Source organism: Brachycentrus maculatus, unplaced genomic scaffold (genome assembly GCF_059751285.1).
Source record: "Brachycentrus maculatus isolate JH-2025_06_01 unplaced genomic scaffold, ASM5975128v1 h1tg000011l, whole genome shotgun sequence".
NCBI lineage: Eukaryota > Metazoa > Arthropoda > Insecta > Trichoptera > Brachycentridae > Brachycentrus > Brachycentrus maculatus.
The window spans coordinates 1314119-1386207 of NW_028280765.1; the positions used below are offsets into that span (position 1 = coordinate 1314119).

A 72089-nucleotide genomic window follows, 5' to 3' on the forward strand; every position below is an offset into this window, starting at 1 on the left:
AGTGTTATCTTGATCGTTTACACATGAAGGAAAGGTGATCAGCCCTCCGCTTCAGGTACCAGTCCAGGGTAATATTGAATAAATATGTTATAAATTTATTAATGAAAAATAAATATTTGTGCTCTCATGACATGAAAAAATATTTCGATTATTTTTAAATTGTCAAGTAAGTCTGAACGGAACGTTCTTGAAAATAGGAAGAGAGTTGTGGGTAGTGGCGGTCTAAACCGGTTAGGACCATAATCAGACTTGTTATTATTATTGAGCAAGAATTCAAAGAAAATGGATTCAACAATGAGTTTAAAAAATTACTTATATGTGGGTACCTAATTTAATGTTTAGTGACGACATTGTCATATGTCGCTGACTCCTATCAAGAACGTCATAAATCAAAAAACTTGATTTTTCAGGAGAACGTTTTTAAAGTTTAAAAATATAATACAATGTATTAAAAATAAATATCAAGCCACATATTGAACTTTTAACTGTGCAATAGATCTTTTTATGAAAATGGTGTGGAATTTATTTAATACTTGTTTTTTACCACTTGAGTTTTATTAAAGACTACATGTTTCAGAAGTTAAACTTCCATCGTTCAGGTCTGTATAATAACTCAGGTAACATAAGTGAAAAAGCTACGGGTAAAGAATATGACAGGTATATAGGAAAGGAAATGGAGGAGGAACATCAGGTAGGAAAAAGAGAAGAGTAAAAAATGACATTAGATTTTTATTTTTATTTTAACAAAATAATATTTGTTACCTTACCACTGCCTTCAAATCATTTGTCAATGTTTTAAATAAAAATATGAACAATATTTGAAGTGAACCATTAAATTACCATATACAGTATAAGCAAAGGTTCCTCACAAAAATTTACACAAATAATGAAAAAATTAGACCTTGTTTAGTAACAAATAAAATTACCTCATTACTTGAGGTACAATGTTTGATAAAAATGAGACATTTTTACTGTGACAAAAAATTTGCATACCTAACTTTATTATTCTATAATTTAGTTAAGCTTTCATGTAATAAACAATTAATAAAATTAACTTATAATTATGTAAGAAAAATTTCGTAAAAAGTGAAAGAGAAGTCTATGCAAATAGTAAAAAAATTATGATTTGCTTGATTTGTACCACTGATATTTATTTGAGTGATGGTAGTTTCTCCTTAAAGGGGGTTCACACTGCCATTAGTTGATTTCCTTCTTGGATCGGTGATGTTGTTAGTATGGTTATTGAAACTATGGTTATCTGTAAAAAAAATAAGCGCGATAAAAATTATTAAACTGTAAAGATATTTGAAATCCAATGTTAAATTAAGTTGGGAAACTAGAGAAGCTTGTATATCAATGTCAGGAAGGTAAGTCAACTAAATTACTGTGTGCATGAAACCAAGTTTTTAAAGTTTTCTATGAACTGGCAGAAAACAGTGTAAAAACGAGGAAAGCGTGAAAGTGAGGAAATGGTTGGAAAAATGTAAACTAATGATCAATCAACACCTGTATCACACTCTTTATATAATGTGCCATTTTGCAGTTAATAATTGACAACTCGCTCACTTCTTTCAAGAACGTCATATATAAAGAATTATCAATTTTCAGTTGTGCACGTTTTCGGAATGCCCAGAAAATGTACTATATCCCAGCAAAAGAGGCATATTTTTAACTTAATATTTATCCGCTATAGGGTAGAAAGTGTTGTTTATGCATTTTGAAGAAAAGGTATTGCTTAATAATTTTTTTAAATATACTAAATATTTTTCAAATGGAGAAAATACCTTCAGGTTTTACCTAAAAAGATCTGTTGCACAGTTAAAAGTTCAATAAGTGGCTTGATATTTATTTTTAATACATTTTATTATATTCTTAAAACTTTAAAAACAATCTTCTGAAAAATTAAGTTTTTTTTTGATATACGACGTTGTTGAAAGGAGTAAAATATCTAAAACATTCGTTTACAAAAGTAAAAATGAAGTACATTTTCATAGTATTTAAGTAATTTTATGGTGATTTTGAAAACGTTGGTTGATTTTTAGAAATGGAAAAAAATCTCCACATCAAAATTATACGTTTTGCTAATTATTGTAAATACTGGGAGTAGACCATAATAAAAATATATTACATTTAACATAATACTATAATAGTTGATATAATCATCAATTCACCATATTACATTTATCAAAAAAAATAACATTGTTTGGATCCTTCAAATAAAAAGCATGATAAGTGCACAGATTTTTAGCACTCCTGCTGACAAAATTTGTAACTAACTTAAGCCGGGAACTGTTCATACCGTCCTGTTTACAAGTAAGTCCCAGTCATACATACAACACATATTTGTATGTAACACATTGCCTGCTGGTAACGTTTAAAAGTGTGTTTTACATACTGTTGGTAGAGGGGGAGACGCTTATAAGTGTTCTAGGTGCTTACTTTTGGTAGCGCGCGAGGAGCCAAAAAATAATGTACAGATCGGAATTTAGTTTGCATTTACTTGTGATTAGTATCCTCTCTATGTCCGCCTCTGTGGTGTAATGGTCAGTGTATTAGCTACCGTACTGGAGGTCCCGGGTTCGATTCCCAGGGGGGTGAAAATAAATATCAGTGATTTTACACTGTAATATTTATTTTATATTACCCTGGACTGGTTCCTGAAGGGCATGAGTGATCACCTTGCCTTTATGTAAGTAATGATCAAGATAACACAGTGTCAATTCGATGCAGTGCCCTATGCACCATTGGGTGCGGATAAGGGTTATAAGTAAGTAAGTACTAATAAGTATACTAATTGGGGTCAACAAATAAATATAAAAAAATAAGGCTTGATTTTTGACATTATTTTTTTAAGAAAGTCTCATCCTGAAAGTATTTTTTTTTATTTAGTTAAATATCTCAGACTGCTGGCGATGTCAGCCACGCAATGGTGTTATGTTTGTTATGATCTTTAATAATTTAAGGATTCTTTTGTGTTATTCTATATTGTAGATTAGGAAAAAGGGGATATTGTGGATTAAAGGGATTGATCTATTCACAGTCGATACAGCAATCTAACATTTTTAATAAGTTTTTTTGTTGGTAGAGGATTTAGGATGGAATTAACCAAGGTCGGTCTTTGAGAAATGTACTGAAATAAAATTAAATATGATTTTTTTCTTTTTATTTCAAGAAAACATTGATTCTGAGAATTCAGGAACATTTTCTGAACCAATAAAATAATTACTCTATGCCCATTTAAAAAAAATCCTTAAAAAGTAGTTATAAAAAGGTAAATATAACTATATAAAATTATAGTTTGAACTATTCTCTAATTCATATGCTTAATTCTAATAGGTTGATAATAATAAGTTCTACTAGCTCCTAACGCATTTGGAATTATTTAGTACCTGTGATACACCAATACAATTTAATATAACAAATTAAATGAAAATGCTAAAATAACTAACATAATTATTTATTATTGGGTAATTCTGCAGGGAGACAAAATACAAGTAGAAATACAGAGTAAGATAAAGAAAAAGGATGACACAGAAAAGTTGAATTATTATTGCAGTTATGAGTAATAACCATAACAAGAAAGTTACAAATAAAATTAATAATAAGATTTTAGAAAAAATATACTACTTATTAAAAATACTTTGAAAACACTAATATCTAAAGAAATTAATGTGAACTTAACTAAAACAGGAAAATCATACACACAACACATATTTTTATTTTTATTTATGTTATTTATAAATTTTGGTTTACAATTGATTTCTTTTCATCATTGAATGATATATATACATGTGTTAATTTATATTTATAACATAAACCAAAACAAACCACACAGGTCATACAATATGTGGCCTGTGCGTGGGTATATATATTATGGTATGTTTATTGTTATTTTTTTAGAATAGAAAAATAGGCAATAAATAAAAAAAAATGATGATGAAACATTAAAAAAATAAATTTGAGGAAAAAGCAACAAACAAACAAATACCAAAAAAAGTTCTTTCTTTCCAACTGATTAAATGTTAGATTAATATTTTATTAATAAAAAACAAATCACTTTCAAAGTATTTCGGCGCATTAGTACACGGAAAATTACTAAATAAATAAATAAAATAATTAAAAATTATAAATTTGAAATATTTAGAAATTTCGATTCCATAATGAGATTTTACTGGTAGAAATTTTTGAGTATTGTTATGAGGTATTAAATTTTGAAAGTGAAAGATATTCTTACTCAAATTTATCATTAATAAAAGATTTTAAAATTAGTTTCTCTTTCCAGACAGTAAGGATCATATTACAGACATTTACATGTTTAGGTTGAAAATTTAAATTAAAATTTCCAAGTCAATTCATGACTGAGAATTGAACATTTTACCAGTAATAGGATAATTTGTTTTTGCTCTTTGTACTTTACGACCGAAGATCTAAGTTCGTTGCTTTTATAAAGCCCCTATCCGCACCCCAATGGTGCATAGGGCACTGTGTCATATTAACGCAGTGTTATCTTGATCGTTTTTACACATGAAGGAAAGGTGATCAGCCCTCCGCTTCAGGTACCAGTCCATGGTAATATTGAATAAATATTACAGTGAAAAAACCACTTATATTTATTTTACCCCCCTTGGGAATCGAACCCGGGACCTCCAGAACGGTAGCCGAGCGTGCTGACCATTACACTACGGAGGCGGATCGTTGCTTTTACTGTACATAAAATATATATTTTTAAATTATTTATTTCTACTTTATACATGAATGATAAATGAACTATACACAATTTATTTGAAAAAAAAACCTTATAAAATTTTAACATATTTAGATGATTCAAATTATCTTTCAAAAATTTAAAAAGTCAGTGAATCCTTAAAGACAGTTCAGTAGAAAACAGTCTTTATGGAATCTTTAAGTTTTTAAGTTTCGACTACATCGCATAAAAGAAATAAGTTAAAAGTAAAAATTATTAAGGTTGTTTTCTTATTTTCAAAATTTTAAAAATGAATAATATTGAAAACTAAAAAGTAGACATGGGTGATCAAATTAAATAACCAAAATCACTAACGAGTTCTTTAAAACAAGTCATTACTGAATTTGGTATTTCGATTTGATAATTAAAAGCTAATCACGCCAATAAGTGTACAAATTTGGTTGTGTATTTCTAGCTACTAATATATTTAACATAAAACTTCAGCTTAAAAGAAATATAAACCGAGAAAAAGTAACAAATACCATCCGAATCGAGTAACCAAATTAAGAGTTACTGATTAATCACATTTACTAAATTTTATTATTGTTATTGAGTTGGTAAATTTTAATCCTTATAATTTAGCAAATTGCTCAGCAATTCCAGTCCATAATAAAACTATAGATCTTTATTTATTTAACTACTTTAAAAAGTGAACGATATAATATGATAGACATGAAAAATAATGAATTAAATAAATAAATGAAATTACTCTAATGATCCTAATGTAAGCATAATGAAGAAAGCGGCTACATGAAACATTTATTGATAGATTATCAATACATGTACCGTTGCGCTTCCTGATCCGAATCTGCGTTGTCCTCATCCTCTTCATCGTGATGTCCTGCGAAACCAACACACATTAATAATAAATCAAAGCGGAAATAATTTAGGAAAAATGTTAAGTAAGTGAAAAAAGAATTGTCAGTGCGATATCGTGTCTGATATAAAAGTATACATATTAACAAAACCAAAAGGTATGGAATTTAAAATCACTCACCTAGATCTTTTCGCTTTCTGGTGTATGCCCTTTTGGAAGTTTGTGGGGGTAATTCTGCCTCCCCATGGACTAAAGTATTTCTGTACGTCAAGAGCGGCTGCCAGTCTTCTCCCCGGGAGGATGGCATTCCAGCGGCAATCTTCATATCTAACAAGTTAAGTCTGAAATAAAATGTAAATATATTAGTATTTAAGATGATGCATCATTACATACGTGCTATTGGTATTGGTATACGTGCTGTTCATGCCATCGCATGGGATAGACCACATTAATTACCGTAGCCAAAGACTGCTTATAAAAAAAGTACCTTACTAAGTGACAAGGAGTGTGCACGCCACTTCTGACAATGCACGCTTTCATGTATGACACGCACAACAATATTTCCACGGTAGTGTATATCTCTGTAAATGTGGCCATGCGGCAACTATATATAGCCGAGTAGAACTGAGACATTGTTTCTCCTCTGACCTCTAACTGGACTTAATGCGGCATATCATACCTAATATAGGCAATGCAATTAGACCCCGCTTAACCTACATAATAGTGTTAAGATGAACTCACACAACTCTCTTGTCTTGCTTGAGCAGTTTGTTAGTGAACTCGGCCAGGATCTCCAGGAACATGAGGTGAGGCGGGGGAGAACCGGGGTCCACGCCACTCTCCGCTCCACCGCCTCCCCAGTCTTGCACCGCAAACTGGATTCCCGCCCGGTGCAGTGCCGTGATGGCCTCGCGGTTCCTCAGGGCGTCCAGACCGAACGAGAGTGCAAAACGTTTTGCCAGCTCCTATATTCAGACATCACTTTTGTTATTTACCTTCATTTGGTCGACAAGTATGAGAAGAATTTGATGATGAGTAAATGGTTACCTTCAAGTCGTTAAATTCTGACATATTTCGGGTGACCCTTCCATTGCACAAAGGGAGCATGTCCGTGAAGAGACTCTGCATACTTAGAACCATCGTCAGAGCGCAGTTCAGTTTACTTATCTCCCGGGCCTTTCCGAGGGTAGACTTAATTATGTCGCCGTAGTCGTTGTAACACTGTTTAAAGAAGAAAAAAAGCAGTGAAATATTTCTATTTAAACAGTGTAAAATTCTTGATAAATGAAATCTCAACAAGTCCATACCTTGATGTAGTGTTTAAAAACATCAGCTGCCCTTTTTGTTGGCATTACATTGTAAACGATGAGTTTACAGTAAGCCGCTAGGAAATTTCTCCTTTTGTGGAGTTCTTCTATCCTTCTTTCGTCTTGACCATCTAAAAGCATTTCACATAATTACGTATCTTACTCATTCCAAACGGGGGCTATAGTTTTTGAGTTGATTATTTAAAAAGCATTTACAAAGCATAGATGAAACAAAGCTCGAGTACGATGAACACAACTACTACAAACTTCATGTAAATGAAATTAATTAAGAAGATGAAAGTGTGATATGTCTAAAAATCTGCAAAATGAAATGATGCATTGCAAAAGCGATGGTCAAACTTTACACTATGTCGATTCATATCAAGGTCTACAAAAATAGCTCAGCCATCCCTAACATAAGGATATGGTGAGACGAGAACTTGCAAACTTTATATCCTTAATTAAAAGAAATGCTCAAATAGAAAAGCAACCATAAACATTCGTGTATATCACTTGTTTGAGTACAGTAAAAGTTTGATAATGACTACAATGATAATAAATGATTTTTACCATTTTTAAGCTCCCGATAATGAGGTTGAAATAAATTGCGCCAATAATTTGCAATTTCACAATACACAATGTTTTTTCCTCAAAAATTATGTATTAATTCTAAGCAGGCGAGAGGTACTAAACCAATTTATATCCTAATTATAAGGAACACTCGAAGGGAAAAACCACCGTAAAGCTTTATGTATATCAATCATTAGAGTACAGTAAAAGATATAATTAGAAAAATGATAAGATGTAATTTAAGACATTTTCCAAGGTCCTGATAATGAGTCATAACAATAAATTGTGCAGATAATAAGAAATTTTTTAATTCTTAAAAAAAAATCCCCAAAACATGTATGAATTTTAATCATTGAAAATTATCAGTCGGTTGTCCCTGTAATTTTTTTGCTTAGCAGCCGACACAATGCCAAAAAATGTGTGAAGTTCTGTCTTATCGCTGTAAGTTTCCCTTTATTTCTGTTAATATATTGATTTCTGTTGTGTAAATATATAAATCAAACATCAATTACTTCGCTTCGACAGCGGAAAAATTACTGCCATGTTGCCGGCCATTGTGAAGTGCCGCAGTTTTTTTTTAGTGGTTGCGAAATTCATTTTATATCCGAATTTGGTTCACTGAATTTGAAATTAACATACTTTTTACTGTATTCGATTACCGCTTGTACAATTCTGTTTGAACATATCTCGCAAGCAAAGTGGTTGCAAAGCAAAACAGGATAACGCGGAGAGATATGTATTAGAAAAGGTAAAAAAAGGAATGTTAATATGGCTGAAAGAAAAAGGAAAGACAATGAATGCGACCAGGGCGAATTTTTCCTTAGTAATGATAAATGATAACAATTCAGCTAATCTTTCATAAAAATCAAATAAAGTGGGTGTTACCAAAAATATGCATTACTTAGTATGGTTAGTTGTAATTAGTCGGAAGGATGAGAAGTGATGTCATCGCTTCGCATCCACAATGAACGGGAGAATGGGGGTGCTGAGATACTCAAGGAGACGCATGTCATTACTAAGGGAAAATAAGCCACCTTCAACTGGCAGTGAGTTATGTACCATAGTAATATTCTTACCCAAATCGGAGTAAGCGGTCAATTATTTTATCGGCGTGACATGTAAAACAAAAAACACACATCAGCTAAGTGTTTTTGTCTACATTCTAGAATCTATGCCACAGAATCATAAATATGTAAACAAAAATTCATGGATATTTTAAAAGATCAAATAATGCATATTTTTTTGTAACACTAAAGAGTGAATTTAGAAAACCAATACATATTCAGTACAGCTAACAGATTCCGTCAACATTAACACTACCTTCACTTTAGAACAAAAATATTCATAGAAAAAGAAAAACTATATCCGTTCATAACCTTAAGGGATACAGTAAACTTACCGTAATTCTGCTGGTCAAAAACGAAATGGTGCACAAACTTGTTGAGGAGATCACAAAGATCGTCGTCAGGTTCGTACACTAGGCATTGCATCTTGGGCTCATCCTTGTACTGAACCGAATACAGTTGTTCAGAGTAGAATATCAATAAATCACAGATGGATACGTATGCCTGAACAAAACAAAATAGCACTTACTAACAAAGTACAATCAAATCCATCCATTTTAATATTCACAAATGTGTCTAATTACACAAATAAAGGAACGGATTCATTCTCAAAAAAGAGAGCACAAAATCTATCTGATATTGATCGATATAATTCACATTCATACAGTATAAATAAAGTTTTTTCTGAATTAATTACTTGTTCTTCTAACCCTTATCCCACCCAATGGTGCACAGGGCACTGCATCTTATGGACGCAGTGTTATCTTAACCATCAATTACATGAAGGCAAGGTGTCCTGCGCTTGTCGTACCAGTTCAGGGTGATATCTAATAAATGTAAGAGTGAAAATCACTCATTTTTATTTTGACCCTCTTCAGAATCCAACCCGGGATCTCTAGCATGGTAGACAAACGCACTTATCACTATACTAGAGGCAGAAAATAATTACACAGGCTAATAAATTTAAACTTTAGGATTGTATGTCCTAAAGTACATCCGTCACCTATTCTTATCCTATCCACCATTATAAACCAAATAGCATAAACACCAAGCTCTGATTTTGTGGAATTTAAAAACTCGGATGGTAAAAACTAACTTTTGATTCATGATCAGCTTCTCTTAATTAGCTAAGGACATAATCAGGAATTTGGAGATTTTACTATCTTTTATATACAAACACTAAGCTTACCTCTTCTTTAAGTCCCTTATCATGACCGTTTTGTATAATATTTTTGCACTGATCAATATAGGCGTGTAATCTCTCTCGCAAAGTCTGTATCTCCGAAGTTACATCCATCGCAGATGCTAATTTTACTTCTAAATCGACGAGACTCCATGCTATTGAAAAGAAGCAGCATTTGATGCTGTAAGATAGGGCCTGTAAATTACGAAAAAAAATTAGGGTAATTTTCAGACCTGATTTATAAAAAAAGATTAATGTTTAAAATTGTACCTGAGTGGGGAACTCCGTGGCTTCTTTGCATTTTGGAAGATCGTCAAACAAGGATTCCCAAATATTGGTACTATTCAGATTATGGCATTCGTACATAATGGAGACTTTTTTCAATGAGTTAGTGACATTAAAAATTTCATCAGCATCAGGCACTTCTCCCTAAAACAATTTAAAATTAGGTCAATACAAAACGACATAAAATGAACTAAGATTACGTAATAGTATTTTTGACAAACAGAAACATTTATACTTGCGTTTTAATAGAATTTTGAAAGAAATATGAAACCAACATGTATACGCATACAACACATTTATAATAGCAGAGAAAAAGATAAGACTAAAGTCCTGGATGAAAGCAATATCCCAGAATTGTGTATTATACAAGGCAATAAAATGGAAACAGTTATCGCAGAACACAACAAAAAACTAGTTTACAAATGTTTAAAGTAAAATTTTAAGATATAATACATTAATGAAAACAGAGTTAAACTTACCCCCTCCATGAGGTTACGCCATTCGTCTATAGCCTCTTTGTACCGATTTACGCACATGTCAGTAATGGTAGAACGTGCTACATTACACCGCGTGTAAATGGCGGTCCCTTCTGTGCACAATACTTCCAAAGTTTTACCACATGTTGTTAGTAACTCATTTTCGGTGTGAGTTTTGACTATCTCTTTCAATTTGGATAGTAGCGCTGTCAGATTCTGCAATGCAAAATGATAATCAGAGTTTATATTTGGGTCATCGTGGTATTACAAAGAAATATGAAACATGTATGGGTCTGGACATATTTGACAAAATAATGATGGTTTATTTTGCAAATTTTAAAGTCACTTACGGATTCTTGTCTGGAAGTGGTGTATACGTCCAAATCAAAATATTGAGGAATGCAAACCAGATTTGCTAATTTTTCCGCATCCGCAGCATATTTCTCCAACAGCGGAGGGAGGGTCTGGATGAAGTGAGTAGTAAGTCGCTGTCTGTCTTCAGATACCTGTTGGATTAAAAAATAAACTATGACAGATTGGCTGCCTCTAACTTGAAAAATTGCCAAAATAAAAATGGTTAGAAACAAATGTGCCACAAAGTGTGAGCATTTTATTTGATTAAAAATCTTATTTCACACATTTCGCTTAAGGTAATTCATGTAAACTCCCAGAAAACTTGAAAAAAAAAAAAATTTGAAATCACCATAAACTGTGATAAAACATCAAAAGAATTTAAGAAAAAACTGCAACATTTGTTAGACAACTCAGGGTACCTAAAACAGCTTATTAACTATTAACAGCTCCTAACATCATAAGTTAGTATGTAAGACAGGAGTAGTTTCTAGGTAGATAAGCCTGTCATTCCAAATCTGTTTGGTTATTTTTTTTTCAAGGCATAATCCGCAAAGCCCTAATTAGAGGCTTGTCTGCAGGTAGTATAGTAAGGGTAAGGAGGTAAATGTGAAAAATACATTTCAATTACCCAGACCAATTAATTTTTTTTTTTCTTGAATTCATTTTGCACATGACGGGAATCGAACCCGCAATGCCAGTTTGGCAGTCGAACGTCTACCCAACTACGCCTGCACTGAAAGTACTCCTGCTACCTTAGAGTTCTCCTTCTGCGTGTGGTGTCCCTGCTTGCGTTGAGCGCCTCTCCCCACGGGCGGCTCCCCGGTAGCGGCCTGGCGCGCGCAGCACACCATCAGCTCGATGAGCGAGGACTCCTGCTTGTTGTCCAGCGCCTCCTCCGTCTGCCCCGCCTCCTCCAGCAGCAAGTCCGTCATGCACTCCCAGTCCTTCATCATCGAGTTGGACTCGATGAGGGAGTCCACCAGGTAGGCGCCATGCTCGTGGAGCTACCAAACCAATCCAAGGATCATTGGTCAATAACAGCGGAGGCCATAACAACTACGTTGTTTAACTATTTCCTTTACTAAAAGTTCTCCCCAGATCTGTTTGTCAGGTTCACTCTCGGAAATAGAAATATAAGTGTAACAGATAAAAGTGTTATTTGATTTATTATCATTATAATATGGTTATAGTTTGGAAGGCTTAGCTGGTGTGCCCATATCTCTGGAATATAATTTTTTAAGATTTCATTTTTTTCTTCAAGTTCTACTTGACAAGTTGTTTCCACCTCGAACTGCTCTGCTAGATAGGAAGTTTTCCTTTTGGTTAAGATGGTACTCAGGAAGATAGTACTTCCAGTGATGGCTAAATATTTAAAACGTAACACTTCATCGATATGAAAATTTCTCACATCAATAACATTAAAAAGTCAGCAAACTATTATGTATTAGACCAAGAAAAAATAAAATTCAAAAACTGAAAAATTGCTAAATAAATAAATTTCAAAATACAAATAAAACAACAATCCAAATTATGGTCCTTTCCGAGTTAAAATAATAGTATAATAGGCTCTCGATTAGCCAGGATAGATGGTCAAAAATTTGCCCACACAAATTTCACCTTCAAACCAAAAATATTAAAAAAACCATTTTATTAATATGTTTATTGTAACTGCAGACAGTTGGTAGAATCCCATATTGAATTGTTGGGTTCACACAGTGTTTGATAATGTCCTAAGAAGACAAAACGCGTCACGTATTAACATATACATAAATAAATGTAGAATTCAATCCAACAAACCATGTTTTATTTTGGATATATTACCCAACAATTATTAATATGTACCTATACGAGTACATACATGGATGAAAAAAACTTCAGTACAAATTGACCACACATTATGATAAACATAAATTTCAATGATTCAAGGGCAGTAGCTAGTCCCTATTGTATGACTGGCTCATATAATAATAGTTACAATTTGAGTTTTCCCACTGACCTAACAGCTATTCTCATCGAACTCAATAATGATCAAGCCTATATAAAAATCATATTACAAATGGTATTGTGAATATTGTTATTGGACTCTTTTGATTGCATCGCAGAACTTGCAGTTTGCTGAGCAGAAAAATTTGTTCTAGTTTTAAGTATTGTCGCTTCGTGCATTTGTCTCATCGAACAAATCATAGTAATTCGTTCATAAATGGGTCGTTTGTTCTTGTAAAATATGGATTTAAGAATTTGCAATGGGCAATAACGAAATAGATACTCACTTCAGATTCAATAAAGAACTGGACCAGATCTCTTATGAGTGGTGTATTTGGTAAACGTTTTTTTCCACGCCTTGTTCGCACAACGGTCGCATCGGCAGCATCCAATCGGAACAGTCTAACGTTGAGAAACTCACCAGCCGCCTGTTGTAGATAGATCATTTGTTAATCATTTGCATTTTTAATTATAAACCCGCATGTAAAATCACTTGTCTGTATTCCTTTCATCCTACAGTCTGTTCAATGTTGAATAAGACAATATTTTAAAGCTACATTTTGCCTGATCTTTTCCGTTGATTACTCCCAAATTTTTTAAAATTATTTTTGTATTTCTACATCAAAGTGGAATTCTTTTTCGAACGAGATTCTTGCTACGAGTCATAATGCATTTTTAATTCTTATTTTATTACACAATGGAAATATTTCTGGATGTGTTTTATTTGTCTTGGTTGATTGAGAACATTTATTACTAAAACTTTATTACCTGAGCAACACCTCTATGGGATGAATATACCAATTCATAAACATGTTCACAATCTTTGTCATTGAGGATCTCATTGTGTATCCTGAAAAATAATAAAAATAAATCAACTTGCTGAACAGTATCACAAGTATGTATCACAAACATAAATTATTTTAATTCACATAATTTAAAATATATAGCGGAACCTCTATATTTGTAATTGGTCAGTTTTGGAGAGCCTGATGAATGTAGAATTTGACAAATATAGAAATGCCTTTTTCCCAAATAATAAAAAATTTAATCAATCTAATACCGAAAAAGATGGTGCAGAAATTTATTTCAAAGAATGGTTTATTATAATACATTAAAGAAGAGGTGGAAAGATTTATTTAGAAGGAAAGTTATAATTACAGGTGGCCGTCGACTTAAGACCTACATGACACGTCACTGTTAAGATTTAACGGCTGCAATCCACAATCACAAACATGGTGCTGCAATTCGTGACTTTGAAGAACCTAGCATGCTTAGCTACTTAATGCAGAAGCACAGGAGAGATACTTATAAACTTACTTGTATATACTAATGACTAATCTCAAGGCTTTAACAGCTACATCATACTCTTTGTCGAGGGTCATAGAAACAATACGGTCTTTGAATTTACTGGTAAACAGCTCCAGTTTCCCCTTCAATTCCTCACAACCATACAATGGTATAAGGGCTTCTAGGCACTTGAGCCTCACTTCTCCCACCTGAAACAGAATTACAAGTCAATATTTTCTTGAGTAGTAAATTCCATAATACAATAAGGCGCATAAAAGCAAAGTCCGCCTCCGTAGTGTAGTGGTCAGCACGCTTGGCTACCGTTCTGGAAGTCATTTTTTCACTCTAATATTTATTCAATATTAATAAATATTATTATTTATTTATTGATAAATATTGTTATTTAAATATTTATTCAATATTACCCTGGACTGGTACCTAAGCGGAGGGCGAATCACCTTTCCTTCATGAGTTAACGATCACGATAAAACAATGTTTATATGATGCAGTGCCCTATGCACCATTGGGGTGCGGATAAGGGTTTGAAAAAGAAAAGCAAAGTCATTTAAAAATCATTAATCTTTTCCAGTTAATGATTGACATTGCTGAAAAATTATGCTTGATAGAAAAAGTGAAATTGAAATACAAAATCCAAAAATTATGCAAGAGAGGAAATGGATAGAAAAATGGATTCGTACCATTTTTAATTACGTGTAGTGAAATCACAAATTTTAACATTTTTTTGATACAAGAAGATACAAGGTTTTCCATTAGAAAATCTAATGAAGGACGTGAAAATGAGACTATCCCGTATTTTTTTTTAACATACCTTATCATGAAGTGTCCAACCAATATACTTAAGGTATAGGTCATCTAAAAAGTTACTAGGGAACTTTTCCATCCATATACCGATTTCGGACATAGTAATAGCTCTAATTTCTGGTAAAGTATCTCTGAAAATAACAAGTACCTGTGAGTTTTGAATTCTACAAAAATATGTAGCAGTTAAAATTATCCAAGTGAATCTATTAGTTATGGTGTGATAATCACAGAAGACCATTTATGACGATACGGTCGCTGAATACTTCCATATATGGAAACATTAATATAATTCAATAAATTACCTACAATGCAATCAAGTTCAACAGAGTTGTGATCTTTGGATGCTTGTCATGTGAAGCATTACAATCTTGCTGGTCACATCAGTGACATTTTGGGAGACATATTCGGCACCGCAAGTATAATATAAAACCAAATATGAAGAACAAATGATACCTGTATCTGTGAACAAAGACAGACTTAAACATGTAGGACAACATGTTTTTGATTTCGTCCATATTCTCCTCAAGTTCTTGCCTCTTGGCCACCAGTACCTCGAGGCGATCAGAGGCGCGCTTTTCCTTAGCCTTGAGACGCTCTGCCTCGTACTGACGGAGACAGTTGTCGCAGTTTATGCTCCCTAGTAGAGCAACGTCGACGAGTGCTGTCATTAGCTTCATCACTGAAAATCAACCCCTAAATTACAAACATACATAGGCTCTGAAGACGAGATAGGAAGATTCAATATTTTTTTTCCTTCATTTTCTATACCTCTTTTGGCCGTTGCACTGTGAAAATGATATAAAATTTTCAGGGGGAAGGTAAAAATGTTATAAACTTTGTTCAAGTACAAAATACCGTATTTTACAGATTACATAACGGATAAAATGGCCATATATTCGATGCTTCGGGAAACCTATCTCTATCTGGCAACCTTGCAGTGATGGGAATCGTATAATAAAAAATGTAGTCCACCACACAACACCAAATGTGCATTTGTAACACACAAAAACACACTATAATTGTCTATTGCGATGTTTTATGACGATGAAGAGGAAGAAAAAGAAAGTTCAGATGAATTTCAGCAATTTTAAAGACGAGTTTGGTTTTATAAACTAAGTTTTTTGTTGTTAGACTTTGCAATCTAACAATAAAAATAGTATTTCATATTTATTTTTTAAATTGCCTTAAAATTAAGGTGTGTCCCATCTTATAGTCTGTGAAATACGGTATTTATTTGAATAATAAAATATTTTTTTTTGAATAATAAAATATTTAAATAATAAAAATAGTATTTCATTTTTATTTTTTAAATTGCCTTAAAATTAAGGTGTGTCCCATCTTATAGTCTGTGAAATATGGTATTTATTTGTCGTTTTATGATGATTTAAACAGTATTTAAATTATGGCAACATTGGATTCATCATTATTGGAATTAAGGATATTTGACTATAATAATATATCTACATACCTGCTAAGGTGGCAGTGTGCCTGAAAGCTCTCACTTGGGAGTCAGACAGTCCAGTAAGGAGTGATATGATGTTATCCATCAAATATTGATCATAAATGATGGAATACTGGCATAGTTTTACCAATGTTTGGACAAATTCACAAAAATTTGAGCGGAACTTCTTCCAAACCTGTCCATTCATTATGAGCGGATATTCTCCGCTTTCCTGTTTGAGGAAAAAATAAATAAACTTAATAAGATAAAATTTATTACAACATAAAAACACAACTGCACTATAAAAATATAAGTTTTAGTATAAACCAATAATATGGAAGTTCATATTGTGTAAATTTCAAGCAAATTATAATCAAGTAAATTCACCTGTTATTACTTGAGAAATATCACAATCACTTTTCCAAACAATAATTTCACCTTTCCAATAACTTCCTTTCCTAGCATGCCGGTGACACATTTACATACTTTGATTTTATTTAAGTATAGGTTATGAAGATTTACATAGAATAAATGATTACCTCATCAAACTCTTCAGTCATTTTTCTTATAATAAGAACATGCTCCATTTGTGCCATTTCAGGTGTAATATGACCTTTACATCCCGAGGCGTTTATAAAAAATTGCATCAGCTGGACTAGTGCTGCCTCCTTATTGACTTTGTAAGACTCGATCCACTCATCGACAATAGTCTAAAATAAACATGTATTTTGCGAAAAATTACAAATATGTTATTTTACAGCAGATTTCCCCAAATTATATTCCAATAACAAAAGCAGTTAATTTAACCTGTTAACCGGGCGGTCCGCTGTCCAATTACGTAACTTGCAACGGGCGAGAATACTGATTCACTCTGTGTCTTAAATTCATGTCGAGACATGTATGGATGACTAATACCTTTGTTGTTCGATAAATATACGTCCATATATTTAATAAAATAAACGATATATTTCAAGGACGTATTAATATGTCCTTCCCGTACCCGATATTGTTTGCGTTGGACGTATTTATGGGTCCTGCCCGGTGAACAGGTTAAGGATTTACAAAGTGTTCCCATGTGGGAAAAGTTTAAGACACCCTGTTTTACAGAATTTAAAGATTTAAAGCGGGGTCATAGGATCCGGGGTGTGTCAAAATATCTCTAAATTTGAATATTGAATAAGTTGGCTAGAATACGTACATTGAGAGATACTCTATTGCTCCTTAGCATGTTGTAGAGACTGGTATCTTCATCATTGGCAGTGACCGACTGGGTGGGAATGTACATGGAAGGATTATTGGGCTTCCTCCCCGCCCTTCTCTTCTTGGCGGCCGGCTGGATGACATCGGGGACAGTTGCAGGTGGCGGCATGCGCGACGAAGCACTCGCAGCACTACTGGCACCTAAAATGCAAAACCACGCATTTTTATAGTTAACAGTAAAAGTTTGTTAAGTATAACAATTAATTGAATTTGACCATAATATGAAAATTTTAATAGATAAATAAAAAATTTTATAACAAAAATGGCGCTATATAAGTTATCCAAATTGATAATTATTATTAATCTTTAATCCCGTTTTGATGTTGAATTAGCAAGCTTTTTTCAGAAATATCTTAAGCTTAGAACAAAATACAAAGCATCCCAATTTAAAAATTTATTCTTTATACACATCCAATCAAGCTAAATTGTGTAAACATAGGGATAAATTAGTTTTATTTTACATTAATATTTTTTTGTTGTCTAATTTTACTTCATTTGACCTTTTATTTAATAATTGTTTTGTTGTTCCTTTTTTGGATATATATATATGTTATACAAACCTTGGGCTTCTACAGTTCAAGTTTTGGAATAAATATACGTTTTTATTTATTTATTGATAGACTAATTCTCTTTCAGACATGACTAAAGCATAAAGGAATATTTAAGACAGTATTTTAAAAATAAATAAATAATGTACTGAGTATTTTCATGGATACATTGCACTATATATATTATCTAGAATTAGTGTTTAAAAAATAAAAGATATAAAATATCAATGATTGTATCATTATATCAAGGCATACTTAATAAGAAAGATGCATAAAATAAAAAATTGGAACAAAATTGCATAAATTAGTTTTTTCATTTAAATGGTGGACAAAAAAGAAACAACCTTCACTATTTTCAGGATTCATATAATTTTAGTAAGAGTTAAAAAAAGTATAATTTTAGTTATGTCATTTACCTCTTCCCCTGCTCCGGGTGATACGTTTACTGGGCTGTGGAGTTGGTGGAGATTCATCGAAGGAATCTCCATCGCGCCCATCGTCTAGAGTGCCAAATTCACTAAAATAACAACATACTAGTTTTAATACAATTCAAATTATTTTACATTTGAAATAAGCATTCTTTGACAAATTAAATTTTTATGCAATTCTATCCTATTCTAATATAGAGAGGTATAGAACGCAAATTAACGTTCGTCCGTTCTCCTATAACATATTTCATAAGCGTACTGCAAAAACTGACAAAGTGAAGAAAAAAAATGGCGTAAATGTTATCCAAATTTTAAATCATGATAATTCGGAACAAAGTTTTGGCTTTACTGCTGATGGATGGAACAAAATGGCACCTGTTGAAAAATGTTACAAATTCACTTATTTAAAATATCCTCTTTTTTAATTCTTTTAATCGTATTGTTCACACTTCATTTGTCCCAACCAATAGGGGATAAACCTTTGCATTTTTTTATGCATTTGATTATAAGGGTATTGGAAGTGGACAGCAATTTCCAGCAAACCAATTTTGAGCTACTTATACTTGGAGATCTAATACATAGTCAATGTACAAATCAACTTATCCAATACATAATGGATTGGAAGAAAGCAATGTTTTTTATGTATTCAAAAGTATGTAGAACTGAAAGTACTTACGTTGAATTAACGGCTTCTCTTGGATTAAATGACGAATAGTTGGTAAAATGGTCTGGATCGTGAACCGACTGTCCACCGTGCTCCGTCATCGGTGTCATAGGAGTCATCGGGCTTTCGTATTCAGGTGGTGGATCATCCATTCGGATGCGTTTTCCTCCGCGACGATGCATTTTGTAGATAGTTTTCACATGTAGTCAATAATCAATCCTTAAAATCGCACCTCAACAGCGAAATTCGTATCGATTTTCTAGTAAAAATAAAAGTTGGCGGGAGATAAAATAAAACAAGAAATTAGAGCGAAACTAACTCACGTAATCAAATAATGTCCACAGATATGTGAAAACACGAATTATGGAAAGCGACTTACACATATATTCACTGCTAAAACCGAAGTTGATTAAATATCATCTGCATGAACCTAAGTAACAACAATTCGCGGCTAGACCGCCATTTTTATTTGCATCCAGAGACCACAGACTAACTAATTTATATACCAGAGACTAACGAATTGTGTTTTGGATTTTAGAACACAGACGAAGTACAACTTTTTTTGTATTTTATAGACCACAGAGAACGAGAAGGACCGGTGACTCCTATGCTGGTCACTCACGACGAGGAAAATAGTAGATTTTGTTACATTTTCTCTGGTTTTGTAACGTTCAAGTACGAAATTTGGAAAGACGAAAGATTTCACTGCCAACCTGGCGATATGACGCGAAATCATTAGTATATAATGTTTGTATATAAGCTTCGTTCGAGTCTGGCCGGGCGGCCGTTATGAATTCATTGCACAAACTAATTTATATAATTCATTGTAAACAATAAATGACAAGCCGGGTGATCTCGTGTTGAAAATAACTATTATATATTGGAAATGTGAGTACTTCATTATTGGTAAGGCGTTTCCTCTCATTCCGCCGTTTGCCAAACAGCTGTCAAACAAATTACGCAAGAAATTTGTCTCGACTGCTGCTCAAATAAGCGCTAATTAGAAGAAATATGTATTCTATAACCTCCGGAATGACCCCATCAACAGCATTGCAGGTAATCAACTGTTTTTGTTGTTGTTTTTCATGCCTGAAAAACTGTGCAATCTTCTTTGTGTGAAATGTCATTTTGACAGTCCGTTGACAGCGAGTCTGTTTTTATTATTGTTTTTATGTTATATTTTAGGTAAAGTACGGACAACCGGCATAGTTACAAGCACATTTATTGTCATATAATGTTATTTATTGCACTATATGCATATAAAATAAGATTCAACAAACACAAAAGATGTCATTCAAAAAATAGCTACAGCACGTGGCGTATAGATTTTGAAATGGTTTTCCAGTTTTACTTATACAGTTACAAATGTCAATTTACTAGTGGGTGCAATGCTTGGCCATGTTTTGTTCACAAAGAAATAGGTATGGATGATAATTAATAAATAATATTGGATATATGATGTAAGAAGACCAGCCCGACGAAGCTTGCAATCGCAAAACCGGACTGGACTCTTTTGCTGACAAATTTCCAGCCCCCATCTGTGCTCCACGAGTAGTTTTATGATGAGGTTGGAACTCTTCATATCAACCCCTCCGAGAAGCCTGCCACTGTATACCTTATAAGACCATCTTAGTGTATACCGGTGTCTGATATCCTCACATCGGAGATCGCTTATTTTTCGAACATAAAAACTAATTCTGTAACTTTGTTACCTTTTCAGACTCTTGCAACTATTGGCAAATGACTTGTCGCGGCAGAAGGGTTCCATTTCCCCCATTGTGTTGGCGCTTTGGACAGTTTCATTTCCTAGCGCTGGATCAGAATATATAAACTACAGAGGACGATTCGGCATTGTTTTATTTGGATGTGTAGCCAGTAATTACTGTTTTAGTGTTTGCAGATATGTATAGGCAGATAGATGATATAACCATGAAACGTGTGTTATTGCACAATTTTCTTGGGAGTTATTCATCGTGACTAATATATGTATACTCTCCCCCCTGAAAATAAACATATTATGTTCTTAAATATGTTTTTATTTTGTTCATTAATGACCGAGATCCTTGAAAAATATCATCCTATCCCGCTCTCTGTGATCTTACAACATTGGCCTTAATTTTTTACAGAAATGCAATCTAAAGTAACTAACTGACCATCACGCCGCTTCCGCAGGGATAGGCAGAGAGAATAGAACACCACACCACGCTACTCTTGTCTTTGTACACATTCTTCTTTACGCATCCCCTCACACATCCTCCTCCCAACCCTTATCCGCACCCCAAAGGTGCATAGGGCACTGCATTATATAGAAGCAGTGTTATCTTGATCGTTAAATACACGAAGGAAAGGTGATCAGCCTTTCGCTTCAGGTACCAGTCCAGGGTCATATTAAATATATATTTGACTGAAAAATCAATAATATTTATTGCGACCCTCTTGGGAATCAAACCCGGGACCTCCAGCATGGTAGCCTAGAGCGCTAACCGCTACACTATGGAGGCGGACCTCATACATACCCGCCGATTATTCGGATTCCTGAATTGACCACTTTCAATTATTTTAAATACTTGATCATGCCAAGTTTTGCCCGGTCATCCTCTGCTCATGTTCCCAACAAGATTCGCCTCATAAATTTCTTTTACAGTCCTTTCTTCGCTGGTTCGTTTAGATCTTTTATAACTAACTAACTAACCATCACGCCGCTTCAGGCAGGGAGAATAGAACGCCACACCACTCTGTCTTTGCAAACATTCTTCGCCTCTTCCACGTTCATGCATCTCCTCATACATACCCGCCGATTACTACGACTCCTAACCTGACCACTTTCAAGTATTTAGCATACCTGATCGTGCCATGTTTTTCTTGGTCTTTCTCGGCATAAATTTGTTTTACCGTTCTTTCCTCACTCATTCGTTCCACATGTCCAAACCATCTCAACGCACCTTTCTTAATTTTATTGATAATGGTTATCTCCGCTTTGCATTCCTTCCTTATTTCACTATTCGAACATCTATCATACATCGTTTTGTCGCACATTCTTCTGAGAGATTGCATTTCGACTGCACTCAGTCTACTTTCATCCTTCTTTTGCCAACTCCATGTTTTACTTCCATACATTAGAGTTGGAACCAGGACTCCGTTGTGCACTGCCAGTTTAGCTTCCGCTGATAGGCTTTTATTTGCCATAACTGATATTATTAGAGGGTATTTCTTTTTCATCGAGAATTTTAATGACTTCCTTTAATCTGACTCTATCGAATGCTTTAGTAAGACCTACAAAGCAGAGGTAAGCTGTCTTATTGAACTCTATTGCTTTTTTAACTAATTTGTCTAACAACAAATGTGTTGAACTTATTTACGTCCGAGTTCACTCGGTTTCTCAGCGTCACATATTTAGCATATTCTTCTGGTGACGGTGAGCTTCTGTATTTCAGATGGCTTTTCTTCGGCGAGTTCCTTGACTTCATCAGTAAACCATTTTATCAATAATGATTATCTCAGCCTTGCATTCTTTCCTTCTTTCACCATTCGAACATCTATCATACATCTTTTTGCCTCACATACAAATAAAACTAACTAACTAACTAACCATCACGCCGCTTCCCCGCAGGGGTAGGCAGAGAGAATCGAACGCCACACCACTCTGTCTTTGCAAACATTCTTTGCCTCTTCTACATTCATGCATCTCCTCATACATACCCGACGATTATTACGACTCTTGACCCGGCCGCTTTCAAGTATTTGACATACCTGATTGTGCCAAGTTTTCCTCGGTCGTCCTCTGCTTCTTTTTCCAACTACATTCGCTCCATAAATTTGTTTAACCGTTCTTTCTTCACTCATACGCTCCACATGTCCAAACCATCTCAACACACCTTTCTTAATTAATAATGTAATAAATAATAAATAATATATATAAATAATAAATAATGTATGTAAAAATAAAAATAATAGATCAACCTGGCTGAACGGTGATAATATGCGTGCATAGCCTATAAATAAAAAAAAGACATTCATAATAACAGCAATGGGGGCGCGAGATAGAGACAGGCATGAATATAGAAAGAGGTAGAAAGACATTCGCCGGAGCTAGCGGTTGAGTTCGGCTTCGTCCACAGAACCAAAGATCAATTAACGAACATCTATTTACTTATATTTCTTCTTTTTTTATGGCTATTCACCCTTCTAGCCAATGCGAGTTATTTTTTATTTATATATTATTATTTTACACTTTTTACAATTTAAAAAAGATAAATGTTTGAGTTTTTATTATTTACAAAAAAAAACTTCAATTTCATACTATTTCTGTGAGCCTGAGCGGCTCATTATTAGAAAGTGGTATGAAATTGTGGTAAAGTGGTTCGAACCGGAAAACTTTGATTAAAAAATCCGAGACACTAGCCACGGGACCACAACCCGATACGATTTGAATTATTTGTTTTTTTTTTATTATCTTATTATGTTTTTTGTGAAGTTTATCTGTATGTATTTATATATTGAGCCTTCCTACATGTACTATTGTAACCCACAAATGTATAATTTATATTTTTTATTTTTTAAATGTATTTCATGATATCTTTAATGATTCTTCTCCACGCGTGCTTTCAATCGTCTTCTGTCCCCTGCATCAATCACCCTTCTCCAGAATCAGAATGTCAATTTGTCACTGACTCACAAAGCCGGCAATTCGCCGCGCCGCACATAGGGGCAAGATGACTCGAAAACAACAAAAGCGCGGTCGTGCGGAACAGCTTTTGAAGATAGTTCTGAACGATGCAATCGCCGCAGAATTGAAAATCTAGGGAACTCTACTCTACTTTCACAACTAGGTCATGCAACGACAATGAATCTGAAAGCTTCTGGATAGCCAGTTGCATCCAAATTATTAGCAGAAATAAAAATTATTACAAACAAGTTTGGGAGGTTAATAAGGTTGAGAGGTTAGTGGAAAACGGAATGCTAATGCTGGAGAGGTCTGAAAGGAAGCCGTCATTAAATGGGCACCCAATGAAATAAGATCTAGGTCTCCAATTAATGCCCTGCAAGTGCAGGCCTCTGACGCCCCCTCGGAATTATTAACTATCATTTTTTTAAATCAGAATATTATATTTTTTAGTCGAAAATTTTAAGATAAATTTACATGTCAAGTATTGTCTTCTCAATCCAATTCCATTTTCCACTAACATCCCAATCTCATCGACCTCCCCTAACAAACAAAATTAATTGAAAATCATTTGTAAATGTGTATGAAATATATAAAATAACTAACTAAACAAACCAACTTAACAATGAAGCTAACCCCAATTACAGGAAAACAAACGATTTCAATTCAAATCGTATCGGGTTGTGGTCCCGTGGCTAGTGTCTCGGATTTTTTAATCAAAGTTTTCCGGTTCGAACCACTTTACCACAATTTCATACCACTTTCTAATAATGAGCCGCTCAGGCTCACAGAAATAGTATGAAATTGAAGTTTTTTTTTTGTAAATAATAAAAACTCAAACATTTATCTTTTTTAAATTGTAAAAAGTGTAAAATAATAATATATAAATAAAAAATAACTCGCATTGGCTAGAAGGGTGAATAGCCATAAAAAAAGAAGAAATATAAGTAAATAGATGTTCGTTAATTGATCTTTGGTTCTGTGGACGAAGCCGAACTCAACCGCTAGCTCCGGCGAATGTCTTTCTACCTCTTTCTATATTCATGCCTGTCTCTATCTCGCGCCCCCATTGCTGTTATTATGAATGTCTTTTTTTTATTTATAGGCTATGCACGCATATTATCACCGTTCAGCCAGGTTGATCTATTATTTTTATTTTTACATACATTATTTATTATTTATATATATTATTTATTATTTATTACATTATTAATTAAGAAAGGTGTGTTGAGATGGTTTGGACATGTGGAGCGTATGAGTGAAGAAAGAACGGTTAAACAAATTTATGGAGCGAATGTAGTTGGAAAAAGAAGCAGAGGACGACCGAGGAAAACTTGGCACAATCAGGTATGTCAAATACTTGAAAGCGGCCGGGTCAAGAGTCGTAATAATCGTCGGGTATGTATGAGGAGATGCATGAATGTAGAAGAGGCAAAGAATGTTTGCAAAGACAGAGTGGTGTGGCGTTCGATTCTCTCTGCCTACCCCTGCGGGGAAGCGGCGTGATGGTTAGTTAGTTAGTTAGTTTTATTTGTATGTGAGGCAAAAAGATGTATGATAGATGTTCGAATGGTGAAAGAAGGAAAGAATGCAAGGCTGAGATAATCATTATTGATAAAATGGTTTACTGATGAAGTCAAGGAACTCGCCGAAGAAAAGCCATCTGAAATACAGAAGCTCACCGTCACCAGAAGAATATGCTAAATATGTGACGCTGAGAAACCGAGTGAACTCGGACGTAAATAAGTTCAACACATTTGTTGTTAGACAAATTAGTTAAAAAAGCAATAGAGTTCAATAAGACAGCTTACCTCTGCTTTGTAGGTCTTACTAAAGCATTCGATAGAGTCAGATTAAAGGAAGTCATTAAAATTCTCGATGAAAAAGAAATACCCTCTAATAATATCAGTTATGGCAAATAAAAGCCTATCAGCGGAAGCTAAACTGGCAGTGCACAACGGAGTCCTGGTTCCAACTCTAATGTATGGAAGTAAAACATGGAGTTGGCAAAAGAAGGATGAAAGTAGACTGAGTGCAGTCGAAATGCAATCTCTCAGAAGAATGTGCGACAAAACGATGTATGATAGATGTTCGAATAGTGAAATAAGGAAGGAATGCAAAGCGGAGATAACCATTATCAATAAAATTAAGAAAGGTGCGTTGAGATGGTTTGGACATGTGGAACGAATGAGTGAGGAAAGAACGGTAAAACAAATTTATGCCGAGAAAGACCAAGAAAAACATGGCACGATCAGGTATGCTAAATACTTGAAAGTGGTCAGGTTAGGAGTCGTAGTAATCGGCGGGTATGTATGAGGAGATGCATGAACGTGGAAGAGGCGAAGAATGTTTGCAAAGACAGAGTGGTGTGGCGTTCTATTCTCCCTGCCTGAAGCGGCGTGATGGTTAGTTAGTTAGTTATAAAAGATCTAAACGAACCAGCGAAGAAAGGACTGTAAAAGAAATTTATGAGGCGAATCTTGTTGGGAACATGAGCAGAGGATGACCGGGCAAAACTTGGCATGATCAAGTATTTAAAATAATTGAAAGTGGTCAATTCAGGAATCCGAATAATCGGCGGGTATGTATGAGGTCCGCCTCCATAGTGTAGCGGTTAGCGCTCTAGGCTACCATGCTGGAGGTCCCGGGTTTGATTCCCAAGAGGGTCGCAATAAATATTATTGATTTTTCAGTCAAATATATATTTAATATGACCCTGGACTGGTACCTGAAGCGAAAGGCTGATCACCTTTCCTTCGTGTATTTAACGATCAAGATAACACTGCTTCTATATAATGCAGTGCCCTATGCACCTTTGGGGTGCGGATAAGGGTTGGGAGGAGGATGTGTGAGGGGATGCGTAAAGAAGAATGTGTACAAAGACAAGAGTAGCGTGGTGTGGTGTTCTATTCTCTCTGCCTATCCCTGCGGAAGCGGCGTGATGGTCAGTTAGTTACTTTAGATTGCATTTCTGTAAAAAATTAAGGCCAATGTTGTAAGATCACAGAGAGCGGGATAGGATGATATTTTTCAAGGATCTCGGTCATTAATGAACAAAATAAAAACATATTTAAGAACATAATATGTTTATTTTCAGGGGGGAGAGTATACATATATTAGTCACGATGAATAACTCCCAAGAAAATTGTGCAATAACACACGTTTCATGGTTATATCATCTATCTGCCTATACATATCTGCAAACACTAAAACAGTAATTACTGGCTACACATCCAAATAAAACAATGCCGAATCGTCCTCTGTAGTTTATATATTCTGATCCAGCGCTAGGAAATGAAACTGTCCAAAGCGCCAACACAATGGGGGAAATGGAACCCTTCTGCCGCGACAAGTCATTTGCCAATAGTTGCAAGAGTCTGAAAAGGTAACAAAGTTACAGAATTAGTTTTTATGTTCGAAAAATAAGCGATCTCCGATGTGAGGATATCAGACACCGGTATACACTAAGATGGTCTTATAAGGTATACAGTGGCAGGCTTCTCGGAGGGGTTGATATGAAGAGTTCCAACCTCATCATAAAACTACTCGTGGAGCACAGATGGGGGCTGGAAATTTGTCAGCAAAAGAGTCCAGTCCGGTTTTGCGATTGCAAGCTTCGTCGGGCTGGTCTTCTTACATCATATATCCAATATTATTTATTAATTATCATCCATACCTATTTCTTTGTGAACAAAACATGGCCAAGCATTGCACCCACTAGTAAATTGACATTTGTAACTGTATAAGTAAAACTGGAAAACCATTTCAAAATCTATACGCCACGTGCTGTAGCTATTTTTTGAATGACATCTTTTGTGTTTGTTGAATCTTATTTTATATGCATATAGTGCAATAAATAACATTATATGACAATAAATGTGCTTGTAACTATGCCGGTTGTCCGTACTTTACCTAAAATATAACATAAAAACAATAATAAAAACAGACTCGCTGTCAACGGACTGTCAAAATGACATTTCACACAAAGAAGATTGCACAGTTTTTCAGGCATGAAAAACAACAACAAAAACAGTTGATTACCTGCAATGCTGTTGATGGGGTCATTCCGGAGGTTATAGAATACATATTTCTTCTAATTAGCGCTTATTTGAGCAGCAGTCGAGACAAATTTCTTGCGTAATTTGTTTGACAGCTGTTTGGCAAACGGCGGAATGAGAGGAAACGCCTTACCAATAATGAAGTACTCACATTTCCAATATATAATAGTTATTTTCAACACGAGATCACCCGGCTTGTCATTTATTGTTTACAATGAATTATATAAATTAGTTTGTGCAATGAATTCATAACGGCCGCCCGGCCAGACTCGAACGAAGCTTATATACAAACATTATATACTAATGATTTCGCGTCATATCGCCAGGTTGGCAGTGAAATCTTTCGTCTTTCCAAATTTCGTACTTGAACGTTACAAAACCAGAGAAAATGTAACAAAATCTACTATTTTCCTCGTCGTGAGTGACCAGCACTATAAAAACCCGTTACTGAATATAAAATATCACTCGTTGCTGGAAGTGGAAATTCAGTAACAAAATATAAAAACTGGTGGCCAAAATTAATATTTTTTTGTTTTTGTTTTTATCGTATTTTGAATTCAAATGCTATTAAAGTTCAAATTTGTTATATTTGATTACACGATGATAAGTAAAATGTTACAAAACAGATATTTCATACCAATATCTTTCTTTCATTCCAAACTTTTAAAAAAGCCAGGTGATGGCTGCTCACGGCGATATTTATGAAATGGGGTCAGGTAATTACCCCTTTTGACGTATTCTTAACTTAGCCCATCAGACACACATTTTTGTCTATTTTGTATGGAGAAAATATAAGGTAGCCTATTTCAGGTTCCACAATCGAGAGCTTTTGCAAAAAAAAATCACTTAAAAATTACATGAAATTAAAGTAATTTTAATCATGTACTAATAAATAAATACTCACAATAAGGAATTGCCTATAAAACTTATAAAGATGAAGCCTAAGTATAAACACGATAAGTGGTGTTGCATTAGCAGTAGCTAGATTGGTAATAGGCAAAAGGCACCATAATCTTGAAAGTAAGTACCTAATGGCAGTTAGGTTCACTTGACATTTTTCATATGCGAAATTTATTTTGTCTGTGGCTGTAGGGAATGTCAGTATTTTCTATGGAATTATGGAATATAACCGATAGAAACATAACAAATTAGTCTGTGGTTGTGAACATAACCAAAATTTGCGGGTTTTGGAATTTGCCGCCTGCTATTAAAATCTGCTTTTTTTCACTTATTACGTTGTTAAGACGTCTTTATTAAGTTTTAAAACGTTAAAGCAGAGTGTTTGTTTTAATAAATAGCTGAACTTAATACAAGATGTCTGTTTCTGAGTCTCGTACTGAATTTAAGTTGAAGAGCACCCCAGAAGACGCTATTTCATCAGTAAAATTTGCTCCGAAGTCAAACCAATTTCTTTTAGTATCTTCTTGGGACTGCAGCGTCCGCCTATATGATATATCCACCAATGTAGAGAGGCATAAGTACACTCATGATTTACCGGTTTTGGATGTCTGTTTCAAGGTAAAGTAAATTAAACATTTTCTGAATATTTTGAGAATTTAAGAAATAAATAATAATTAGATAGTTACAGGGAACTCGAATCAACACATAGTTCGCAGAATGCGGAAGCTGCAATCTCTTAACAGAAAACTGATAACAATGATGTCCTATTTTTATTTCCTTAAAAATAAGACATCATTAAATATTTATCACTGCACCAATAATGCAGAAAATTAGTTTGTCTGTTTTCAATCGTGAGTTGAGCTGCGGTCCCGTGTTTAGCTTAGGAGTCTCGTCCAAAGTTGCTAGGTTCAATCCCCCACTTTGCCAAAACTTCATTTATATTTTCAAACACAGGTCACCTATCTGGCACAGGCATATCTGAAATTAGAATAGAATTAAAATATTGGGTTATATTATAATAGAACATTTCAATTAAAAATTGTATTACAAAAAAATTGTTTTAAAAATTGTATTGTACAATAAAGGATTAGTACTGATTTATTAATTTGTTCACAAGTCCCATAATATTTATCCTTGCTACTTATATTACTTCTTGTCCGCTTCGGTAAGTAATCCTTCGCTTAATGGTAAGCACGCTTGGTTACCGTCCTGGAGATCCTGGGTTCGATTCCCTAGGGGGGAGGGGGGTTAAATAAATATGTGATTTTTTCCCTCTAATCTTTATTTAATATTACTCTGGACCGGTATTTGAAGCGGAGGGCTGATCACCTTTTCTTCGTATGTTAACGATAAAGATAATTCTGCGTTTATATGATGCAGTACCCTATGCACCATTGGGGTGCGGATAAGGGTTTGAAGAAGACTTATATCACTTTGTTGGGATTTTTTTCACAAAATAATTGTACTATTTCAGGATGCTGTCCATTCATACAGTGGAGGTCTTGATAACACTCTTAAAATGTACGACTTCAATAGTAACATGGAAACTATAATGGGTGAACACAAAGACGCCATTAGATGCGTAGAATTTGCTAATGAAATAAATGCAGTGCTGACTGGCAGCTGGGATGGTTCTGTAAAGCTGTGGGATAACCGAACACCACAATGTGTCGGGACCTATAACCAAGGAAATGAAAGGGTTTGTGCGGATCATTTGATCACCTAATAATATAATACAACCAATTAGAGTTGGACACCATGTGTAAATATTTGATCGTAACATTCATAACAAAATCAAATGCAATTGCAAAAACCAAAAAGTGTTTTGATTTCCGATAAGATCATATTAAATATAGTGTTCTTTCTAAATAATAATTTATAAACTAAAATTGCCCCTGATAACTATGACTGAACACTTTGCCTTTATGTAATGTACAGTAATGATAACCGTTTTAATATTTATAGGTTTATACAATGAGTGTGATAGGTGAAAAATTTGTTGTGGGAACAACAGGTCGTAAGATCTTTGTATGGGATGTACGTAACATGGCCCAAGCCAATCAGAGACGTGAATCTTCCCTCAAGTACCAAACACGCTGTATCCGAGTATTCCCAAATAAGCAGGGCTATGTTCTCAGCTCCATAGAAGGACGGGTTGCCGTTGAATACCTAGACAGCAATCCTGAGGTTCAAAAGAAAAAATATGCTTTTAAATGCCATAGAATCAAAGAAGCAGGTAAGATTTTTTCAAACATTTACCTTGAAATATTTTTTTTAGATTTGCAGCGGTATTAAGAGTGCTAATACATATTTATATAATATCATTCATTTAAGTGTAATACTCATGTAGCACGTAGTCATAACTTTAAACAGATAATACATACATCAATGTTAAAATGTATAAATTCTAACTAATATGTATGTTAATGTAAATATATTTTTTTCAGGTATTGAAAAAATTTACCCGGTGAATGCCATCAGTTTTCACTCAGTTTACAATACGTTTGCAACGGGTGGTTCAGATGGATATGTCAATATATGGGATGGATTCAACAAGAAACGATTATGTCAGTTCCACAGATACAATACTGGTATTACATCACTCAGTTTTTGTCATGATGGTTCAGCTTTGGCTATTGCGTGCTCGAATATTGGTGATCCTGAGGAATCCGAAGACCCTAAACCCGAAGACACAATTTATATACGATATGTAACTGATCAAGAAACTAAGCCTAAATAGATAATTTATTGACATTCTGTGAAAGTGTTGTGTAAAGTATATTTTAGAATGAAAATGACGAATTGATAATACCCCATTGTCAATTAGTTTTTAAGTGTAATTTAAATTTTATTACCATTTAATAAATAAGGTTTTACAACAAATGTATTTTTTAATCATTTTGAACATATTAATAATTTTTATACTGCGTTAAAAATCGGTTCAAACATGCTAAAATTGATACATACCAATACTGTAATAAAAATCGTAGCTGAAATATAATAAAACAAAAGAAGTCGAGTTATTGTTAGGTAGGAACTAATAATATTTTTGATGTTACATTTAATATTTGTTGATTCGGCAACACATAATTTTTAAATTAAAAAATAGAAATAATTTTTGAAGTAAAACGATACATAAAAAAGGTTCTGAGAATTAAGCTCTATTAATTTTTACAAAATGAGTGATCCAAAAGAATTAAATCTTTCTATTGAAAGTATATTGAGAAAGGAGCAACAAATTGAAGAAGAATCAAAAGTAATACGAGAATGTAAGTCTTATCATGGTTTGACTAATGATGTTGGCATTAATTTTGTATCTCTTTATAATTACTCTTTATAATCAAAAGTATTAGTGATACTTTTGAACTATGTATAATAGTTTGTTGATTTACAAAACTATTGAAGTTACAGTTGTGTATTCATAAAATTAGGATGAATAAAATATAAAAGCATAAACATTCTTGCTTTAGTGTAGCATATTATATAATAGCATATTCACAAGGTAAGACAAATTTGATGAAATTTTGCAAGACCTTATCAAAACAAATAATTAAATGATTTTTCTAAATATGTTTTGAAAAATTAAATATCTTATTCAGATTGTTGATAACAAATTATAAATATAGATCATCCGATTTTTCCAAATGTTAAGAAAAAAATATGATGAGATGCTTTGGAATCTTTGTCAAATTTTAATGGTGATGCTAAAAAGCACAGTAAAGTAACAATACTATAAAGCTATTAATACTTTAAACCAGGGGTGGGAACCTCTAGCATTAAGGGCACATGCTGCCTCTTACCTGTTCTGATATGGTCTTTTGACTAGTGCCAATTTAAAAAAAATGTAAATCTGAATATCTTTATTTATAAACAATTGTCTTCCATCTGTAAAACTCGAAAAGTAGTTGATTGCATTGACTTGAAATTTTTATAAGCACGGCCTTATGTTGCATCAGATTATCGAATGTGGCCTTTAGAAATGAAAAGAGTGCTTTTTCTTTACTTTACATACTTCATTTTAATATACTTCAATTTTGCATTAAATTAGAGTTATGTATATATCTGAATACCAGTATAAAATTGCGTATTGTCTGTAAATTCAATTCTGTGTATGAACAATCTCCACTAAATATACAAGCAAGACTGCAAATATTTACGTCTTTATTTATTAAAAATAATAAATGTAATTTATATTTTAAATTAAAGTTACAGATGAGCTTGCTTGCGTGAATAAAGATATATCTAACAATGAAAAATTAATCGAAGACTTAAATATAGAATTTAACAATCATGAAAGCCAATGTCTACAAGAAAAATGTGACCTGGAATTATTAAGAATAGAGCTTGACTCTTGGGAGAAAAGTAATGAAAAGTCTTGTGATTCTGTCAAAAAAATAAACAGAGAAATGGTGACGTATAGGTTTTTTTTGTGAACTATCCCTAACAAACAACAGTTTCATTATTATTAAAATATTTCAATATCTAATTATAAATATTTTTTGTTATTAAATTATGTAAGATAATGACAAACAAAAAAATATAAAAAATCAGGAAGACGAGATCCAAAAAGCCCAAATAATGCGACTGAAGCTTTGAACTTTTAATTCATAGATGTCAGTTTATTTGGATTGCAAGCATTTTATGCTATTTATTATAATATGATAATCTTTTGAAATAAATACATACGTTTTTCGTTTATTATTTTTACGTTTGTATTGTAAAATATAATTACTTTTAGGAAGAATTAGAAAAAAGAATTGGAAGGGAACAAAAAGTGTTTTGTGAAACCGTTGCCGATTTCATAGACTCCTATGGAATTTCTGCGACATTCAATAGGGACTTTCATATGAATATTCGCGGACAGATGGCCGCAGCTCTGAGCGGAACAGATGAAAATATCGAAAAACGTTTGTATAAAAAATACATACGATACATTTAACATTCTTGATTATTTATACTTTTATGTGATAGCTTAATATAAGTATTTTTCATTATTGTTTTAGGTTTAACTGACAATATGAACCATAAAACACATATAAAAAATGTCTCCAAGTACAAAGAGTTGGAAGCTTTAATTTTAAACGATAAAAAGACTTTAGAAGAACTAAAAACAAAATTAGCTACTATCCGAAAATCTAACGAGGACTTGCAAAATGAATATGAAAATGGACATCAATTTGTACGGTAAATTTGACACTTCAGCAGCGGGCGATGGTGGTGTAATGGTCAGCATAGTTGCCTTCCAAGCAGTTGATCCGGGTTCGATTCCCGGCCATCGCACTCATATTTTTGGCTTTTTTTATTTTAATTTTAGTCATTAGTAATTTTATGTTTAACCACTTTTTTATAGATTAAGAAATGCGTTAAAATATTCTCGCGAGCAAACATTGAAATGTCAAATGAACAATGACAGAAGTGACGAGAATGAAGTCTCATATAAAGAAAATAAGAAAATTGAGCGCGGGAAAGTAAATGATTTTTTAGTTTCAATAAAAATATTTGATTTGAAATAAATTAAAAACAATAACATTAACCTCGCAATTGCGAGTACCTACTTATATCACATTTTTTCCAGTTTCAAGTATTACCAAAGCAAAGGGCGATAACGGATTTTATCAAACCGTCTGGTATACAAAATGACGCATATGACTATTATTTTGACAGTGTTCAAGCTCAAAATGTATCGGAATGTTTAGAAAACAGCAAAAAATCTAGAGATATCAAAGGAAAGCAGTGTAATTCGACATCTGGAACTTCCTATAAAGTACTTGAAGTATTGCAAAAACCAATTGATGAAAAGAGAGGTAGGAATATAAAGTGTAAACTGTAGACTGCAAACCTAAACATCTCAGTACAAATATAATATATCAAAATGTAAAGCTCTATTAATCTAACTAACATTTTTTCAATGTTTTAATTTTTTCCAGAAAACGACGGAATTTTCGTAATGAAAAATGACAGAGGTATAAAAAGAAAATCTTCAATACCCATGAAAGGTTCCGTTAAGAAATCTTAAATCTTTTACGGCAGTGGATAAATAAATTATCTCTCAGTAAAACAAAAAACGCAAACAATTAAAAAAGTATTAGTTATAGACAAATGAAAATGCATAAAAATTTTAGAAATAATTACTAAATTACTAAATAATTGTTTAAATTAAGGTTAAATTACAATATTTAATTATGTATTTGATATAAAAATGGCATAAAGATAAAAAGCGTGTTTTTTTTTTAAATTAATTTTACAATCTCCTAAAAGGACATCGGTAATAACATCATTGGAATATAACATAATTCTTTTAACATTTCCTTTGTTTGTTTCATCCAGTTTATTTTATATTAAATTTTTATGCCACGTTGCCCATCTCCGGTATGGTCTAGTGGCTAGGATACCTGGCTCTCACCCAGGAGGCTCGGGTTCGATTCCCGGTACCGGAATATTTTTTTTTGTTAACAATATATTATGTTATTACATATTGTCGCTAATGAAAATGTTAAAATGATATTAAAATGTGTACTAGCGTATCCATTCACGCTCCCAACGAAAGCAAATGTGATGTGGGGGATATCACTATCCTATCTCGAATAATTAAAAAAAAAAGATATTTGGCCCAAAATCTATTTTCCGGCGTCAGAAAATGATGGGTAATTTAATTACTGAAATAATACGGAAGTTGTTCGTTTTGAACGAAGCAGACGCGCATATGTGTCAGTATTTTTTTGATTTATAGCCGTAAAATAAATCGTAAAATATGCCTACAACGCTAGTTACCATTTTGATTAATATCGCTGAACATTTAGTAGGTAAAATCGCATTATGACTGCAAATTATTTTAGGTAGGTACTGATTCGCTTAATAGGTACCTAACTTGATTTATAAATTACATATATGAAAAAACGAACTTATGAAAAACTGAATACTTTATTATCATATTTATATTATATGTTATTATTTATTGAATACATTCTTGTGAAAAATCTCTACGCATGTAGTTTCATCATATAATATCGACGGTTATATTAATTTAAATAGCTTTCAAGTATTCTCCAACAGCCGTGACCTCTACAGTTTTAATTGTTGATCCCAATCAAGTGGTGTACACAATACTTCATCTTAGAGCTTCCCAAAGTATAGAACGCAAGATAATTTTAGGTGTGTAGTTAATAACATATCTACCGTCTTTGTTGGTGCTTTAATTCGGAATCGTCCAACGTAGTGTAAAGTGAAGTTACTAGTTTGAAAGGGTTTTATATAAGACTGTTTTGGGTTGCATTTTCGCATGTTAAGGCCAGTAATAGGTTGTTGAGATGCTTGTGTTGTACGTCGGGAATTTCAGCACAAATATAATAAGAAAATGGGAACCGCGTGGAGCTAAGGACCGGGTTTTTCGGGAGGGTCGTGGGAAGCAATGGGCCACATTGATTCAAATCAAATTAGCTTACCAACCAACCTTATACTTGTTACATTTTGTGAATTTTAAGTGGTAGGGTTATACAAAGTAAATAAACAACAACAAAGTAAATAAACAAATAAAAAATAATAATACAAAGTAGTTATAGGGATAATAAACTAGCAATGATAAGGAAATTTGATGCCGTAAAATTCAACAGTGAAATTAATTCGCAAGTAATGGAAAATGTCGACATATAAAAGAAAAATGTTTCATTGAAAAGAATGCTGAAACTTCGTGGCACGTTTTATAAACTTTTTGAAATTAATAAATCCCAAACACTATTTTTAAGCACTTTTATTTTTGGTAGATTATTCCATCCGGTTTTGACAAATATCTTGTCTTCATTAGGCATGGATACGTACGTATCCCTGAAGAAAAATGGTATTTGTCAAAACCGGTTGGAATGATACTACCAAAAAACAAATGTGGTTAAAATCAAAAACTGAATAAAATGATTCGTTCTGCTTTTTTTCCTTCTTTTATGTTTTGTTTCTAAGTGTGTATCTGGGAAAGAAAAAAGTAAACCAATAAGAGAGCTTTCAATGTAACTACTAGAGTTAAGCACGTTTTCTGAAGATATTTATTTTTTATCCTTCTTAATATTTGATTAAAATCAACCTCAAAGAAGTACCAGAAATAACGAAGAGGAGTTGCATTTTTTGGATGAAGTCAGGCGATTTTGGATGTTTTGATGTATGTAAAAGAAGGCTACGACTAAGAAATGTTTGAAAAGCCTTGCTTTAGGTTGTCCAGCCTTGAATATAATGATACTTCTTCATAGATACATTATTTAATTATTAAATGGATATTATTGCATGGAGTGTTTGCACTCGTACCCGTAATGTAGAGCGGTGTTGCATAATTTATAAGTGGATTTTTTCTTCTATTTATCCGAATCTAATGATGCACAGGGCACTGCATCCTATCGACGCAGTGTTTCCTTGATCGTTAATTACGTGAAGGCGATGTAACCAGTCCTATGCTTAAAATAACATATGCATATAAATAAACTATTTTTCACACATATTCTATTTTTGTCATCTAATAGAAATTAAAAAAAATGAATACAAGTGGTCTAATTTTATGTTTTAAGTAAAAATTGTGACATATGAGGGGAATAGCAGAAGGGAAAGCGATTCATTTTATTTGTTTCAAATCAAATATTTTTATTGGAACTGAAATATATTATTTATAATACTTTCGAATGGTCAATTTTCATGTTTTCTATATACGAGACTTCATTTCCATCACTTCTGTTATTGTTCATTTGGTATTTCAATGTTTGCTCGCGAGAACATTTTAAGAAAATTTACTGCTTTTTACGAATTCGTACTTAAATACATATGTGTAATTACTTTTTATCAACACAGTTTGACAATATTCTCCCAAGGCGTAAAATCTGTCACAAAATAAATAAATTCAGAACATGATTCATAAATAAATTCATGAATTATGTTTTGAATTATGGTAATAATAATAATGATCAGTCTGTTGATGCCATGTCGTTTTGATGGCGTGACCTATGGACCATCTGGGTGCGGATATTAGTCAAAGAACAATAAATCATAAAAAAATAGAGATAAAGATTCAACTTTTTTCTGGGCACAGTTTGATCTTCATGTTTTAAAAGTTGTTCATTTCTTACTTTGATAAAACATCAGAGTTCATTTAGCAGTGAATAACGCTGCTAATAAAAAGCTTTTTAACTGGTCTAATTGAAGGAGAATCGAATAATTAATACCACTTTCCACTAATTTACTCAATTAAAGACTTATTTATACAAAAAGAATAATAAACCCCTTTCCTTCTATTGACGATTTAATTAATTTAAATGTAATTCTTGACATTAAAATTAGGTAAAAGTATCTATTATCTATCTTTATAAAAGTGTCTATCATGTATCTATATCATCATATAAAATATATATCACAATAACACTCTTTTAAATGAGTGTTATTTATTAATACATTTTTTTGCTGTTGTTTTCTTCTTCTTACCCTTATTCGCACCTAATGGCGTATATGGGACTGTATCGCATTAATGCAGTGTTATCTTAGGCGTTAATTATGTGAACGCAAGAAACGCAAGATTAGTCCTACGCTTCTGGTACCAACATAGGGAGACAAAAAATAAATATTATAGTGATAACTCCATGGGAATCGCACCCGAGACCTTAAGCGCGGTTGACAATCGCGCTAACCACTACGCCTAAACGGAAAACATAAAAGTAATAGGTATAATCGGCGTGTATGTACGAGGAAATGCATGAATTCGGAAGAGGCGAAGATTGTTTGCTAATACAGATTGGTGTGACATTGTGAGTTAGTTAGTTGTAGGAAAAATTAAATTGAAAATTTGTACAGGTGAAAATAATTATACTCGTAGATATATTAAAAAAACAGAAATTTTAAGACCAAAATGTATGATACATGGTAAAATGTTACAAATATTGTAAATAATGGATTTATTTAATTTGTAAACGAAAAACTAAATTTAAAAAAGTTTGAATTTAAATAATCATTATTTTAATCAGTAATTTGGTGATTTTTCCGTTTTATCTCTTACGAAATAACTTTCTTAAAAATAATATGCATTTCAATATGACTTGATATGATAATATAAGCATTGAGGAAGAATTGGTTTGCTTTGAAACCACTAAACTTTATTATTTGGCTATGATAAGGTATGCAGAGATTTTATACAGTTATTAAAATAATTTTTAATTTCTAACACTAAAAAAATATGCATAATGAAGAAAAATTAATTATGAAAATTCTAAGAAATTAAGTAATTTATAAATAAATAATACTTGTTGGATAATTTTTTACAGTTGCCAATAGGAAACCTCAAAGACAAATAATATCATGCTATTTGTCTTGGGAAGTAGTTTATACAGTATTTCTTATAGGTAAGTATCGAATATATCATAAAAAATTAATGAATCATACATTATTTCGTATATTTTATTCCAATATGGAAGTCAACAAGCGTGTAGTTAGTCGTTGAAAACACCACTTAAGTGTCATTAAGTACCGCAAGTTTTTTAGCACAACTAAGCAGCAAGTCTTCTTGTTTTCACACATGAAATAACATCTTTAAGCAAATGACAATGATTCTGGCTTTGATTGGCCTTTATAAATAAACACAGAAAGATCATTGCATAGGGGACGGATTAATTCAGTGGCCGGCACTCAGTCTGTGTTTGGCGTTCTCCGTCGCTTGACGTGCGTTCGCGGGCGACTTGTATTTTCCGGGGGAAATTACAAGTTTTGCCGCGTATTTTACGCCACTGCAACAGTTCGTGAAAACTTCAAAGCTCAACAAGTGAAAAGTGGGTTTTCCTATAAATTGATAACTACAGAATACTTAAACAGTGCTTTTTTATTTAATATTTTTTGATTCTGGAACATTTTTTATACGATATTGTTTATATCCTAACTAAATAGGTGTGCCGGTATAGCGATTGAACAAAGTTGATAAAATTGTGACAATTTTTATTCATTATCAGGCCCAGACGATTAAGTTAATGATGAAATATTGAATTTACGTGACTTTTAAATGATTGTGCGTTATATTATTGTTTTTGTGACATAAAAACTGAACTAAGTTATTTACTACCTACGCCATCGGCATGAATCGTAAAATGTCCAAAGAATCGGTCAAGACTGTGGAAGGTATGTTTTTAATTTTTTTTTAAATTTATTTGTTATTAGTGTTTATAAAGTGTCTTGATTTGTATTAAGTTGAGCAATCTGTGTATAATGCCCCTGAAAAGGTATTTTAGAATAATAACAGTATTCACATAATACATTTAATAATACAGATAATAATTATTAAATGTTGTACACAAAAGTTAAGAGGTGACAATTATAAACTTTTCACGTGTTATTTTTTGACCCACGTTTTCCTCAAAGACTTCAACTTATGAACATGTTTTTTGTTATTGTTGTTATCGAGTCATTCAAATATATTTTAATAAAAAAAAACAAAATCAGATAATTTTTTTTGTTTTAAAGTTAATATTATAAATGGTCTATTATAAAAATCACATTAAAAAAAAGTATCCTGGTAGATTTGTTTTGTTATTCAATTTTAAGTGAACGAAGCACGTATTATGCGTACGAGTACACACATATATGATGTATACATACATATAAAAGAAATTGATATACTATATGCTTATAACATATATATAACACCTTATAACAATGCAATTTAAATCTTGGATAAAGCTTAACTTTTTTGTATTCTGTGAAAAATGCTTTTAAGAAAATTCTTGTATAAAAGGAAGATTTATTCTACATTTTTCGAGAATTTGATTTCGTTATTTCACATGATTGTGCATATGGTTTATGATGAAAAACATGTTTTCCTCTTTCGAAATTGAGAAAATGCACTTACATAGTTTCGCCATCGACGAAAGGGTGGAAAAAATATAGGTAGATGATTGAAATAAAACCCCTTAAGAAGTGTCCCATTAATAAAAAAATTATACTTATATTTCCCATTATCATAAAATGCATGTAAACTTTTTCTTTGCTTTTTATATAGCTATAGAAAAGTAATAATTTTGCATAAGAAAAATATATAATACCACTTTCTACAAAAATATATACTCAGACCTATTAATTTTAATATAAATCATTCTGTAATCTGAAAAAAAGTTCCATTGTCTTGTATTCAGATAAATCGACTCTTTTCCGACTAATTTTTTCACAGAATATTTTAATAGACGCGAGAAGGTTATTTCCTGAAAGGTTTTAGCGAACTATGTTGTAGGGTATATTAATTCAAATCAAACAAGCGTGAAATGACGTATATCATCGAGTTTGGTGACCGGATCATCATTATTACCAACATAATAATGTTAATATATGCTAGTCCTATGTCAAACGGTGCAATCAAAACGGCAATTGCATTTATTTTGATCTAGCATTTCCTAGCGAATCTGCCAACAGCTGAAATAAGTGCATCGAATTACTTCCCACATACTTGTAGAACACGAAAATCACCGCTCATAATCATGATATCATTTACAAAGTACGTTTGCAATTCATAAAAAAATACTTATATAAATCTACGCGATTAAAATATATTGAAATAATAAGAAATAATATATTTATAAATTAATATACACATATATATATATATATATATATATATATATATATATATATATATATATATATATATATATATATATATATATATATATATATATATATATATATATATATATATATATATATATATATATATATATATATATATATATATATATATATATATATATATATATATATATATTTGAATCAATTTATACCTTCTTATTAAATACCACTACTTAAAAAATATATATTGTGCTCTTCAACCTTCATCGTCCCAAGGACCCAACTTAAAACTTTAGAATTAGCTTCACATACGGCGTTTTTTCTTTGTATTTTTTTTTGTTTTTTGAAAGAAATGACCCGCAAAGCCTCTCTTTTTTAGAGGTTTGTCTACAGGTAGGATAGTAAGGATAAGAAGGTAAATGTGAAAAATACAATTCAAACATCCAGATAAATTGAAAATAAATCTTTCTTGAATTTATTTTGCAATTGACGGGAATCGAACCCGTGACGCCAGTTTCGCAGTCGAGTGTTTATAAAAACTACGCCACGGCGGCGGCGCCTGTCGAAAATGAAATTATGTGGAATGCGTCGAAATATGTGTCACAATAGATTTTTAGAAATAGTAGTTTAAAATTGATAAATTTTATCACAAAGTGACTGCCGAATCAATCAATGAAAATATTTTATTTTCCATTTCTTGGTGAAATTCGATTATCATTTTGGGATGAAGTAATGCATGATAACCATTATTGTTTTTTTTCTTATCATCTATCTAAATCTAGATGGCGCATAGAGTACCGCTTCAGATGGACATATTATTAACTCGATCGTTAATTATACAAAGGTCACTTTGACCTGTCCTACACTCCAGATTATTATATTTAAAAATGGAATATATTTTATGGGATGCGAATGACGCAAGTGAAGGACCTTATAGTGGAGGACATCACTGCCATTTGGAATGGGAAATGGAGGAGGGATATAAATAAAATGAAAGACTTCTTCTTCTTCTTCTAAACCTCATCTGTACCTGATGGTTTAAAATGCACTGCATCGTAAATAAGCAGTATAATCTTGATCGTTAAATACATGAAGGTAATGTGGTCATACCTGCGCTTCAGGTACCAGTCCACTGAAATATTAAATTAATACTGGAGTGAAATGTGACACAACGTTGCTTTTGAAGACGCGCATGTTTTTATATACACCTATGACGAGTGTAAAAAACAAACTTTTTAATTGCAATGGCAGCGCCATCAGTTTAAAGTAACAGCAACACAAGTGATACTAAACATTGCCTGAACACTGAAGATAAACCGGACAGACTCTATGAAATTGGGCGAGAAGAAAACATTTAAAATAGGATAAACACTACAAAAACCATTCAGTTCGGTTAAAAACAAATATCTGGGAACCCTAACATGCGTCGATTCTTGGAACACAATAATTTAACACATTGACCACCAAATTAGAAAAAAAACCCGTTTGAAAATGGCGTTTGTGTAAACTGATTTCAATACTAATTGTCAGCTTAAAGGGTTTAAATCAAGGGTGCCCAACCCGCGGCCCGCGGGCCACATGCGGCCCGCGACGCGCTTACGTGCGGCCCACGGTCATGTATGAAGTAATTTTTTTTTAACCATTAATATATTTGTGATACACGGGTTGATCATCAACAAAATTTATGCCCTCAAGTATTATCTATGAGCCAAGTCATGCATGTTGTTGTAAAAACGGTGAACAATATCCGTTCGCACGCTCTTCAGCATTGCCAATTTAAGGCAATCTCAAAAAACTTGGAAAACCAGTTAAGGTGTGTAACTTCAACTAGGTATTGAAATAGATTTAGAAATGTTAAGTAAACGAAAAGAAATTCAAATCTCGCACTGAGTGGCAAATGATAAATTCGTTTCTATTTAAAATAAAATTAATAATATTGTTTGATTTATGTGTCCTAATTGATAATTTTGATGGTTAAAAATTTTCAACATTTTTATTACTATACAAATACATTTTTTGTTGGTTGAATGCGTGTTTTCTTCTCACATCTGATCGAAGTAATGTTTCTTTTTCACATTTCCCTGATTGTACTTTCTGATTCAAATTATGGAATCATATCATGGAATTATTGTTATTTAAAAAAAAAGTACTACAGTCTGCATGCGGCCCTTGGGAAAATTTTAGGTCACGATGCAGCCCGGGGTGCAATTTGGGTTGGCCAGGCCTGGTTTAAATGGTATTTACACAATGGGCAATTTGTATTAGTTCATTTTTATGCATACTTATTAATGCATTCATATCTGGTTCACTTCGTTGTAATGAAACAATGCTTAACATATTCATATATTGTGCCTAGTACATTTATTATGATGAACGGGTTACGCATATGGTACATATAGATGATATAAAGTAGACATCGAGTGGTTGTGTCAAAAAAAATTCACGTTAAAATAATTTTGCGTTAATCAAGTCAATAAAAAATGAACAATGTAAATAACATAAATGAGTACTTATACTTTTTTAAACAATAAGCCTATACTCAACCCAATTTAATATTTAAAAAAAATTATATTGTAGTAAGTATGTGAAATTTTTTCGTTGTTGAAATCGAAAAGTGTGTACACAATCTTAATATATAAATACTTACTTTAACCTAACAAAACGCTCACTCCTTTCAACAACGTCATAAATCAAAAAAACTTGATTTATCAGGAGATAATTTCTTTTTAAAAAATATAATAAAATGTATTCTAAATAAATGTCAAGCCACTTTTGGAACTTTTTACTTTGCAACAGATCTTTTTTGGTAAAACCTGAATGTTTTTCTCCATTTGAAAAATATTTAGTATATTTAAAAATATAATAAAACAATACCTTTAATAATATCTTCAAAATATAAAAACAACACTTTCTGCCCTGTATCAGGTAAATATCAAGTTAAAAATAAGCCACTTTTGCTGGAATAAAGTATATTTTCTGGGCATTCCGAAAACACGCACAACTGAAAATTGACGATTTTTGAAATATGACGTTGTTGAAAGGAGTGAGCGAAAAGGGTTTTCACGTTTTTTCGTATTAACATCTTAATGCTATTTTGACAGAAACATGAAAGTCAAGGTTTTTACAGGGCTCACCGCTTGTAATGGCTGATGTACGTAATTACCCTGCACACTGAGTAATTTAACCATTCTAGCCATGATTTAGTGTTTTAATTAATTTTTATTCCACCGACTGGATTTTTTTACCGTATTAAAAGCTTATAAACAGTATGACTTCGAGTGCAATTGTGTCGGAAAAGATAATTTGTATGTCTCAAATAAATCTAAGCGTTTTCGTTGCAAAGGATTTCTTCTGCATTACTTAGATTTAATCAAAATACACTTAATATTCGAACAGAAATATTATATAATGATAACATAACACAAAAAAAATAGTAGGCGATTTTTGTTAACTTAAATGAAATTGATAATACTACTTATAGTAATATTCTATTTAAGTATTCGGAACAACAAAATTAGTAGGTACAGGGTGGCACAAAATTAGTCACCTTGTCGTGATAGTATATCGTGTAATAGTAGTATCGTAAAAATATCATTTTTGCAAATGTTGTTGTACGTCAAGATATTTCTGATTTTGAGCTGCAGTATAGAAACAAATTAAGTTTTATAAATTTTTTTTTTGATCGATGGACATCTTTATTTGCACCGTTTTTTTTTGTTTAGTGGAAAAGATCCGACAATCCGACAAGTTGCTACCACAAGTGTGAGTACACATTTGTGCCTGTTTTATCAATGTTGTTTATATTCTGCAATTGTCTTATTTACAAATTACAAATATGATTTACGTACAACGCCATTTGCAAAAATTATAACATCTTCCGAGAGGGTGATTAATATTGCGCCACTCTGTACAGAGTAATCAAATAGGTTTTCTTAGAACGAAAACGTTGAAGTTATTATATTTTAAATGAAATTGAGCTGATGTAAGACTATAAAACATTTTCTTTCTTTTGAAAATTTGTGCCATTTTGTGTAGTTTTTTTGTTCGAGGAATGATTTATTTCAATCATTTCACTTCCAAACGCTATATTATATATTCGTACTTATGAAATAATTGAAGTATAAGTAAGACCAGTCTGATGATGTCGGTAACGACGAAACCCGGTCGCTGGTCAAATAAAAAAGTGGAAAAGCTAAAAATATTGGTTTTAATCTAATAATAAATTAAAAATGCAATTCCATCACGAAGTGTCAGTGGATAATATAAATCTATTATGTAAATATTGCTCAGAGTAAATTAATATCCCATCAGGCTTTCGGCAACTTTATGGGTAGTATTCATGTTTTTTCCAGGGATGTTCTTATTATGGAAGTGATATTATGTTTTTTTTGTCTCTTATAATAAATTACGATAACGCGATTGTAACAAAAAATATTTTATAAGCCTGGCGTGCGTGAGCGATGTTGAGGATCAGCTAAAATAAATTATTTTATGTTCTTATTTAATACGCTTTGCTAACATACTATACACAAATACGATTAAGCATACTGGAATATAGAATAATTAAAATATAAACAATGTAGGTAAGTAATCCTAGGAGGGGTCTGAAAAGCCAGTTTATATCAACGACTGAACTCATTTTGTGGCCACATTTTTTTACGTGTAGACTAGAAATATTTTTTTAAATTACCATTTAGCACCCTCAAGTAATAACAAAAGACACAAAAATATGAATAACAGGGAAGAAACCAACTACGTACGTTACCATTTAATTCGAGAAAAATACTTTTATTATTTTTAAAAGTAAATAAAATACTACGGCAAAAAAAAAAAAAATAGCTCGGTTTCGCTTAAAATATGGGTTGAGATGTAAGCTCTTAGGAATTCAAAAAATGATAATTCGTGGTACTGGCTGTTCAAAATGATTTAATATTAATCTTCTTGTACAGAATAAATGTGCATAGGCAGACTTATTGCTAAGTATATATAGAGTATATATATATATATATATATATATATATATATATATATATATATATATATATATATATATATATATATATATATATATATATATATATATATATATATATATATATATATATATATATATATATATATATATATATATATATATATATATATATATATATATATATATATATATATATATATATATATATATATATATATATATATATATATATATATATATAAATTGCTGTTAACATTTTGTAATGGATACTGAGAGTATTCTGACAAAGTGCGACGTATCCAAGCTATTATATTGATAATGATGATGGATGACGTCACTTATTCTTGATTAATTTATATGTCAAGAGCGAGTCATGATCGTGTCAACATTTGGAGATTCGGTGATGGGGCAGATCCTTCTATTTCATTGACCTAAAACATAAAGATGTAATAGAGTCTTGAGACTTTTTCTGAATAAAGATTTTGAAAATGGTATCGTAAATTCTTCTCGTGAATGATACCGTTATTTATTTATATGCATACCAGTAATATGTTTACTTAATAAACTTGTCTCCAGTTCTCGTTAAGTGTTCGAAGATATTGATGTTTACAAGGTGCATTTAAAAAAAAACATTTTTTTTACAAAACGACAAACCATAGTGTCAGGGTTAAGGACTACTCATTTAATAAAGGCTGTAAGAAAATTAAATGAGTAATTTCGCCTGAAATTAAAGTAAAAAAATGTAATAAATTATTCAAGGGTTTTATTCTATACTTATCTATTTAAGGACATTCATCAGATTAAGTATTTCATTTATACGAAAAAGAAAAGAACACATTAAGAACGTACATCTTACCTACATAATTAATATGCCTTATATATCTTTATAAAAGAGCGTTTATACCCCTGTATAAATCTACTGTATAAGATATACATTAGTGCTTACTACAAACCCAATATTATTAGAATTTTTTAAACTTATTTTTCAAGTAAATTATAATAATATGTACTTTGGCTCTTAAGGCGAGTGTTGAGCCAAAATGCTTAGGGACATGATGTAACATATTATGGTAATTACTTTTTGAGCGATTTTCTCAGATGATAAAATATCTAATCTTTATACATTGGTGGCCGGAATTCACGTTCAAGAGTCAGATAAATGATTCGTATGTAATATGAAATAACTTCAAATACGTATGTGATAAAAACTCATATTAAACAAATATTAAAAAAAAATGAAATGCTTATTATGGTGCAATCAGAAATACTTGTTTATAAAAATCCATTGAAAACAACTGTGTTTTAAAATAAATTAATATTATCTTGAATTCATTTTACAATAGCCAGAAATCGAACCCGCTACGTCAGTTTCGCGATCGAACCTCTACTATCCTTCACTATTTTGTATAATTAAAAAAGTTTATGTATTATACTGTACTTTTTTTAACTAGATGGATGTGAATGAAAGGTTCAGATAAAAAAATATATAAATGGATTTAATAGATGTATTTCCTCAAGTGTATTTATAATTAATAATGTATGTAAATGATAAAATACAAATATGTTTTTTTTACGACTGTCAATGATTTAAATTATTATGATATTTTCCTCCTCGCATGAAATTTTCCGAATGTGTCAGTTGAAGATCATAAGATCTTGTACATATATTAAAATTAAGTCAGGAGAAAATTTACATATTATACGTATTTTTAAAGATATTAGTTTTTGGCAATAAACTCTTGAATTCTGTTTTATTTTTGGCATTTTTATTTTCATTATGTTAAATAACGCCATCGTTTTCTATTGAATTATATTCTTAAGACAATATCGTAGCCGTACAGGATAAAATGACCAATGACGTAAAATGTTCAGGAGGGCCATTTAAGTCACTTTTGCTTGGCAAGAAAATAAACACCAATGCAGTTAGTCATTTTTAACAAGTCAACATATTATACTTATTAGTTAAAAATCCTTTGGGACTTTTTTCAGGGCAATATTAAGCTAGTAAGTATCAAATAGTCAATGATCACGTTTTTGTAAAAAAATGCACTTGGTCACTTTCTCCTGTATGACTACGATATGTATAATTCCGAGTTGACAGAGTGCTCTTACAGATGAGCGATATGTTGTGTTTGCTATTGTGGTACTTGGTGATAAATGAATGGAAGAAAATATTTGCGATGTATTCTATGCATGGGCTGTTGTTTCATTTAAACTTAAATGACGTCTTCTAGGTGCAAATCATTGGAACAGCTAATCGAGACGCAAACTATACAATTTTTAATACTGAAATTGAATGAATTACATATATTCTTATGAATTTTGTTAAAACTTTAAAGTTTGAGCACCAAATACCTGGTAATTAAAAGTATGTTCAAGATGTTTCACTCAAATACAATGGGGTTATTTTCTATTACGATTCACTACGTACGTCGTACTTTTGTTTTATAATTTTTATTTTATTTCCACTCATTGTACTCCTGAAACTGTTTCCCAGTTACAAAATGAACGAATCGTGTATTTGTCGAATTCGCAGGTCAGATAATAACCATAAAATTATACGGCGCTGGTATGCCTGCTCTCCACGCACTTAACTTATATACTGTAGTAATATAGTAATAGAAAAATACCATTTTTTTGAGACAAAATAACAAAAAAACGTTTTTCAGTTTTTTTCTTCTTTTTGTAGTAATTTATATTTTATTTTAATTTTATTTTATTGGAAGGAAGAACAACAGTTACAATATATGATACATACAGAATACAAAAAATAAAATCATGAGTACCAATTATAGTTCTTCACAACTATACATAAGAGAGGTCTATATAAAGGAAGAGAGGTCTATACATAAGAGAGGTCTATATGTGACTTGAAAACGATATAAATTTCTTTTTGTTTTGCTGTTACATGATTAAAATAAAAAAAGGAGAAGTTTTCTAATTATCCGAATGTAAATTATTCATTAATTCAATCCCTCATCCGCACCCGATGGTGCATAGGGCAGTGTTATCTTGATAGTTAATTCACGAAGGAAAGGTGATCAGCCCTCCGCTTCAGGTACCAGTCCAGGGTGATATTGAAGAAATATTAGCATTCAAAAAATATACGACGTACTTAAAATGTATATGATAAATATTTTGCGTCGATGTTAGTGTGTGAATAGTTCAATGGTTGTGATGTTTGAATGCTGGTATTTTGATTGTCCTGACGAAAAGACGACTACGTCTCGAAACCGGTAAGCAAAAATCTTAGTGAGTGGTCCTATGTAGGTACATGTAACATATATACTCGTACTAACATAACTATCTTTTTTGTTGAGATTAATTTTATTTAACAAATGTATAAAATAAGATAAAATAGTAATGAAAATAAAGGAAAATATGTGTTTTTGCTGTAATTACTTACTACTTCAATTTCTAAAAAATAAACTACAATTCTTAATACAGTATTAGTAATGATGAAATTTGAATTAAAACATTTGTTTTTACCACTAGTTTTATATATTCATTCAATTCAAACCCTTATCCGCACCCCAATGGTGCATAGGGCACTGCATCATACAAACGCAGTGTTCTCTTGATCGTTAACACATGAAGGAAAGGTGATCAGCCCTCCGCTTCAGGTACCAGTCCAGGGTAATATGGAATAAATATTAGAGTGAAAAAATCACTTATATTTATTTGACCCCCCTGGGAATCGAACCCGGGACCTCCAGAACGGTAGCCGAGCGTGCTGACCATTACACTACGGAGGCGGACAAAAGTTTTATATATTAGTAATGATATTTAAAAATCGGTAACACTTTTTAGTATCCATGTATTTCTCTTTTTATTATACGATAAAAATATGTTGTTCAAATTATCATGAGATCATCCACCTCTCAAATTACTTCAAAAACTCCTCTATTATATTTGAATCCTATCTTTGGTTGGCAACTATATTATGGTTTAGTTGATGTTTCCTCAAATAAACACCTTTATATTCATCTGAAGATTGTAATTACAGATATTCCTTTGTAAGTATGGATGATCTCGTTGTTGGAAATACACAAATGAATGTAATTTCAATATAATCAAAGGAATGAAAGCAACGAATCCATTTTTTTTGGTAAGAAGTACTAATAAATTGGAAGCGGTAGATAAGACGATCCGCGAACTAATGAATGAAATTTTAACGAACGACTTCGCCATAGTCTCGTTTAAGACGGTTTAAATTTAATCCATCAATAAATTAAATCAATTTGATAAATAAGTTAGTTATTACATTTTGAGTGTGTCCAAATACTTGTTCACACTCAGAATGTTGTAATTAAATTATCTGGTCAAATTATAAGCTTAATTAATAAAAATGAAAATGATATTTTCTGGCGTTTCTTATGTGTGTGATTATAATCCAGGAAGTTCTAGTGATTCAATAATAATGTTTCAAAATTGGTTCATATATGTATATATATATATATATATATATATATATATATATATATATATATATATATATATATATATATATATATATATATATATATATATATAAATATATACTTAAAAGTGGATCAACAGTCGGAATAATCGGCGGTTATGTATGAGGAAATGCATGAATGTGGAAAAGGCGAAAAAAGTTTTGCAAAGATTGATATGGCGTTCTGTTCTCTCTGCCTACCCCTGAGAATAGCGGCGTGATTCGTAGTTAGTTAGACTTTTTACTGACCCTTATTCGTGACAAATGGGCTCTGCGTTGTACCTAAGAAGCGTTACTTGATCGTTAAATGCATGAAGGAAGGACAGATATCAGTCTTTATTAAATCAATGCTAGAGTGAAAATATATTCATATTTATTTAACTATCTGGGAATCGAACCCGGGATCTTCAGCATGGTAGCCAATGTGCTAACCACTATACTACGGAGGCAGATTTATAGCTAAAGGCTACGATATGAAAGAAGTAAATTTAAATTTGTACAGGGATTATAAGTATTTTACTAAAAAAACGTTTTCAGATTTCTTTGATTTATTCAATTAGTGCGAACGAATTTAAAAATAAAGAATAAAAAAAAACGCACATTTAAAAATATTTATAAACATGTTTCCTAGCATTTTATCTCGTTACGACCATTTGTAAGACATGTTGGGTAGGTGATTCAATGCGTGTACATTATTAATAGAACCTTGAATAATACAAATATTTTATTGTATTCTGTGTCGAGTCAAAATGCAACTTCGAATGTCCTATCCTTATTGTCTGAATTAATAAAATAATAAAAAATAACTTATATGAATACTTGAAGATATTATTGCAGCAAAAATTAACGCATATTCAAAAAAAATACAATACATAAAATGGTTCCTTTGGTGATCTGCTGTAGATACTTATTCCATGATTCGTCATATATTTTATTTTTTTGTTTTAATTTATTTTTATTTTTAGAATTTTCATTTATATGTATATATATATATATATATATATATATATATATATATATATATATATATATATATATATATATATATATATATATATATATATATATATATATATATATATATATATATATATATATATATTTATATATATATGTATATATATATATATATATATATATATATATATATATATATATATATATATATATATATATATATATATATATATATATATATATATATATATATATATACTGATTTTGCCAAGGCCTTCGACAAAATAAATCACAATGTCTTGATTCGTAAGATTCGCGAAATGGGTATTCATGGTGATCTTCTTAGATGGCTCATTTCTTATGTTGAAAATAGAAGCCAAGCGGTAGCGGTTCTAGGATTTACTTCTAATTACATTATGATTCCTTCTGGGGTTCCCCAAGGATCCCACCTGGGCCCATTATTATTTTTAATATACATAAACGATATTAACAAATATATCAATCAAAATTTTCTCATGTTTGCTGACGATACCAAGTTATTTATACGAGTCAAGTCTTTAGACGATTGTTCAATGTTGCAAAACGATCTCGATAATCTAGTGTCTTATTGTAATCTTAATCAGCTTTTTCTGAATGTCAATAAATGTTTTAGCATTACGTTCACAAGGAAAAAAAATAAAATTATGTTTGATTATGAAATTAACAATAGTCGGCTGACCAGGAAAACTGAATTAAGAGACCTTGGTGTCATAATGGACGAGAAACTTTTGTTTTCTTCACATATTGCAGCCTGCGTTAATAAGGCCTACAGAAACTTAGGTTTTATTTTTCGAACCACTAAACCATTTAAAAATACATCATCTCTTGTAACTTTATATAACGCTTATGTTCGTAGTCACCTCGAATTCGCCTCAGTCGTTTGGAACCCTCAGTACGCTATATATATAGCTCAACTTGATCGTATTCAAAATAAATTTCTAAAAATGATGGATGGTAAGCTTCATTTAAGTTTCAACTCTTATGAAGAATCTTTAGCCTTCCATAAATTATCTTCACTTAGTAAACGTAGGAATATATCAGATTTATGTTTTTTGTATAAAGTTATAAATAATATGACTGAGAGCCCTTATCTTCTTGCGCAGATACCTTTTCACTGTCCAATTAGAATCAATAGGCATAGTCATACCTTTTATAATCCAGCACCAACAAAGAACTATACAAAAAATTCCTTTATTTATCGAAGTTGTGGAAAATTTAATGAATGTTGTACCGACCTTGATATGTTCTACTCCAATCTTTTAAAATTTAAAGCTAAATTGTTCGAAATCTTATAAACCTAAAAAAGTAATTCTATTCCCTGTCCTTTCCTTTTCTTTCTTTCCTATCACTGCCATCTCCTTTTCTCTTTATCCCATCCTTGTCTCATGTCTCTTCCTTTATATAGACCTCTCTTATGTATAGTTGTGAAGAACTATAATTGGTACTCATGATTTTATTTTTTGTATTCTGTATGTATCATATATTGTAACTGTTGTTCTTCCTTCCAATAAAATAAAAATAAAATAAAAATAAAATAAAATATAGTGTGGGTTCCTCGAGCGCCCGACGCGGCTGCTGAGGAACCACACTCCATCATTTATTTAATTTTCTCCGGACATTTACATCTCAAGTCTGCAATTTTTTGCTCATCTATAAATATTGTGATTGGTGTTAACTTGAAATGGTTAAAAGTTATAATTTTACAAAGGTTAGCTGTTAACTGATGAAAGTGCATCAAGAATATCATTGCGTCGTTCAATATAGCAATGCGGTCCTAAACGGTGTAGTGTATTTCTAAGTATCTGTGCCGAATGAACACATGTGGCCATCGGGCGTTAAAAAGTGCTTTGTGTTAGTCCCTTAAGGGTACGTTACGACCATTGTGTATTCATCCGAAACTCCTACCTTCTCGGGAATAATTGACTGCAATAAAAATGTGCAAAGACAATAACGATCCTAGAACGTGTGCTTAAACGGTTAAATTTGATGAAATCGAACTACGAAAACCTCAGAGACAAAACAATCATGTCTGATAAAAGAGGATAAAAGCGAAGTCCCGTTTGAACTGTGTTGAACCCGACTGTGCTAGTCTGGAAGTTGGCCATCCACAATGACGAGGAGCTCAACAAGCTGCCCTCCAGCGTGACGACCATCGCTCAAGAAGGCGTCCTGCCCAACACCTTGGCCATTTTCCAGCCCATAGGATCAAGAGGAAGGCGTTTTAATTTGTCATCTTTTCCCCGCTCCATACTCGACGGACCGAGACCGTTTGACGACGTTTTAATCCATTTATTTTTTGTATATCATTATCATCATCATCCTATTATTATTATTTTTATCTATGTCTTTATAAGCGCCCTTGAGGTAGTATTTTACGAAAATGGCGCTATACAAATTATCCAAATTATTATTATTATTATTATATATATATATATAAATATATAAATATATATATACATATATATATATATATATATATATATATATATATATATATATATATATATATATATATATATATATATATATATATATATACATATATATATATATACATATATACATATATATATATGTATATATATATATATATATATGTATATATATATATATATATATATATATATATATATATATATATATATATATATATATATATATATATATATATATATATATATATATATATATATATATATATATATATATATATATATATATATATAAATATATATATATATATATATATATATATATATATATATATATATATATATATATATATATATATATATTTATATATTATATATATATATATATATATATATATATATATATATATATATATATATATATATATATATATATATATGTATATGTATATATATATATATATATATATATATATATATATATATATATATATACATATATCTATATATATATCTATATATACATATATCTATATATACATATATATATCCTTTTCCTAGATTATGGAATACACTATTTTAGACATTTTGAGGAACAAACATAGAAAATGAAAAATTTAACAGATATACCCCTTTGCCATTACACTACCTAAATTATAAGCATACATATTTTTTGGCGGAGATCCACCTTATGTATCTTGTTAGTGGAGTTTCTTTTACACACTTTTGTATATTATTTTTTTCTATTTTAACATTTTATACACACAAAAAGTTTTAGAAAAACACAAATTATTTTACAATATTATCTCTTGGTCATTATTTACCCATTCTTTTATTTTGCTATTTGTCCATATTTTTCTTTGTAGTCTTACCTCCACCGGTAACAAATTAAATATGAAACGAATAATGAATAATTATTTCATAAAAAGAAACTGCAAGTCAAAAACGTTCTTATCTTATTTGAAAACATTTTCTGGTTTTGTTAAATGTTTTAGAAAGATATCAATTTTGAATATTATTTTCTCAGAATTTTGAATGCTTCACCAGTATTAAATTTCGTATTGCGAGCATCAACCGTGCGCTTTTTATTACTTATTTCATTCATGATTATTCGTATACTGTATGTAGTATGTAGTGTGATATTTGATATTCTTCATTAGTCAGGGGCATTCACCATAAAAGTTATGAGTAAATTACGTACGTTCTAGGAATATTTTATTATTTGAAATATTTTTCTACGATTGCAAACCACGCGAATGTCTAATGATTTATTTTGTGTTTCAGAGTCAAATCCAAAGTATGTAAAACTTGGCATGTCAAATACTTGGGTTGGGAGTCGAAATAATCGGCGGATATGTATGAGGTTATGCATGAATGTGGAAGAGACGAATAATGTTTGCAATGCCAGAGTGGTGTGGCATTCTATTCTTTCTGCCTACCCCTGCGAGGAAGAGACGTGATAAACTGACTACCCAACATGTGATTATTTTTAAATAATCATTTCATTAATTTTATATGGGATTCAGTGAGTAGTAATAATTATAAATAAGAGAACCATGTCAAATAAAATTGATAGTTTGTTTGTGTGTAAGTTAGTAGGTGAATGCATTTTTGTAGGCAGTGGCGAGTTAGGAGTAGAGTCTACTCCGTGCTTACCACTGCCAGCAAAAATGTGTTGTAAATCTACTCAGTAGACAATCAGGGTAGGCAATAAGCAAAACAGCGTAATAACTTATGCAAAAAAACGTACCACGGGTGGCTACCTTCATTAAAATCTTAAAAATCTAACAATGAGTGTTATGTCTCTAAACAACAACCGAGAAAACAAAACTAACAGAAATTTTTTTCTCACTCTTACAGTTTCACTATTATTCTACTAAAATAGGGTGAGCGTTGCTTAAATGACTCCATGACACGCACGCTACTGTGGGATAATGTGTAAAATTAACAGTTTAAATGACCATACTTCAGGCACCTCCCCTAGGGGAAAAAGATAATTCAGAACATTACATAAGATCCTTTTAAAGCCATCATTACCATTATTAAAACTAACTAACTAACCATTACGCCGCTTCCCCGCAGGGATAAGCAGAGAGAATAGTACGCCACATTTTTTTTTTTTTTTTTTTTTTTGCAAACATTCTTCGCCTCTTCCACATTCATGCATCTCCTCATACACACCCGCCGATTATTCCGACTCCTGACCCCACCGCTTTCAAGTATCCGAAAAACTTGATCATGCCAAGTTTTCGTCAGTCTTCCTTTGCTTCTTTTTCCAACAACATTCGCCTCATAATACGTTTTAACGTTCTTTCCTCACTCATACGTTCCACATGTTCAAACCATCTTACTTAATTAATCTGCCTTACCATTATTAAAGCGGAATAAATCTGAAAAAGATTTGAATTTATATTACACCTATGGCAAAATCAAATAAGTAATTATAGTAGTAATAAGTGTGACATTTGGTAACTTAGAAGATATTATTTTTTCTCTTTGGCCTTTGACTGTATAATAACGTATATATATACGCGCGATCAACCCCGGGCACCCAAAATATGGTAAACATAATACCATATCTCATAATCTTTCTTTTAGATTTTAGACAATCTCTTTATATAGTTTTTGCGGTTTGTGTATTTTTTATAATCTTTGTTACTCCATCCACCGAGGTGCCATGCTTCTGTCTTAACTTCATTGGTCCAACGTGTGGGATCTTCCTCTCCCTCTCTTCCCCACCAGGAAGATTTAAGATTTTATTCTCCCCCCGGAAGGATTTTTCATATTTTTATATTTTAATTCTACAAATATGAAAATAATAGATTTCATAATAAATACTTTAATTATATTGTGTTCCTAGTGTAATACCTATGCTTTATGTTTGTTATATAAAATAAAATAATAACCCTTATGTGCGGTTTTAAAAATATTCCATGTTTTTCAATCAAATCATATACGAGTAGGTACACGAACAAAAACACGCTTTGTGATTTTTTCATAACACAAAGGTTGCAAACAAAATAAACATATAAGTTTTAAAAAAATCAGCCCCTGGCTAATACTCTGCCTATTATAAAAAATGTTATTTCTTTCCATTTAATAATGTTTATGTGGATTTAAAAATTGTTTTCACGGAACCAATCTCAATTTAATATTTTGTTTATGAAAAGCTTCAAATTATGTAATATAGGAAACATAACCAAAACAATTTTTTGAGACTCAAAATAGATTACATAATTTTTCACACTTATAGTGATATAATACTACCTTGCACTAAGTATCTTAAGCACAAGACTGATTACCTTGCCATCATATCATTAACGATCAACCTGATATTGCGTCAATTTGAAGCAGTGCCCTATACACCACTGGGTGTGGATAAGGGTCAGAGAAGAGCAAGGAAATAAGTAACTAATTTTTAGGTACTTATTCCCTCTTAAACATGTATTTTCTGATTCCTGATTAATCAAATTCTGCTACTGACATAATTATTGCTTTGAATCAGAATCTACTGTATACATAAAGTAGTGTGTGTGTATCCATTGTATTGCAACACATTGGGGAATTATTACGTTTTTATTTTTAATCTTAGACATAACAATTTTTTTTTATAAAGTAAAAAAAAAATCCAGTAAGATTATAATCTTTTTATATACCTCATTAAGTTTTTTTGACAATATTAAAAAATATAGTTTAAGTCAAAGGCAGAGTATTTACGGTATATTTTCTGTACAATTTTACTTTTTGTATCTGTTTAAATACACAATAACAATGCAAATAAATACACGATGGTATATTTATTTAGGTAATTAATAAAATTTGGACATCTTACAATTACTCCAAAATTAATTGATTTGATGTTGATGTAAAAAGTTGATGTATTGATGATGCATTATGTACGAAGATTTACAATGGACATGTAAAATATATGTAGATATCTTCTTTATGATTTTTTGTTGTTTAAAAACTCTAATGACTTCCTTGAATTTTGCAGTTTACATTTCAACTCGCTGATTAATGTCTTGTTATACAATATAATAAAACAATGACATATGAAAACAAAACAATGACTAGAAGATATGAAAATATTCTTTTGTTTTGAGATCTTTTCGAACGCGTCATATTAATACAATGATAAATTCCAGAGAGAAAATCTGAGGCCGGTCTTAGAAGACAATTTTTATTTTATTATTTCATGGTGGTACTGTAAAATGCTTGGGAAATTTATGAGTTAGCGTATGTTTGTTCATATTTGATGGAAGCACATAAGAATACTTCAGTTAGAAAAGCTCCCATACTGGCGGTAAATTTTACACTCTGCTATAAATCGTGTCTAAACGAAACAGTAAAGTTAGCTTTCGTAGTTCTTATGGACCTACGTGTATAGTGAATATAAGCATCGGGGTAAAATACGCACTGGTTTATACATACATATGTACATACTCGTATGTTATGTGCGCTCATGTTAAAGTCAAAACAAAAAATGATTATTTCAAATGTCATTCATATCGACGAGCCAACGGTAATTGACGTACATATCACGAGGCATTTCTACATAGCCTTGAGCAATACTTCCTATTGAACAGACCCCGAAGCGTAAATTTATAAAATTTTTGAAAGATAAAAAAAGCGGAACATTGACGTGACTGTGCGTAGTTGAATTTTATGTCTTTTTCTTCTTCTTCAAACCCTTATCCGCACCCCAATGGTACATAGGACACTGCATCATATAAACGCAGTGTTATCTTGATCGTTAACATACGAAAGAGAGGTGATCAGCCCTCCGATTCAGGTACCAGTCCAGGGTAATATTAAATCAATATTAGAGTGAAAAAAATCACTTATGTTTATTTAACTCCCCCTTGGGAACCGAACCCGGGACCTCCAGAACGGTAGCCGAGCGTGCTGACTATTACACTACGGAGGCGGACTTTATGATTAATTGCATTTATATATTGAATGTTGAAATCAAACACTGATTTTTAGAGTCTACTGAATTGTCTTTTATTGTTAAAAATGAAATTTGTTACAATTGTTTCGCCTTATTTTATTTTTGCGTTTTGAACAATTAAATATAATACAATTAGTAGACTCTAAAAAATGGTGTTTGTTTTCAACATTGAATATGTAAATTAAAATGAAGTTCTACAAATTAGACATATTGTCATAGTCTGGTCGTTTAGCTACCGTGATGTAGGCCCAGCTTCAATTTTCAGGAAAATGCATTAAACGTCCGGCTTTTAGCGCAGCCAGGTGCTTAATGAATTTTATTATTGCGAGTAAGGCCTTAAGCTCCATACTTATTTCAGAGTAAACACAAATTTATAAAAATCACGTTTCGTCTAGAGCAGTTCGCTTTGCTTTTCTTAGCAAGGCGGATACATAGAGGAGTTGCAACTAGGCAGAGTATATTTCATAATATTAAAATATATATATATATTCAAATTGTTTATTATCACCATGTGAAGATTTTTGAGGTAATAATTAAAAGTGGTTTATTCCTGTACAGTGGGTACAGATTGTATACTGTATTTTTGACAACTAAATAACAAAGCGATTCGTCTAAAGATTATTAAAATAAAAATAATAGTGGTTTTATTTTCAAAGAGTAGGTCCCATCAATTATTAAATGCCACACGTATACCAATTAAGAAGCAGTTGAAATTATAAATTATTTTGAATTAGCACCTTCTGTGGATCTCAATCGTTAATAGCTTCCTAATTAGCGATAGCGAAACATGTTTATGTATTGTATTTATTGATGTGATTCTAAGTTATGAAATCATTAATAATGTTTTTTGTAAGTCATTCACATGAATTTAAAATGAATTTAATTTTATTTAAAAAATCACGTGTGTTATTTTTTCGTTAGGTTTTTGCTGTTTATTTTTGTTTTTTTTTGTAAATTTAATTACAACACAATATTTTTTTATATAACTTGAGAGTGACAAATAAATAATTCAGATAAAAGGAAGCCTTTAAACATTTGATTATTGACAGTAATATTACTTCATTTTTAAAAGGTTTGTATTATAAATAAATTACACACGAATGCTTCAACATTTTTACAAACAAAAATCAGTGCTGCCGTTTATCTTCAACGTCTTTATTGAGATATAAATGAAAACATTGATTGTAACTCCTTTAAGGTAAGTTTAATACAAAGAATTGATCGCACCTAAAATTCACCTCAAAAATGTTATCTTTTTTATAATTTAGGTTTTACTTGGTAAATACTACTATTTCTTAAAATCTATCAAAGCATATGTTTCTATGCATTCCGCATCATTTTTAAAGACCGTATGTTTAGAAGTTTATGTTTGAAATGGTTTTGAAAACGTGTTTAAAAATGGTGTTTGAAAAATTGGCTTAAGAAATAGTGGTATTTACCAAGTAAAACTTTAATAAAAAATGTATAGATGTTACCAAAAAGTAGCTGAATGAAAAATTGTTATCTTTACTAGTTTAAGAATGTCCTTCTTTGAATGTAAGCGTTGATTAGTTAATGAATGGTACTTACCAAAGATATTGCAACATCGCCAGAAACTGCTGACAGTGCACGATGCTCGAAAAGTATGTAACGAGTAGTATAGACTGGCTTGCTGACTCCACACATCACGAATTTCGGAGCATAGAGTAGACATTGGACTCCTCACAATGTCCACATCGCCTGTGTTAAAAATAGGCATCAGGTTTTCCAATTAAATGCTTGAAATTGCATATTTATGATTTTTATCAGTACTGTAAAATAATTATGTATTTTTTTAAAGTTTTAAAAATACAATAAAATGTATTTAAAAATATATCAAATTATCCGCCCCCGTAGTGAAATGATTAGTACGTTTAGCTACCGCATCGGGTCCTCTGGGTTTAATTCCCAGGAAGCGTATAAGAGAAATATTGGTGATTTTTCACTATAATATTTAATAAATCCCTGGACCGGTCCCTGATAAGCAGTACTGATTACCTTGCTTTCGTGTTAGTCACGATCAAGATAACATTGCGTCGATAAAATGCGGTACCCTATACACTGTTGGGTGTGGATAAAGGTTAAAAAAGGTTAAAAAATAATTCCAAGTAGTCAAAATATTATTACTCAATATATCCATATTACTAGTAGGATTGCTGCAGATTTTTTGTTTCCAATTTTAAACATTTTATTTTTGACTAAGGTGTAAAGCCGTTTAGTTAAGAAAACTAAACTTAACTATTCTGATTCCAAAATAAATTGTCAACGCATTCCCAATTTCATGATTTTAGTGAATTTTTATTTAGTTGGTAAACATAAAATATATTACGGCTCCCTTAAGTAGAGCAAGATCCATTTGCCAGTCAAAATATTGCCTTGGAAAATCTGACTACGTAGACTTCAAATATTGGCATTTTGAATCTGCCAACTCTTCAGAAAATAGACGTGATGAGGAAGAACGAAGAAACGAAAGGGGAAGAGGAGTCGAGAAGAATCGAGGGGAGGGGTGAAGTGTAAACAGACTCCCCGCTTTATGCGGTGGCGAGATTTCATTTTGATGTTTGATTTGTTTGGCGAAAATGTCAGATTGGCTCTAGAGTATCATGTTTCGGATTCCTTCGCTTTGTTACATTTTCATACAAGGTACTCACGTAGGTACTTTCTTCAAAATATGTATATTATGTACGTGCACTCATCAACCTTCCCTTTTTGAGTAACTCGTGGAATCTTGTAGAATATTCAAAAGCAGGGCTGCCAAAATAGCTTTGTAATTTATGAATGATAAGATTTATGATATTGTGGAGTTAGTAGATGCAAATCATTTATTTTCATTATGTTTTAAATATAAGGAAAGTGAAAGGATAAAACGAGATCGATGATAATATATTGTTTTTCAATAGCCTTCATATTTTTCCGTAATGTAAATGATAAACGAGAAATAAAAAAGAAGAAAGGCAGTATCTATAAGAGAAACTGTATTAAACAGAAAAATAATGATAAGGCAAAGTTTGTTTTACATTCTTCTTTACAATATTAGCGTTCATATTATGCTTTATTACAATAATATGCATTATGGATTTAGATCAAAAAATTGTTTTTATTAAACTGTACATGAACTGTAATCGATTCGATTCTTTGTGCTACGTTATAAATACTGGTAGATGTAAAAAAAACATCCCAATGTTTTTTTCGTGCTAGGTATGTTTTGTTTTCCTGAGGTGTCGCAGTTGTCCTTAAAGGGCTTGTAAAAATTAGCAGTGTACCTTTTGCAAATACATGTATGTAACCCTGAGTGCCATTAACATTGTTGCTATTCTTCTTTACTACCCGATTTTATCTTTTCAATCAGTAATGTCCTTCACGCATATTCGCTTACGTCATCTGTATCCCTTAAAATATATTCTATTCGTGTGGTGTGCAAAAATCTCAAGCGCAGAATTGATCGCCTTGCCTATATATATGTAATCCGTGATCGAATTAACATCTCATTGATCCGATGCAGTGGCCTATGCAGCATCCCGGTGTGGTGCTAATAACGAGGTCTGATAAGTGGCAGTAAAATGTTACATTTTACTGCCCCTAGACTAGTCCCTGAAGCGCATGAGTGATCACCTTGCCTTCATGTAAGTAACGATCAAGATAATACGATGCAGTGCCCTATGCACCACTGGGTGCGGATAAGGGTAAGAAGAAGAAGAAAAAGAAAAAGTTGCATTAAATATAACACAATTTCACATATCGCTTACTCCTTTCAAGAACGTCATAAATCAAAAATTGTCAATTTTCAGTTGTGCATGTTTTCGGAATGCCTAGAAAATGTACTACATCCCAGCAAAAGAGGCATATTTTTAACTTAATATTTACCCGCTACAGGGCAGAAAGTGTTGTTTTTGCATTTTGAAGAAAAGGTATTGTTTAATTATTTTTATAAATATACTAAATATTTTTCAAATGTAGAAAAGACCTTCAGGTTTTACCTATAAAGATCTGTTGCACAGTAAAAAGTTCAATAAGTGGCTTAATATTTCTTTTTAATACATTTTATTACATTTTTAAACTTTAAAAACGTTCTCCTGAAAAAACAAGTTTTTTGATTTATGACGTTCTTGAAAGGAGTGAGCGATATATATGTATACCATAAACGATTGAGGCTAGACGTTCAATATCCTTACATATTTAAAATTCCTGTTTAAACTAGTGTATGCAATAGAGGCGGTCATATTTAACTTCAGGTACATTGTTATACTGTGAGATAAAATTCTGACAAGACACTTTTTTGCAAGGTGCAAAATTTCATGTGAGTAAATTGTGTGGATAGAAATTATCATATCATTGAATTGAAATACATTTTTTTATCCCGTTATCTTAATTTAATATAGGCATTTTGACACAAGTGAATTTCTTCGACCCACCATAATTACGTATAAGTGAGAATATAATAACAGTTATATACGAAAATGGTCACATATCATTCTGAACCTATTAATCCAAGTATAAGGAACGAATGAATGGACAAAGATAAGCTGGAGTAGATTTTTCAGAAATCCTAAAACGTCACGAAGCTGAAAGATTGCGAGTTTCCTCCCAGGCGTAAAGCGGAAGTAGGATATTATAGGAGGATAAGTAAGAGGAAGCTCGAAGGTGGGGAGAGGTAAGTGGCTACCTTGAGAACGGGTACCTCGGGCACTGAACCTCCCCAAGTGGAATTTGTTCCCTAAAATCACTCATGGACGAATAAAGGGAGAAGGAAATCCGGTATTTTATGGTCACTGTCTACTTCCTCTCTAGTTAAGAATTCAAAGTTAATACCCGTAGGTAAGAGGTTAACAATCATAAATCCAAAACATCCAATATATATACATATATATATATATATATATATATATATATATATATATATATATATATATATGTATAAATAAATAAATATATATATATATATATATATATATATATATATATATATATATATATATATATATGTTTATATATATATATAAATATATATATATATATATATATATATATATATATATATATATATATATATATATATATATATATATATATATATATATATATATATATATTTATATATATATATAAATAAATATATATATATATATATATATATATATATATATATATATATATATATATATATATATATAAATATATATATATATATATATATATAATATATATATATATATATATATATATATATATATATATATATATATATATATATATATATATATATATATATATATATATATATACCAGCATATGACGGTCGTAAGCCCCGTAAATGTCTAAATTTCATCTATGTTGAGATGTCAAAAATTAATATTATGTTGATATGTTTAAAAATTTTATGTTTAATAATAATAAAACCCTTTTCCACACCCAAATGGTGCATAGGGCACTGCTTAATATAAACGCAGTGTTATCTTGATCATTTACACATGAAAGAAAGGTGATCAGCCCTCCGCTTCAGGTACCAGTCCAGGGTAATATTAAATAAATATTACAGTGAAAAAATCACGTATATTTCTTTTACCCCCCCTGGGAATCGAACCCTGGACCTCCAGAACGGTAGCCCAGCGTGCTAACCATTTTCATTTTAACCAATCTAATTTTATGTTTACTTCCCTAAAAATTGTCACCGAAATACAATACGATAAGATAATAAAAAATATAACAAATTTTGCTTTCCTGAACAACGCTTTGGATTTACAATTGCTTACCTCGCACCTAAGGGTTTTACAATAATATTTTAGTATTAATTTGTAAATTTACACGTTTAATACTACACTATAATATAATGCAAGTAACAACTAAACTAGCTTATGTATCATTAATACCATAAAAGTCAAAAGCCTTTATATTCACCACTGAAAAATATAATAAACCGAATGTTGTAAAAAAGGGTTAGGTCCTGAAAATATTGAAAAAAATTATATATGATATAAAATTAAAATATAAACAACCAAAATGTGTAAATTATTATGTTTTCATATGTTTTTTTGCAGGGATACGTAAGCACAGGTATTTACTCGTATATTAAAATTTCAATTTTCAAAGCTTCCATTATCTAAATTGATTTCGATCCTACTGAATCCTCACACATAATAACGTAATGCGTGAACAGTCGTAGTCACAACATTCTGACCAGTTTAAAACCTAGCTGTAATATTTTGCAAAAAAAATGGTGATCTGTGTACACCGATTTTTTTAAAATTTATTGAGTTACTAAAATTCATGCACGGAAAATAAATAAGTACATTGGCGGGCTTATCTATAAGCAATATCTTCCATCCAACCAAAAACAGATTAGTGATATTGATCAAAACGTTTGATACTATATATAGCTGTTTGCAGAGGGTAGATAGTAATTGAACATTTAAAAAAATAATTACAAATAACTTTAAAAATAACATAAATTATAATAAAAAAATAACATAAATTATAACCACAAAGTAAATGCATTAAATATTAATAATATTGAGAATAATATAAATTATGAAAGATGTTAATAATGAGGGCAAAGGAAAAAAGGAGTTTAGGGAAGGAGGAAGAGGGAAAAACTAAGTGAGGAGGTTTAATGGACAGCTAGGATTCTAATGATAAATAGTAATGTCTTAGACGTTTTTTAAAATTTATTAACGAAAGTGCATTTTTTATAAGGAGAGGGAATTACTGAAGAATGATATGTTATGGCGAGGAATAGAAAGTGTTCTTTCTTGGGAAGAACGAATGATAGACCATGATCTGCGAGGTATATAATTTTTTTTACCCAGATTAAATATTATTATTTCTCTACCGCAATAATTTTAAATATAATTATTTCTCTACCACACCTGGGACCACATATCATCCCTACATTTTAACGTAGCCTGAAAATAAGTGCAAAATAACATGAACCGCAATAGGATTAAAAATGTCCTCGGATTTTTAAATACGACAGTTGGTGAAGGTTTTTTATTTTTCTAAATAAAGCTCTCGTGTATACTGAAGTGTAATCCCCACTTTGGAAATAAATATTCAATTCGCGTTCAATGGATTTTTTTTAACAAAGGCCCATGAGTTGAAGTAGATAATGAAAAGAGCTTATACGGTGGAAGATATTTTTAAACTCTTTATTCCTAGGAATTAATAAAAAAAACGGTTTTGTTGTTTTGTTTTTTAAGTAAGTCACTTACAAAGAATTGGTTTTAAGAAAATATTAAAGATACCAGATATCTAGAGAGACGAAGAAGTGATTTTGGAAAAAAGAAAACGTCTTTGGATTTACAGTAGATTAATATTCTCTTCTCAAAAGTTTAATTGGGTTGATTTGGGTTTGGGTTTTAGGTTTAGTCAAAATCTTGCTTTTCATCGCTTTCTTTTCAAACGGATTATTTGTGATTAAAACGTATTAAATCTTCAATCAAAAAGGGACTACACTTAGAGGCTGATGCTTCAAAAAACACATCTTATTTTTTGAGATAAATAATCCATGGGAAAATTCAAAATACACCCTCAGATTTTTTTACTAGCATAACTGCAAAATATATGTGCTTTTAAAACGTAATCATTAAATATACAAATATATATTTGTATTGGTGTGTCTGAGATTCAGATGAATAATTATTTAATTTTCGGTGTTGGTTGTAATTTTTGGTGAAAAACATAATTCAAACTCGTGACAAATGGAAAATAAACTTTTCAAAGTTTTATACAGACGTACGGAGTTAAATTATTGTTTTGATAAATACGATTGTTAGTGTTATAAATTATAGTTTTCTAAAACCATTAATTTCTCCTTTATAAGGCGTACATAAATAACGAAATGAGTAATTATTTGTGAAGATGTTGCTTTATGGTAATTACGAAGTTTAGAAGATGCTTAAAGTTAGTTTCCACTTTTGGTAGTAAACAAAGAGAAAAAATTAGAATTTGGAACTGTTGAATGATTTGTGCTCGCATTTTTATTTAAGAATTAAATAATTGACCTTTGAATGTAAATTAAATAGTTTTTCCCTTAGTTAAAAAAAACTTATTGTCTTTGATAAATTTGTAAATAAAAACGCTAAAAGTAGGCCCCCTTCCTTTATAAATAATATGCAGTAGTTTATACAAGTTTCTATTAGAAAATAATGTTTTTTTAATAGTATATCAATGATTTTCATTTACATATTTCTTTAAACCACTTCTTCAGAAATCAATTACATTCAAAAGTCGAGTGCTGCATATAAATCCATTCTGTGAAAACGTTTTGCATAGTAAGATAAAAGTAACATAAATATTCATTAAGTATTTTCTTAGCTACTAAAATAATAAAAAATGTACTTTGAATGAGAATATAAATAAAATATTACATAAAGCATTTTTTAGCATTTCAATTTCTGTGAATATTAATATGTAATGTAATATTAAATCAGAATAACACTTTTTAAGTGAAAATTTACTTTACGACGAAGAAATATTAGGTAATTGATATGATAATTTATTAACGCTTAAAATTCGTTTTTAACAATGAATAAACCATTTTCTCTTTTAAATATAAATTGCTCTAATAAAAAATGCAAACATCATAAAGACCCGAATTGAATTAAATAAAAATGGGATTTTTGGCCGTACTTTTTTGAGGATTTATAAAAAGTATTTTAATATGGCATGGTTAGGCCTTGACATAATTTTTTCACGTTTATTTTAAATTTACTAACTTTATTATAGGTAATTTATTGTAAGTATTTAAGAACAAAGCTCCTCATCCCAGTACAGTTTTCAATAAACTATCGTCAACAGGTGTTTGGCTCGCGTCCAAAACGGAACGGCGTTTTTCTCAAAGACTCAACACGCTTATTGAGCTTTCAATATTTTATTACAGTTAAGGGCACTCCAGTGAGTTAAAATACTTTGTTAATATTTAGATTAGCTAGCATATTTTTTTGAAATAAATGATTAATCATTACAATTTTTGTAAATTTTAATGACAGGATATTTTATCAGTTAAAATACATCCATTTATTCGCGTAGCCTCATTAGAAAACAAGGGATAAGTTTTTATAATGTTTGCAGATATATGAATGATCATTGATAACTGTTTTCATAATTTTTAATGACAGGATAATAATACTTACTGCTTAAAAAATATAACCATTTATTTATGAAGCCATATTAGAGAAAAATTGTGGTACATTCACATAATATATACAGCTATTAGAATATATTTTCTAAAAATTCTTCAAGGTGGAATCCAGTTATTGAAAAACTTCCATCTTGAAGACTCGTCTGGAGATTGAGTATCAAGTAAAGGGAAGGTTGAAATGAAAAAATACGTCACCAACACTCAAATCAATTGAAAATAAAAAGTTGTTATTTTCATTCTATTGGCGGGAATTAAACCACGACGCCAGATTCACAGTTGAGCGTCTACCCAACTTCACCATAGTGACTGTTAAATTTTATTTTACACTTGATATTCAAAATTGCTTAAATGCACAGATTTGCCAAGAAAAAAAAGTATTCCTACGAAAACATCAATAATATGTCAGTTGAAACCATTTCCATGTTAGCTTAAGCGACTTTTTTTTCAAAATGTTGTCCTTATACTTGTTCACAAATTTCAACACAGATGAAGAAGAATACGGAAGTCTGGGTATTTACAGACCTTACGACCGTCATAGGCTTGGTTAAACCAAGCGATTTTTGATTGAAAAAATGAATTAAGTAAGGATGGAGTAAGAGGTCGAACTAAGAAGTCGAAGTACGTGACATTAACCACAGGACCATAACCCTACGGAAATATACTTATTGATGATTTTTTATTTGAGATATAATTAAAAAAAGTTTTGCTTTCTTTGGGACGGGAGCTTAGTGATGATATTTTAATTAATTAATTTCTATGGACATACAAGCAATTTGAGTTATGAGGTCAGTCACGGTACAAATTAAACTCGTTAGGTCAAGGTATCACTGTAATTCATGACTCGATCTACAATACAGTAATATGCAAAGGTAATTATTTCTTTAATTTATTTTTGTTCGTATTTGAAATATTCATTATTCAATAATTTTTTTGAAAAACTTCTAAGTTTATTTTTATTGAAAAATTTCCACCCTCACTATATTTCAGGGGTCTAAATGCGCTAACTAATGATTCATAGAGTAATGGAGTGCTCTCTTCATTTCTACATACATTCCTGTGCCGAATTTCCACATTAATAATTCTGACAGAACAATAAATTACACCCATTCTACTGCCAAAAAAACAAGCATTAGAGAAAAATTGTTTTGTTTTTCTTTTATTATTACTCGTAATCGACATCGGAAAGCGAAAAGGCTCGAAGTGCGATATCAACATTTTTGCAGCTGAATGATGAAAATTTAAATGTGTACTAAAAATGTAACTTGCGTTATCAGCTTTTACAGATTTTGACAAACAAGATTTAAAAGAATTTTTTTCTTCATCATCAAACCCTAATCCGCTCCGGATGGTGCATAAGGCACTTAATCGTATAAACCCAGTGTTATCGTTTACATAATCGTTTACACATGAAGGAATGGTGATCAGCCATCCGCTTTAGGTACCAGTCCAATTGAATAAATATTAAAGTGAAAAAATCACACAATCACATATTTATTTGACCTCCTATGTAAAAATATTACCGAATCACTTTGCATATTAGGATATTTTTAAGCGTCTTTTAGTATGTGGGGGAAAGGGGGGCACATTCAGCCGTTTTTTAGTTTCCATTTTTTTATTTGAAAAGTACAAATATTTTTGAGCAATCTCTTACTGTAATTTGAGTTTGAACTATTACACATCTATGTAAATAAGTTTATTTTTATATTTCAATACGTTCAGCGTAAAATAATGTTTTAAAAATTAATGGAAAATGGCTGAATGTGCCCCACGCATGAGGTACATTCAGCCACCAGGAGGGGTAGATCCGTCATTAACATTTTAAAAGAAATAACGAAAACCAAAGGTATTATTCAATGTATTCTTTATTAAATTATATATTCTTTATTAAATATATTGGTAAGAATCTTACATATATTTTATAAAGGTCTCAGTTAATAAAAACAACTTACTAAACTCAGCTATAGATGGTAACGAAGAAGTAGCATGTGAAACAAAATGTCAATTGAAGCATAAATATAACTTTCGAAATTTGGGTAGTATAATTGTGAATCATGGGTTAAATGGTGAATGTTACACTTGTATTAAGTAATTACTTAAACCGGTGTATGACAGGTCGTAAACTAGCTAAATACCCAGACTTCAAATTCTTCTTTATCTATGTTGCGATTAAAAATAGGTGATTGCAGAGTTGCAAGCTAGATAGCGTGGTGGTTTCTAATGATAATAAATTAATACGGCACGTTTGGTCTGAAGTCGGTGAAGGGCAAAAATAGATCACGCGACCGGGCGAAGAAAGATAATGTGGTGGATGGCTATAGCATGTAAAAATATGTACATATAATATTCTCACGTCCTTACCGCTCGAACCCTAGGGGTGGTTAGTCATACGAGTATGATATCACGTGAATACGTTCTACTTGCAAGGGATGGGTTTGCGCACTCCATAGCTATGGATTTTACGACCTGCAAAGGGGAGAGTAGGGTAGACTGGGTACGGTTGAAACAATTTTGCTTATATTGTCCATAGTATTGCTGTTTACAAGTCAAGCGATGATGAAGATGCATTAAATACAAGAGCGTGTTTCTGTCTACTAATGGGAAGTATTATTTCAGTACCCGGTGTGTTATTTTTAGTGGCAGATCAAATTTAAAAAATATATCCGCTTTGTTTCAACCGTCCCCATACCAGGGGCAGTTGAAACAGTGATTGGGGTCAGTTGAAACACACGCAAATAAATCAATATTTAATATTGTAAGACGTTTTATTCATTATTTATTTTTGTTTTATAAATAATTATGGCACCGCATGACAATATTAATCAGTCTACAGATATGTAATGAACAAAAACAACTAAAAACAATGGCATTTAAAAAAAAAACAAATCGAACGAAAATAATCTGTGAATAAACTAAAAGGAAACACTTCTGTCATTTTGATTAGTCATAAATCAAGCGGGTATCTAGCTTTGGGATCATTCCGAGTCGCAATTGTGGCAAACATAGCTAAGACCACCTTTTGTGCAGTCTTCTTGAGCCCACAGTTTACAAGTGGTGCACTGTATCCACTTTTCACTGGATCTGCTCTCTGAATACAGTGACAGACAAACAAGACAATAGCACTCGTCCTCTTCTGATGATGGTCCTCTTCTGATGATGATTCCTGTTGCGTATTATGATTATTTTTTCCTTTAACGATCCTTCTACTTTTTCCTCAATCCAATCTTTTCTTCACTTACTTAGTTTTCATCCGTTTCAACCTTATTTCATGCTCCTTTCTTATCTCTTCTTTCTCTGTTTTTTTTAGTAGCAAGTATTTTGCAAGCTCCTGCTCCTGCTCTTTATTAAAAACTTCGTTGTGGGGTTCATATCCCATTTTCTTCTTCACCAGATGCATCTCGCTTTTGTATATATCTAATGAGCGAACAGTGGTTTAATCCATGCTTTTCCGACGCTTTTCGCAGTGAATCTCCTGCTTTAACCTCCTCATAAGCGTATTTATACCTCGACCTCTCGAAGTCTTTCTTGCGCGTACTCTCGGCATCTAGAAAACAGGAAAACTGAAAAAATATGTTGTTTCAACCGTACCCACAAAAAATGTTTCAACCGTCCCCAACCCCTCCTTTAGGTGGAAAACAGAAAATAGTAATGTTAACAATAATGGCACATTAAAACTAATCACTATATCGTGTTCTACAAGCTTCATT

At 31.5% G+C, this 72089-nt stretch overlaps 4 protein-coding genes and 2 non-coding genes across 10 annotated transcripts in view; 5 read left to right on the top strand and 1 right to left on the bottom strand.

The window, feature by feature from the left end:
* Positions 1-709: 709 nt before the first annotated feature.
* Positions 710-19757, bottom strand: SA1 (stromal antigen). Of its 5 annotated transcripts, none has more exons than XM_088262577.1 (23): positions 19613-19738; positions 19246-19492; positions 18558-18658; positions 17532-17734; positions 16873-17043; positions 16361-16565; positions 15346-15571; positions 14900-15023; positions 14101-14279; positions 13552-13633; positions 13071-13211; positions 11553-11804; positions 10797-10952; positions 10450-10662; positions 9956-10114; positions 9692-9880; positions 8838-9006; positions 6869-6999; positions 6609-6782; positions 6303-6526; positions 5742-5902; positions 5531-5585; positions 710-1258 (listed from the first exon to the last, which is right to left on the bottom strand). In XM_088262577.1, the coding sequence occupies exons 2-23, from the start codon at positions 19413-19415 to the stop codon at positions 1255-1257; spliced, it is 3489 nt and encodes a 1162-aa protein (XP_088118703.1). In that variant the 5' UTR covers positions 19416-19492; positions 19613-19738; the 3' UTR covers positions 710-1254. The 5 variants fall into 5 exon arrangements, 4 of the variants coding, with proteins under 4 accessions (XP_088118703.1, XP_088118718.1, XP_088118710.1 ...); XM_088262592.1 differs by having other exon boundaries at positions 716-1258; positions 6869-6990; XR_015837760.1 differs by having other exon boundaries at positions 717-1258; positions 5454-5585; positions 19613-19757.
* A 9337-nt stretch (positions 19758-29094) lies between these two features.
* Positions 29095-31737, top strand: Bub3 (mitotic checkpoint protein Bub3). Its single transcript, XM_088262734.1, has 4 exons — positions 29095-29472; positions 30329-30553; positions 30820-31090; positions 31302-31737. Exons 1-4 carry the CDS (start codon positions 29269-29271, stop codon positions 31592-31594), a joined length of 993 nt encoding a protein of 330 aa, XP_088118860.1. The 5' UTR covers positions 29095-29268; the 3' UTR covers positions 31595-31737.
* A 215-nt stretch (positions 31738-31952) lies between these two features.
* Positions 31953-34919, top strand: LOC148313482 (uncharacterized). Its single transcript, XM_088262744.1, has 7 exons — positions 31953-32123; positions 33061-33263; positions 33593-33761; positions 33858-34038; positions 34205-34322; positions 34430-34658; positions 34782-34919. The coding sequence occupies exons 1-7, from the start codon at positions 32033-32035 to the stop codon at positions 34868-34870; spliced, it is 1080 nt and encodes a 359-aa protein (XP_088118870.1). The 5' UTR covers positions 31953-32032; the 3' UTR covers positions 34871-34919.
* Positions 34063-34134, top strand: TRNAG-UCC (transfer RNA glycine (anticodon UCC)). Its single transcript has one exon. It is a non-coding gene; the product is annotated as a tRNA-Gly (tRNA).
* Positions 34920-35219: 300 nt separating the features above from the next.
* Positions 35220-35291, top strand: TRNAE-CUC (transfer RNA glutamic acid (anticodon CUC)). The gene has a single exon. It is a non-coding gene; the product is annotated as a tRNA-Glu (tRNA).
* Positions 35292-39304: 4013 nt separating this feature from the next.
* Positions 39305-72089, top strand: part of Ac76E (adenylate cyclase type 2 Ac76E) — a 226135-nt gene continuing 193350 nt past the window's right edge. Inside the window, exon 1 of the mRNA XM_088262602.1 lies at positions 39305-39981. Coding sequence (XP_088118728.1) covers positions 39939-39981 — 43 coding nt within the window. The 5' untranslated portion in view covers positions 39305-39938. The remainder of the gene's footprint in view (positions 39982-72089) is intronic.

What these genes read in the sequence shown, in the direction of transcription:
- SA1 (XM_088262567.1), bottom strand. Translation starts at nt 19,415, where the DNA reads ATGCATCGTCGCGGAGGAAAACGCATCCGAATGGATGATCCACCACCT. An exon ending in TGACTGAAGAGTTTGATGAG is followed by an intron (nt 16,566 to 16,872) that starts GTAATCATTTAT and finishes TTCCTCAAACAG; the next exon opens with GAAAGCGGAGAATATCCGCT. An exon ending in GGCGTAACCTCATGGAGGGG is followed by an intron (nt 10,115 to 10,449) that starts GTAAGTTTAACT and finishes AAATTGTTTTAG; the next exon opens with GGAGAAGTGCCTGATGCTGA.
- Bub3 (XM_088262734.1), top strand. Translation starts at nt 29,269, where the DNA reads ATGTCTGTTTCTGAGTCTCGTACTGAATTTAAGTTGAAGAGCACCCCA. An exon ending in TTTTGGATGTCTGTTTCAAG is followed by an intron (nt 29,473 to 30,328) that starts GTAAAGTAAATT and finishes GTACTATTTCAG; the next exon opens with GATGCTGTCCATTCATACAG. An exon ending in ATAACCAAGGAAATGAAAGG is followed by an intron (nt 30,554 to 30,819) that starts GTTTGTGCGGAT and finishes TAATATTTATAG; the next exon opens with GTTTATACAATGAGTGTGAT.
- LOC148313482 (XM_088262744.1), top strand. Translation starts at nt 32,033, where the DNA reads ATGAGTGATCCAAAAGAATTAAATCTTTCTATTGAAAGTATATTGAGA. An exon ending in AATGGACATCAATTTGTACG is followed by an intron (nt 34,039 to 34,204) that starts GTAAATTTGACA and finishes ACTTTTTTATAG; the next exon opens with ATTAAGAAATGCGTTAAAAT. An exon ending in AGAAAATTGAGCGCGGGAAA is followed by an intron (nt 34,323 to 34,429) that starts GTAAATGATTTT and finishes CATTTTTTCCAG; the next exon opens with TTTCAAGTATTACCAAAGCA.